Below are 72,089 nucleotides of genomic sequence, written 5' to 3'. Positions count from 1 at the left end.
GACCTGTACCAAGACCAGCGTACTTGTTCACTTTACCTGTCAGAGTGGGCCTGATCTAAGCCATGAGGGTTACGATATGGCAGTAACGAGATGTTTCTGGATGCTCTGAGGAACCCTGGTGCTTCACAGAGATCTGCTCATCTCTGATGGGGAATTTCGACCCATGTATTAAGATTTTGAGCTTTACTAGCCCTATTTCATTTCAGAACTCTTTCCTACCAGCCAGTATTTCTTCTTCTCTTATATCCCAAACTGATGGAGCATCGAGTGGAGCTCATACTCTTCTCTTGAAATCACCTTTCCCTGGGTACCTATCAGATTGCCTGGCACCAGGGGGTGGCTTTTACAGGTAAATCTAGCTGGTAGCAACTTGCCAAATATTTTTCATTCAATTTCTGTATCTTGGTACTTTAAATATCAGTTCTTCTTCCAGCTTGCCAGAAGAGAAATATCCAGCATAATGATAAAGGAATCATGTGAAATTTGTGTTATTCCTAAGTGCTATAATGCTAAGACTTCTATTCCTCTTGTCTTCCTTTAGGTATTTTAGTGCATTTCTGTTAATGTCACAGAATTGCTGTTGAAGTAACATCAGACTGGCTTTATCCATCCAGGGTGCTGTGCTGCTGCCCCAGATGCTGATGTGCATCCACGTAGTTGCTTCATATGTAACAGCCATGTTCCTGTGACCATTAATGAGCAGATTTGCAGTGTAAAATGAATGTGCCTTGTTCTCAAACTACAGACAAACTTAACAGCTGTTAAATGCTTATTTCTAAAATACTTACCTGGGAGTCCTTGGAATATTTTAATTGGCTGCCATTTGGCTGCCTGCCTGATAATGTCTAACTTTGTTATTTTATTTTTTTTTATATAGAAGGGGCACACATCCAAGTAGCATTACAGAAGCCACGTGAAGTGCTATCTATGTCTGATAATGTAGTTGGCTGTACGCAGAAGATATTGTTAAGATTGGAAAGTGAGAACTGAGGTTTTGCTGTCCATGTTTCACTTCAACCAGTTCTGCCAATGAATGAATTACACTGAAAACACCCTTTGTGACTCTGCTTGTGCTGGTACTGTAAAGGTCTCTAAGACTCTTCCTCTAACAGAGCAGAGCTCTTTTACTGCTTGATTCTAACCTTTAATAGACTTTAAGATGCTGTCATTTGCTGCATCTCATTTATAAAAATCAAGGGTTGTTCTTTCCTCCATCATAATATAGCTTATGTGCATCTCATTCAATTATCAGAAGCACATAAAACCAATTAGTTTTAATTTATCCAGACCCTTTAGTTCAGGGAAAAATACATCTGTCTTTCATTTGAAAAATGAATTCTGCAAATTGCAAACCATCAACACAAGGGCATTTCTAAATTATTTTGGTTGGGAGAAGTGTTCCGTGACTTTTTATTTAATTAGGATTAATTAGGTTGTTGAATATGCTTATGCTTTTTTTTTTTTTAAGGGAAGGAAACATGATAATCTACTTTATATTAATATTACAGAGCAGTTAACAAGCACAAGAAATGGAAGCCTCAAAAAAACAAAACTAATTTTCCATGTATTGGGGGGTGTAAAGACCCTCTAAAAAAAGCTTGTCTTTGATTTAAGAAAAACAGAGGGATTTCAAATGCTGAATTCCAAAGGAGTCAGAACAGAGATGATAAGGAACAAATATTCAGCAGAATAGGTTTTCAAGTGGTTTTGTTCTACTTCAGTCAAAAATGGCTCTTGCACAAGCTTTTCAAGAAGCAGAGGTCAGGTTTTGGAGTCTGTGTCAACAGGTTGTTTCAAGTTCACTTCTGAGTAGTAGGTACTTAGGAAGGCAAAGTTTGCAGTGGCAAGTGTGAACCCTTGGTAGGTTAGAATTAGATTCTGTATACTAGTTTAAGTTAAAAGTCTGGAAAAAAGAAAAAGAACCCAACAAAATCCCTCATCAAATCCTTCAGGATTTGGCTCAATGTGTGCATAAAACATTTCTCTGAACCTAATACAACACAAATTACCTACTATTAATATTTTGAAGGAAACAAACATAATTTTTAGAGTTTGATTTGGGTCTTTTTTTTTTTTTTTTGGCAGTGTTTCAGTTCGGTACTTCTACCTTTGTTTCTAAAAATTATTTTGCATGAAGAAATAGTAAAACTACATCACTTTCTTTTCCTTTGGTGTGAGTCTTCCATGTGTTTCATTTACTATAGATTTGTCTATACAAGGTTGAAAATTCCTGGCTAAAGGAGCTCCTTATTCCCTTGGAGAGACCTTCCATGATTTTGTCCTGTAGTAAGGTTTTCTGTACCATAAAATGATGGAAGTGGATGTAGGAACTCTTAAATAGGCAGTTGCATAAAAATATAGAGGTGATCCTTGTGAATTGGGAATTACTCTTGGATTCAGTTTATAACCATATATGACAGTAAATTTTTGTAAGGGAGGAAAACATGATAATCTACTTTATGTTAATATTACAGAGCAGTTAACAAGCACAAGGAATAGAAGCCTCAAAAAACCCAAACTAATTTTCCATATATTGGGGGATGTAAAGACCCTCTAAAAAAAGCTGTCTTTGATTTAAGAAAAACAGAGGAATGCATTCTGTAGGAGGAACTTGATGTGATAAATGACTGAGAAGGATGAAAAACTATATTCCTTAACTGAACCATGGAATATATGCCAGCATGGCTTTCAACTTTGCTCTGTTTTTCTTCCTAGAAAACCGTTTTGAGGGAAGAAAGAAGAGGGCAAAGTATTTCTCCAGTTGTGTTGCTGGGACAGCTTTGATTTCTCAGCTGCCTAGAAGACTACCAACAGCTTTATTTTAAAGGAGGCTGTCTATCTAGTTTGGAAACCCACATGAATGAGAAATAGGAGCTGGAGAAAGTGTAGGACAACCTTGCTAGTGGTTTTGAACAAAATCAGTCCAGGTATCTGTTGGGGGAAAGTTATTTGTAGCCCTTCAGTGGTTCTTGGGGCTAAACCTCTGTTCCACGTACTGATGTATTTCTCTGCAGAAACTGTATTTCTTTGCTTTGTGCCTGTGTGTCTTGTGCTGACACTTCCCACAGCAAGGTGAATTTATAAGGGAACTTGTCTGGACAGATGTGTCTCGGAGACATGAGAGACTCCTTCCTTTGTGGAGGAGGCCAAGAGCACAGGGCCTGGTAGGAAACAGTCCCTGAACCTGTCTGCCCCTGTCACTGGGACCTGGAGATGGTACAGATCCACAGTTTGGGCTCAGCTCATCTGTGACAGCGCCTAATCCTTTTATAAGTGCAGTGGCCCATGGTGTGATGCACACAAACTATTTCTACCAATGCAGTTTCCTCCCCAGAGCCCTGACAAAGGATTTAATTTTTTTTTATTGTAAGTTTGAATCATTTCTACAGGGAAACCTGGAGAAAAGTTAATTGAATGTGGCTCTGTTTGAAAAATGTGCACACTTTTCTTAACGTACTGTGAATATATAGTCCTGAAAATGTAATGCTCGGTTGCATCGTTCCCGTCTGGCTACTGTAGCTTGCCAAATACATATACACTTTCAGAACTTATATATTTCATTTTCCTATTTACTATATTACATTAGAATTACTATTAAATTATCAATTAGAGTCATCATGTGTTGCTTAAAATACAGCTACCGTTCTTGGCATTATTTGCACTTAGCTGTTAAAGTGCTGTAAAAATAGCTTTTATGATCACAATTAGAACACCAGCTATGCAAAAGAAAGAACAGAGTGGGGTTTTTTTTTTTTTAAATCCCAGAAACTTTTGAGACAAAGAGGTACCATATCATCTGTCCTCTTTAATTCCAATCATTAAGCTTTCACAGATTATTTCTCTCTTGGCTAAGCTGTTTTTATACCTGTTGTTGCCTCTTTTCTTGTTAGTATTTCTGTGAGAACAGCACTAAAACATGCTAATCAAGGTTAAATCCTCATTCCACTGCACAGTGTAGGTGAGATGGCCTGTGCTTCAGAAAAGCTGGACCTCAGAAGCAGGCTAGAAAGGAGTGAGGGGACAGAATTATAACAAGTTTGTAGAATAGAAATAACTACAGTTCCAGAAAGAACCTTTTCTCTCCCTGCTCCTGCCTGTTTTTTCTTACCTTCTGATTTTTGTGTTTTAAAAGGTGACTTTGAGAGCTTGTGTCCACTTAAAAAAGATAAGTTGGTTTTGTTGTGTGTATTTTGGAGGAGGTCAAAACAGGAGCAGAGATAAGGACTCTTGATTACTTTTTACTACTACTGGTAAAAAGAAGAAAGTATCCTAGCCTCCCTTTCAGCACAGATTATGCAAATGGCTTAATTTTGAATGATGAAATCTTAAGAACACCCAGGGACAGCCTATCTGTTCTTAATAAAGTCCGCAGGAGTCTTGCCAGTGAAAAAGCACATAATGTTCTTAGTCACATTTTTGCTTTCACTGTTCAAATGACTTTGGAATCCATTTTATAAAATGTACTACATAATGCAGTATCTCCCTGCATCACTGTAATGGACTCCACTGCCTGCCTTAGCTACCACATACTTCATCTGCTTTCACTGTGGGCAGGCAACCTAATGGACAGGAGTGCTTGGAAAGAGGGGCTTGGATTGTCAAGAGCAGTACCCCCATGTACTCGTTGTTAAGAGAGGAGCTCCTGGAAATAATTTCCAGTGTCTTTCGACTGCTACGAACTTTCTCAAGTGTAGGAGACAGGGTTCAGGCTAATAAACTGCCTGAGAAATATAGAGCTAAGGAAATAATTTTCCAAAAATGTTCTAGTACAGAGAATGTATTCTGTGCCCAGTGTGATTTGGTGCTTGGCTTGACTTCTGCTATAAGGTAACTATTAAAACCTTTTTAGATTACCCAGTTTTACAACCCCCTGTCCATCTGTTTTTATTTAAAGCTATGATACTACTTCTAAAATGATTCCCCAGGCGTGCAAAATTCCATCAGTGAAAGGTATTGTCATAGTAGATGTTAAGAGTGACAGTCCAAAAGTTCTCACAGTCTGCTGTCTAAATTTCTTATGCTCATTTGCAGTGTTTGCAAGATTAATGTGGAAGGTAATAAAATATTCAGCTTGCTTGTAGGTAGACTAATATTTCCCATGCAGGAACCAGCAGCATTTAATCAGAGCTTGCTTATAAATTAGTCTTTCCTCCTTGTGATGTAACCAAAAGTAGGAAACATAAAACTGGACACAAGCAGTTCATATGGCTGGCTCTCCCTTTTCAAACTGCTTGCTGCGGAATGCTTTGAAGTTTCAATGCCTTGTATGGGTTTGAGATGGGAATGAGGAGAAAAAAAAAATTCCTTTTTGATGGAGTACAGCACTGAACTTCAATTTCAATGTAGATATTAAGCAAGCTAATTAGATTTTTCATTTTTTCAAGCCGGAAAGCTTCACAGCCAATATAGAAAGACATTGCTAAATTAAATAGATTAGAATTTGCTCTGTTTGTAGGAAATGCAGTGTGTCCAGAGACAATAACCTGCTTTGTATGGAATATTTTTGCTGGTGTACGTTTTTAACAGAGATATTGAAGCAACTGCAGGCATTTTCTGCTGTCTGTTTAAGAACTGGTCAGATCACGAAATCTGTGAGTAGACTGAAAGTTTAAGAGCTGGTTTAACCATGACATTATTAACCAGGCCAAAGTTAAGATAGAGGAACTAGTAATAATGGTAAATAACATTCATAGTGATTATTATTGTTGCTGAGTCAGCTTTGATTTTACTAGGAACTTTTTAGGCCTTGTTGGCAAGATCCTTTTTTTACAGAAAATTTTTGAAAGTAACAATATAATTTGGTTTTAAAGGGTACTGGAAATCATCCTGGTGTTTTACAAACTGCCTGAAAGAATAAGGAGGTTACTGTTCTGAGGAGTTTACAGTTTAAAATGCTGTTCACTTCATCAAAACCCAATACAGAAATGTGATGATTACCCTTTATTTTTTTTCTGGATTGCACTGGGAACATGAAGTATCTTTTCATAATTTAACAGACATTTATAACTTACAACACTTCAAAAGACGGTGTTTTATGGTTATATGCAATTCCATTCTGCAGTACAAATTAAAACTTTCTTAACTTTCTTAGATAAGCATCGCCAAGTAACATTTCTTATGCTGCATGAGATGACTCTGTTCTGAAAGGCAAAATAGCTTTCTAGAGAATATTTTGCATGTTAATTTTTTTACCTGAATATATTTGGCAATGTAATTCCAGGAAAGTTTATGAGTTTGCTTACATAACTTATGTGTATGACACTTGAAGATACCAATAATGTTGAAGTAAACCATTTTCTTCCGCTTCCCTGAAATATTTTATAGTGAAACTTTAAAAGTTGGGATGCTCAACTTCTGCATTAATTTCTCCTGCATTTCTGTTGTTATTACAGTGTAAAGCTACAGACATGAGAATTGTGTAGCAGTACTAGGACCATGGCTTAGGGCACAGCCTGTAGGGAATGTTGTGTACGCGTAGAAAATCACACTGCACAAACTGTTTCACAACAGTGGGGTTTGTTTTTCACCGACAGGACTTTGATCTGTCTGCAGAGTGTTTATCATTGCTTCTTTGTATGGCAACTACATTTAACAAGGCAGCTGAAGAATGATGAAGTTTCATTCCTGACAATTTTTTAAACAAAGTAGAATGCTTACTGCTCAAGAAAAGCTTTCTTTCATTTAGTCAAATACAAGAAAAGAAATAACTGTGGCGTTTTATTAGTTGCAGATAACTTGCCCAGACAGCTGTACTCCCAGAACATTGTCAAAACAGAACTTGTCTCAGAAGCCGAAGCAGCCTAGGACACTAATCAAGTTAAAGCACGTAGCAAAAGCTTATGGGCCACTGCAAGGTATTAACAGTGTTAAGTACTCTGCCAAGTCACAGGAAAATCACTGTCAGAGTCATGGAGTTCTTCCTGCTTGGCGTTAAGCTCTGTTACTGCTTTCTGCTGTGTATTCTGGAAAGGAAGAAGACAACTAAGTGCGTACAGTAATGTTTAATAATGGTTCATCTAGTGAAGGGAGACGACTAGAGCCTGATGTCTTGTCCAGGAAAAATCTACTGGGAAGAGGAAGAGCTCCACTGGCAAACTTCTGGAGCCTGAATGGCACCTCCTTTGCATTCTTCCTCAAAAAGAGATATCCTAACCATCTCTGAAAGGCTGGAAGAATGAGCAGATTTGTTGCTCTTCTCTTGGGAGCCCCCAGTTGTATTACTGCTATCATTGCCCATCCTACTCTGAGCTGTGACTCTGTCCTTAAAGGTTAACAGGCCTTAAGTTAACAACGCCTTTTTAAAGTGTTTTATAATCTCTTAAAATATCTCTGTAGGAATCTGAATAAGGAAGGGAGTGAGGCTAGGCATGATCTTTGTTCCCTGTGAAGATGGTTGATTTGTTAATTTGGATAGGCTTTTCAAAGCACAGCAAGATTTTCACACTGGACAACAAGATTTGAGTGAAAATGGAAAGCTAAATATCGATTTAGGCACAAACTTAAGAAACCAAATGGAATAAACTGAAACACTTAGAATTTTTTCTGGAAGAAATAGCCAAACAGAGCACAGTATACATGTTACTGGCAGCATTTGTTTTCTGTACGGTGAGGCTAAATTAATGGTGAGTGAATGCTCTCCTGACAGCTTTCGTGTTTTAACTTTTTCTGCAGGCTCTTGCTGCAGCACCGTAGCTCATGTTGCCGAGCATGAGTTGTGCGGTTGGTGCCCGCTCCACTCGTGGAGTGCTTCATGTCAGTGACTGCTTCCCGGAATTCAACAGGTGCTTGAAGAAAAAGCCTGCTGAAAAGTGCTAAATATGTCCTTTTTTTTTTTTTTTTGGTGATATCTATTCTATATTTGACTCTTCCTTTTAATTCCAGTTCTGTTCTCTTATAATGTGAAAATCTCTCTGTGCTTTTAAAAGTCACTCATAATTTACAAATCAGCTAAACATTTTTTCATGAATGACAACCAAGGATTTGTGCCTGCAAGTATCACTGCATGAAATGGGCTATTTAAAGCAAAATCTGTTTTCTTCAGAGAGAAGAAGAATGCTCTGAATTTGAATTATATGTCAAAATGTCAACCAAATTGTCAGCCAAATGTGGCAGCTGTTCCATTCTTAGGTTCATGTTATATAAAAGATAACTGAGGAATGTTGTAGCTGGTTTTATTTGTTTTGTTTAGTGAAAGTACTTTTTTATTAGAAATGACTTTTTCAGTAATGCTCTTAGACAGTAAACAGCCAAACTTTTATCTAGGTTTCTGAATAAACTCCCTGTTTCCAAAATCTTCTGTGCAAAGCACTGTGGGTGTTGAACACCGTCAGAGATCTAGCCCAGTTTCCTCCCACATTCTTCTGTGCTTTCTTTTCATGTTCTCCAACCGCCCTTGCCCCCCTTTGTTCCAGTAGTGCTAATCAAGATGCAATATATTACAAGGTAAAGTGAATAAACCCTTATCATGGAAACTTTTTCAATTCCTTCTCCTTTATCTCCTGTTACAGGAGGCATCTACTACTTGTTCCTCAAACTTTGTTTCTTGTCCTTAATCTCTCATTTTCCTTCCTATTGTAGCTGGTAATGAACAAATGGAGGGGAGAGGAGAAGAGACAAGAAAAGGATGCAGCTGATTGCACAGCAGGGTTTGGTTTTTAATGGTAAGTTTTCTGTTTTGGGCACTTGCTACAGAAATTTCTGGTCTCCAGGCCTGACAAATCCAGGCTTCTTCCCCCATCCAACCACTACCTGCAGCCACCAAGGTATGATTCTCTTGATTTTTTTTTTTTTTTTTTTTTTATTTTTTTATTTTTATTTTTTTTTTTTTTCTTGATTCCCTACTGCTAGGCAGTGCCTTGACCTCTGCTCCTCAGCAGGCTCTCTGCCTTCAACCTTGTACCTTGTTTTGTTCATCAGTGTTCTTCTTTGGGAGAGCAACAGCCCTCAGCAGGGATGTTGCTGGAACCAAACACTTTCTGTAGATCTCAGGTCAGGAAACTAAAATAATCAATTCCTGTTCTTTTGTGTGTATGACAGGAACTAAAAACTGCCACAAGATGCACACAGCACGATTCTTCTTTACCCATTCTAGCTTCGGAACGTATGTATGTTTCTATCAAATGAGAATGATTTACTTATTTTGGAGCATTAGAAATGTGACATCCAGTAGACAAAGCCATGTTAACATCAGCTTGGGTTCCAGGTTATTTTTTAGAAGTTGAGGGGAGTAGGGAAAAGAATGAGAAAGACAGAGTAGGTTTAATTGTATGGATGCATATATTATATGACTCTGCAACTAAAAAACGTTCATATTTTTTTCATATGGGAACTAGATTTAAAATGGAAAGATTACATATTGCAAGAGCATCAGTGTATTTATAGATGCTTAACTTATGTTCGGATGTTTTCAGAGTGTGTGTGTGTGTATAAAGACAGTGTAAATGACCTAATAAAGGCAAATAATTTGTAGCAAGATTGTGGAATATATTGGAGCTTTAGAATTATGACTTTGGTCAGATTCCTTTATGATACCTACCTCACTTAACCCAGCCAGAAAGATGGCAAACAAGCCATGTCTTGTAGAAAAACAGGTGTCACATCTGTAGTTGAGTTTTTCTAGGTAAATGATTTTGCAAAATGTGAGTTTTCTGTAGGGTTTGTTGAACTGGATTGGCCTTTGTAACACAGCTTTATTCTCTTTAGCAATCCTCAAGTTTTGAAACAAATCAATAAATGGAGCAGTAACACTTCACAAAGACCAGATGGTCTTCACCTAATACTTCAAAGGGAATTAAAATGTGAAATTACCAGACTGCTGCTGTGGTATACCACTTAAATCTGCCTCGGTGCAGAAGGAATAGCAAGGAGTAACTATTACACCAGGTTTTTTTAGTGTTTCAGTGTGTAGCTGAATTCAAAGACAAATAAGTCTGACTTATTAGTACAGCATAAGAAAAAAGTAAGGTAGTCAGAGGAATGCATAAACACACCTTAGAGAGTTATCACTGTAAGTTTTATGAAGATAAACAGTACGTGGAAGACCGTAGTTCCCTGGAGAAGTTAACAAGTATGTTGATATGGGTGACAATTCACATATTGTGTGTAGATTTTTCCAAAAAGCCTCTTAAAAATTATAGAAAGCTTTTAGGAATTTGAACAAGCATTGGATTAAAGAGGAAGCCTTTCATGCATTTGTAATTTATTAAAAAAAAAAAAAGAGAAGCTGGAGGACAGGATTGTATGTTTTCATGTGGGGGACAATTACAAGGCCTGAACTATGTAACAAATGTGGTTTGGAAAAGGAGGTAAATAGGTGATAATTTGCTGTTGATACAAAATGACTCAGAATATTCTAATTTAAATTGACTGTGGAAACTTACAGAAATGATTGGATGACAGAGGAAATAGAATATTGATAAATGAATTACAGTCTGTGGGTGGGAAGGAGCCTTAGTCAAAGTCATGGATGAGTTTTGAATTTGCTAGTTGGGAAATAATCATTGTCTATAGTTCCTTGAAAATGTTAGCTGAATGGCAATCAAGCTGCCACATATGTAATTCTTTATGTAGATGCTAGTTATGCGACATTGTTCGGTATACAGTGGCACTGTTGATGTAATGTTGGAAGGAGGATTCAAATTCCCTGCCTACTCTAGGAAAAAATTTCTCCATTAGAGGCCCTAGAAGAAGCAGTCCTGTATCAGCAAGTCTGATTCTTATTTTGCAGGCAGCACGTAATTTGATTGGTTGTTTTTTGCTGTTGATACCGTGTTTGAGAGGTGCTTCCAGAACCTCGCTGCTCTGAGTCAAGTTAGAACCTTTATCTCACTTTCAGATTAACTTTTGATTTTATTTATTTATTTGTCGATCAGAAATGTATTTATTTTTTAAATAGCATTTTTAGTTTAAATGGATCTTCTCTCTTCATTAGCACTTTGAATTCACTGTATCTAATGAGAGGCAGCAATTAAACCCCCCAAAAAGGGTACTTTGCTCAACTGATCAAAGATAACATGCTCTTTCAGGAGATCCCCCTTGCTTCTCATAACAGCATATGACTAATTCACCTTTTTATGAATACAGCTGTGTTTGGCATAAAATGTATGCTAGATATATTGTTTAGTAATGTAATTAAATACTTTAGAAGAGGTTTAATGCAGCCATCCACATGATGAAGCAAATGACTTTTGAGGTTCCATGAAGGCTGACTGTATAATGCTCATAAAAATACTTATTTATTGCATAGATGCGAAATCTGGCATTTGGCAGAGCTAGAAGAAAACATTTGGATGCTTTTGATCAAAGGTGCTTATGGAAAATTACACTGCAAAGCATCAAGTGATAAGAATATATATAATGGCACAGTTTAAGGAAAAATTAAGCTCTCCTCAACAGGAGTTGGTAAATTTTGGGAGAAATTTGCTGTAGAGTTTTTTTTAGTTTCTTATTCCTCCAGTAAACCTTGATGCTTACATATAACGTTCAGGTAAGATGCTTTAAATAATGGGGTTTTAAGACAAGCACTAAAGCCCAAATTTATCTAAAATTAATAAAACTAGCTACAGAAAAATGGTCTCTGGAGCATGTGACCATGATTTTTGTAAGTCACTAAGTGGAAGCTAAATAATTTTCTCATTATCCAGTGTTCAACTTTATGCAAGAATAGATCATCTCTTTTACCAGTAGGTCAGTAACTGGAAGCACTCTGTGTCCAGGCTAAAGAAGTGGTTTAACTTGCATTGCTTTTTGAGGGCTGTATTATGTTGCAAATCTAAGGCTATGCAATAAATAATAAAGAATTCGTGTATTTTTCAGGCATGTGGCTTTTTTAATCTCTTAAACAAACATAACAATGGAGAGAACCTTCTTCCCCCACTGAATAGAGGACAGTTAATCTTGCATTTGACAATTCTGTAATCTGATTTATATCCAGTTTACTGCTGGCCACCTGCGAACAATTTTTTTTTGTGTAATCCTGAGAGCACTCGTTTGTCTGTGAAGGATGATTCCCTTCGTCTGGCTCAGGATCTTGGGCCTGCCACGACAGCTGGGTGCTCAATTCAGACATTTGGAGTTACTGAATCTTGATTTTTGGTAGGGGTTTCAGTAGGCTTGTGGAATGACTGCTGCACTCTGATTTAGAAGGCAATTGGCTTTCATGCTGTGGTGTTTGCTACTGTCATCTCCTGAGAAGGTGAAGTTATGTCCCACTGCCTGTAAAGTGAAAAGTAAAGTAACCTAACTGGCTGACTAGTCTTCTAGACACTAAAACCAATGAATCTTTAACTTCTGATAAGGGTATTAATATTATTTTCTTGATTTACTGGTTTCAATTTTTTTTGCGGGGTTGGGAGGTCAGGTGGTTCTATCCTGTAATGTGGTACAGGTCCCCAGATCTTCAGCTCAAATGTTCAAGTTCTTTTTTTTCCTTTGTTCAGTGACTATCCAAGTCCCTGGAGTAATAATGCCATCAGTATGCCTGTGATGCACTGCTCTGTCTTGCTTTTTCATCAGATTCAAACTATTCAACTACTTTTGCTTGCTCAGTGCTTGGCTAAGGTTGGCTGAAACTGTTTAAGGGCAGTGGAGAGAGGGAGGTTATCTGAGATGCTACAGACATTTCTCCTTCCTCTCTTGCTAGGATGGATTATTATTCACTTGATTATCTTGCTTTATCTGGTCCTTACTGAACTCAGAACCCTTCTGAAATTATCTGTTGCACTGGTAGCCAAAAATATTCTTCATTTGTGTGTACATTTTTAGACTCCTTTCAGGACCAAACATATCTGTCTGTAGATGACTTTTAAGGCTTCTAGTCTGACCCGTTGAGGCATATGGTGTGTGTGACATTTGCCTTCTGAAAGCTGAAAAGATTTATGTCCGATATGTAATATTAAATTCTGTGCAATATGTTCTATGTGTCCAACATGATCATACATCACAAATTCTCTTCTCACTGTATGGCTGTGCATCTGCTTCCATGTATAATTTCAGAGGGCATTTAGAGTGAGATTTTCAGAAGTGAAACAGATGCCGCTCGGTAGTTGTCTTGGTCTAACACTTCGTGAGAGTGTCTCAATCCACATATTCAGATATGATAAGTGATAGTGAGGTATCTGAGCAAACAGAAGTATTGATGAACTTTGAAGGTGGTATTATAGCACAAGTCTAAATTCCACACTCTTACCCCATGCACTGTTGTCCTGTCTGTGATGTTGTGTTTATGTACAGGTAGCAGATAAAGCAGAGGTTAAAAGCTATGCTTGGACCTTCTTGGAATGAAATTACTGTTCAGGAGTGTTTAATTTCATATAGAGGGGGGGATTTTATGTGCATTTTCTTTAGATCAGTGCTGCATATTTTTGTAGTGTATTTTGAATATTGAGATGGGACGTGAGACTCTGATTTGTGAAAAGAAAATGAAATAAAGGAAGGAACATGAGCTGAATTAAATAAGCCTATTCCTATCTTGAATGATGAAAAGAACAGGTACTGGCTGAAATACTGCTCTGAAACAAAAATTCACCACAGTCAGAAAGTGAAACCTGAAAGCCCTTTTACTGAACAAATCCACCAAGATGATTTGCTTTGAGAGAAGGTGAGATAAGGCTGATGTCCAGAGGTGCTTATATTTTGGTTGCCACAGGTGTGATCAGCCCTTTCCAGGTATCCACAGGCCAAAGCCTTAAAATGAAGAACAAAAGGAAACAAATTAAAATAAGTGTGAAGCTCATTTTATAGCAAAGACAGAGGCCTGAGAGGGATGCTGTGTAAGTTCTCCTTTCTTGTTGCATAACACGGTAACCTGCCATAAACAGACTGAGATGTGATCAGTTTAAAGGGTGCTATGAAAGAGGTAGCTGAAAGATCTGGGAACAGATTTTCCCCTTTTTATTTTACCATTGCTGCCGGATATTGCTTGAAAATACTACACAATCTCTTTCTTCTGACTACAGGGAAGGATTAGGAGAGGAGGAAACCTAATAACTGACCCTTCACCAGCACGAGATGCATGGAACAAAATTAAAGCAGTCAGAAAAGATAATGGAAGCTAAAGCAGCAACTATGGGAGTTGAGCCGCAGAGTAGGGGCCTCGAGGCAGCCCTGCTATTTGATCCAAAATCAGTCACAGCTCTTCAGATATTGAATTAAATGAAAGATCCACTGGTGGAGACAATGCTGTCTGGTACGTGATGGACATCCAGTGCTGTCGGTGCTTCAAAACCTTGAACACATCCACACCCATGCCTTTATACAGGCATCCACTCGGACACTTGACTGCATTAACTACAGCCGTACAGTTCTTGGTGAATGCTGTGATACAGCTGCACAGAGACGTACAGCCAGACGGATGGTGTAGGGCTTTCAGATCTGGGGGAGATAGCGGGCAGCCCCAGCACATAGCTGCAGAGGAAGGAGCCATTTCATTTCCTGCACTCGGGCAGACGCCTGCCATGTCACATCACCAACTCCAAAAGCTGCCTTTGCTGCCAGAGGAAAAGCAGAGATAATCAAAACAGGGGTCTAGATGAGAGCCATCGCTTTGGGTGAACTGTGGTTTCAGATTCCACAAAAACACAAGTTTGTCTGGCTTGATATTTTTTATTTATTTTATTTTTCCTTTCCATGTCTGAGAGAATTGTTAAAATGAATTATGTTGTACAACAAACTTCGGGATGCCTAGGGCAGCACTCAGGTTTTTAATATTTTAGCTGCAGTGTGTCTGTAATATGTAAAAGGACTCCTTCCTTTCTAAGCTACAAATGTTTTATACACTTGCTGATATCAGAAATACCTCTGCTTCTGCTGCGCTACCTCCACTGATACTGATGTTATTTGGTTTTCACTCACCCTAGCTCCAGTCAGTTGTTATTGCTTAAGGGCTTGAAAGAGATGATTACTTAAGTCAGGGAGCAATTTAAGGTAGGGGGAATGTGAGGAGCTTTCTAAGGAAGGAGATAATGGAGTTGGTTTTAACTCTTGCTGTACGCAGCAAAAAATTCTTGCCTGTCCTTCACAGGGCGTGTCTGTTTCTGTCAGAAATGTCTGTGCATCGTGCTTAATTATTCAATTTCTCCCTTTCAGTTTGGGTAGGGAGTGAGGTAGGAAGTAATCCTTATCTCTTACAGAGGTAGCCACATCATTTCTTCCTTATTGCTTCTTTTCATTTATCATTTGATTTAGAAAGGACCATCTGTGACTTTGAATAAACACTGAACTGCAGGGAGCAATAAAACAATGTTTTATGGATGGTAACTTTTTTTTGTGGCTATTTATATTTATTCAGAGACTCACGGGGAACTCTACAGAGGCCTTCTGCTGCCAGTCTGGAACGATCACAGTCCTAAGGCTGGTATCAGGCATTGCTTAAAGTCCTGATGATCTGCTCAGATTAATGAGAGTGGCTGCTTTGTGCAAATAAATTCGTCTGTACAGATGCAAATACATATGTCTAGGACAGGCACAATTTGAGGTCAAGTTAATTGAGAAAACTTAGAAAACCCCATTTTATCCTAAAGGAATAGGAATAGGTTAAATGAATAGGAGTGAATAAAGGCAACTGCAAGAGCTTTTTGTTGTGTTTAGGTTCAAGTCCAGGTATTTAGGTCTTTGCTTCTGATTATATCCAGATGTTGAACACTGGGAAGAAGAAACCTCATGTAATCTCTCCCCTCTGGCTCTGCAACTGTTATTGACTAAAAAGCAAATTATCCTTCTTACAGCCAGAATGCCTCTAGTAAGCGAGGATGCTGGAAAAATCAATGAAATAGTAGATTCCTTGATCGGTCATAACTCCAGAGCGTGGTCATTCACTGGAATCTCTTGTCATGAGAATCTCTGAACCCATGCAAGATTTCTGTCGTGCTGAGGCTGCATATCACTAAGGTATTTTTATTTCGGAGTTAGTAGAATCTGTTTGTCTGATGGATGTGCCAAAAGGGTGTTGTTTAACACAGTGCATCTCTTTCTTAAAATCTCACCCACTTAGGGAAGCGTGGCTTGTAGTTCTTAAAAGGCAGGATTATTCTGGATGTTGTATTTTTATCACAGAAAGCTTAGTACTACCCTCAGTATTGAATTTCCTCTCCAGGAAAATGATACTAATTTTAAAATACGCTAATTGTAATTTTATATTGGGAAATGTAATGAAGGCTTTCTTTTAATTGATTCAAGATTTTCTGTCAAATCCTTCAAAGAAAGAAGCCTCTTCATAGAAGTCTTTGATGTCATACTGCTATTTAACTCTTCATTAACTGTTATATTTGAAAGTGTTAAGGCCCACTGGGAAAAGAAAAGAAAGAAGAGACGGTAGTACTGCCAGAATTTTGTTGAAAAGGAAAATAAAGTGTCAGTCTCTGAATATTCAAATATATGATATTACATGAATTATATCCCTGAAAATGGCTTCTGATACTGAACACGTGATCAACCTCAAAAGATGTGACATAACTTTCTAGAGCGTTTTGTTTAGTTATTAAAGGAAAGGAGGCCTAGAAAATGAATATTCTTTCCTTTTGCAAAAGCAGAAGCAAAGTCTTGAGTACATTTTCAAGAGAAAGCGCATTGTACAACATCAATGCAACAATACAAAATCAATAGGAGATTTTGAAGATGCCCCTTTTTGTAAATTCAGCAGCTCTACAGGGAAAAAAAAGTGCTGATCCTTTGAAAACTGTAAAAATTACTGCCTCTGAGGAAATGTCAGCAACATATATTCAGCAATTATAATAACCAACTTTGCTTGGAAAACTTGCTATTAGCATGATTTTCTGACATGACTACCATAAAAACATTTATAAATTGGGTCCTAAGAGACTGACATACGGTATTCAAAAACTTCCTTGTTAGATTTTAAATATATATATTGCATACATACACAGTGTTGTTATGAAGCAGTTCCAAATCCAATTCCTTCCCAGGACCCCCATTTTAAATATATTTTTTTCTGTAGGTGTCACTATAGCATAGCAGATAGAAAACACTTCCCTTAATGAAAATGTAGAATACACACAGATCAGAAGCAAGCTGTAATCTAGTTTACTGTGCCATGGTTGTCATATCAACAACGAGGTTTCCCAGCAACTAAAAGAATAAATTATTTTACAGATTTATTTACTTATCCTTTCTGATAATGAACGTGATGCAAAATAATTTTTTCCCCTTTATAATTATATGGCAATTCAGAAAGGCTTCCCAGATCATTTACATTTACATTTTGTCATTGTGACAGTTAAAATGAGTCTTGTTAATAAAATTGAAGCTGATTGAATTCATGGAGGTTGTCCACTTGCACCAAAATGTGGCCCTTTAATGTTGCAAAACTTTTTGTATTTCTACTTAACTGATTGCTGAGAGAAGAATAATTTTTTAGTACATCTGGGTTCAATGGTGTTGCTTTTCATAGCTATTCAAGATGTCAACTTTGCTTGGCTCCCCTTTGTGTATTACTTGCTCTCTCTGCTTAGGCTATGCGCTTACGTAGTTTCTTGAAGTGTTGAACAGTGCTTACTCTTTTAAAGTCTGGTTGAAGGAGATGCCTTGAACCTGCTCCTTACAGCCAGTATTAATACATACTTCAGTCTAAGTATAAATTCACATCTCTCAAGGAATGAATTGCTGGTAGTCTGGTGGTAAAGGCATAGCTGTGTGTGGAGTGTGTTGGAAGTTGTAGTTTTAGTCCTTATTTTCAAAAAGAATTCTACATGTGAGTTCTTTCCTCCTTAATGCAATGCTTGTGCAGCATAGAATGTGTAAAACAATGAGAGGACAGCTGAGGTTCTGCCTTCTGACAGGGTGTCATAATCACAAGGCTTACAGCATCATTGTGAATTTTACTTTTTTTCCCTGTGGCACATTAATTTGACAGGATTTTGCAAAAAGATTTGCCTTCCTCTTCGTTCTTCTACATGGCCTATCCTATAGGATGCTCACTTGGGTATCGCCATCAGCAGTGACCAATGTGGTCCTGAATCCTTACTGGAAGGAGACTGTATTGACCTATTTTTCACTTCCCTGGAGGGCTGTTCTAATTATTAAGCTATTACCTAGTAATGTAGAAGTGATACTCTGGCAATTGTTTAAAGCCAATACAGTTGCTCTTGTCTATTAGCTGTGCTTGGAACATGCTTAATAGATTGGGGTCTCAAGGGTGTGAAGAGGCCCTCTGCTTAATTAGAGACTTAGGATTTATCTATCTGCCTCCTAAGGGCTGGATCCTTCAGATGCAACTTTAAAAGCTTTCAGGCAAAAGGGGAGATTTTGTGAGTTTCTCACCTAGGCAACGAGTCAGAACATGTTTTTCCGGATGGTAGTTTTGATTTAAGTTCTAAAAATCTGTACAAAGCCTTTGGGAGCCTGCCGTTGTGTGGATACCTAATAGATCAAATTGCTGGAGATGCTGAGGTATCACACTGCCATGTGCTCTTAAATAAGAGCTGGAAACTAAGTTCTGGCCTTTAGCCTCTCAAGCAGAAGGTGTGTTAAAGAAAGGTTTCTTGCCCACAAGCTGTCTTGGATTTCCACTCTGCTCAAATTACTATGTAATTTATACCACACCTCCTAATAAACTCTCCCTCTGCTTCCTTGGAGAATACAGCACTTGAAGTTAATTAAACAGAGAAGCTATGAGAAGCTCAGAAGAAACTGGAACAGCTCTGATTGTCTGACTGTAGGAGATCATCTCTAGTAGGCATTTCGGCACTTATTAGCAAACTGGGAAATGACATGTTAAGAACCAGGGATTGTATATGCTGTGCACAATCTAAGGAAAGATCTTTGTCCACTTCTGGGGAGAAAAAAGTGCTCGATGAATGGAGTGGGTAAAAAACCCCACTGTTTGGTGAGCAATCAAAAGAAATGTAACCTGTTTAATATTAGAAATAGATTTACTAGCTCAGTTTGGGCATAAAAGTGGAGCTTTTACCTGCATAGGACAATCTAAATGTATTGATATAGAGTCTACTGGTTTACATTAGTTTGCAATGGAATATTTTCTGAAGATGATGTGACATAGTCATTCTTGGGAACAGATGTCTCTCTACTTTCAGAGAAGCTCTCTCCCAGCCTTTCCGTAGCTTTAATGATCTACTGTTATTGAAGAAAATGGAATTAAAATAACACTTCTGTAATCGTTTGGCTTAGATGCACAGATACCCTGATAAAGGCATCTTTGTAAAACTACAGACAACTTTCCTGCAGTTTCCCGTGTTCCTGGGTGGTAAGCTGAGAGTATGACATGTGTTTTAACTACTTCAGGCTCCTCTAGGTAGTAATACTGTGATAAATCTCTACTTTTTATTTTAAGGGAACCTACATGGTGCCTTGCTCCAGATACTAGTGGGGGCTGTATCAGTGGTGGCCTAACACCAAGTGAAACTACTCCTTTTAGGATGTTGGATTAATGTGCCGTTTGCTATCATTATGTTCTGGTGGGTTCTTTTGTTTTTCTATTTTTACTCTTTGTACAAGTTTTATTACTCCATTGCCCTGTATGTGTATACCCTTTGGCTCTTCAGCTCCATGTTTCCTTCCCATGCCCCATCCTTGAGCCTCAAGCACTATCATAATAAATTGATTTACAAGATTTGACACTTTTATTGATTATCTCTTTTCCTTACTTCTGAAACCTGTCCAAGATTTATTCCCTGTTTTGTTGTTTTTTTTTTTTCCTATCTGACTTTTTGACATTTTTGGATCTCAGCTAAGTACTAATTATTAGCTTTAGGCACCTTCTGATAATTTCAATGAACCAAGATAAGTTTCTGAGTAATTCAGCTCGGCATTTCCTTCTGGGAGTCATGTGATCACTCGTCTGTAAAGTATAACCTTTACAATATGTATTTGATAGATGTGAATGGTTTTGGAGGACTAATAGGTAGTATTAATATTTACTGAAATTGTTCAGCTGCTTATTTTGTGTTAAAGGTTGACTATCTGCGATTGTCTCTGTAATAACTAGTATATAAAGAAAACATGTTTTGAGAGTCTGTGCTACTTAACCAAAAGCAGTGGAGTCATTTATTGTTGGCTAATACTACTTCATCTCTGTTTGTCCCAGTAAGACTCTAAATCACTGGTGGGGTAAATTCATTTATCATGAATATAAGAATAGAGTCTGCAGTTTCACTAGCTGGGATAAAATTACCAGACTATTAGTTCTCATGCATCAAGATATAAATAGATCAGTAGATAGGTTCAGTGATTTTTCTTCCTATACTAGCCAGATCCTTTATGTTTTTTGACACTATTAGATATTCTACTTGAAGCATGTGATATTAGCCAGTGCTGCAGACAAGTAGAAGCTACTAGGCGTTTCTTGAACCTTCACACTCCCAGGGCTACTTCATCAATCTCAGATTCCTCCCTCCCTCTTTCTTTTTGGTCTGTCCTCCCACCAGATAAAAAGAAAGAAATTAAAAAGGCAGACCGATGAAAAAGGATGAAATTGTATACAATGCATATGACGTTGCAGGCAGGATTCTGTAGGAACTTAATTTAGTATACGTTTTTAGTGGAAAAGTCAAACGTAATTTTGAAGTAAGGATTTTGTTGTAGAGGGTATAGATTATTAATATAATATAGCAAGAAGAACTACAAAATAAGAGAGGAAAGCAATGAATAATTTATAAGAAAACACTTGCTTCACCTCATTAAAATGGCACGACAGTTGTGGAAACTTAAGATTTTTCTTGTTCAAGAAGAAAGTAGAACACATGCAAATGAACTTCTAAAAAACTAATACAAGAAAACTTTTTTTTCCCCTATTTAAGTCTTTAGAAAGAGAAAAATGTTAATAAGATATTTCAGATTAAAGTTTTTACTACAATTATATTTACCATTTTATTTAAATTTCCATGAACCCATCACCATGAGTAACTAAAACTGCCATTTAAAGAAGTGACTTCATCCTTCCATATCCAGTGACAGATAAGTGAGCGATTGCAAAGTAATGACAGATTTGTTTTTCTTCTACTTCAAACAGATTTGAATATATGATCTGGGAAGGGTAGGGAAAGAAACACGGGTTTGCTATATGCTGCTCCTTTCTAGGAGATCTTTCTGTAGACGGTATGAAGACCTACGAGGGAGTATTGAGGTAGTTGTTCTCTGTAGCAGTTTCTTTGAAGGCTGAGAGATGAGCCTTCCACAGCAGTGGTGCTTTGTGCCTTTGCACTCTTCTTTTTTCTCCCCTAGAGTGTAGTTCTGACGGCAGCACTAAGTTTCTCAAGGTCTACCTTTTGCAAGACCTGGTGGGGAGATGTGGCAGCTTTGCATAGATGGTTCCTATCTCAGAAAGCCCCAAGATTCAGAGGACTGCAAATCTTGCAACTTAAAGCCCATCCCCGAGGTTTTCTATCGAAGTTGACAAAAATGGGGGATTTTCATGAGGCATGTTTATTCAGAGAAATGCTTTCTTTTTCTTAATAATTGCCAGGTCTTCATCATAAAAATTAAAACTTGAAACAAAACTTTTTTAACCTTCCCCCCCCGCCCCCCTTCAAATTTTGGAAATCTCAGTGGTGATTCTTCCGGTATGGAAGACTTTTACAGGATGGGGAGACATAAGAGAAAGCGTGTAGTTTTCTATCTTGTAATTCTAAGTCAATTACCTAAGGCTATCATCCCTAATTTAGGGTAGAGTTAATATAATCAAATTAGCATTTAAAGAAATTGGGGAATGCAGAGTTATGGCTGTTTGTTTGGTTTTTTTTATTTGTTTTCCTGAAATAAACTGTCCCAACAGTGATCTATTGGAATGAAAACTTGTCGCTTTCCCAAAAATAATGAATCAGTCGGCAATTAAAAAATGCAGTGCATCACACCACCATTTAGTGTTAGCTGGGTGAACTTCTAGATAGTCTGTAGACAAGTTATCATGTACAGATTATGAAAAATCTCTAGAGAAAGAAAAAAGAAGGGTGTAGTAAGGAACAGTGCTAATCAGTTTATTTGATCTACTGTCTTAGGTTTTACAAGCAAAGAAGTCAAGGTGCTGTGTTCTACAAAGGACCAAGGCCTGAAGACCTTGAAGGAACATGGTTAAGGCAGCTGAAAACAGAGTTTAATTTTTCTTCTGAGTTTTCTGATGGGTGAGATTTTTGAGATCTATATTTATTTATTTATTTATTCTTGAAATATTCCATGAATGCATTTTTGGTGATATGAACTGTCAATTTTAACTTCCCCTTAGCACATTTTTTTTCCACTTGCAATATAAAATGCTGTGATGAATCAGATTAGTAAGGGCTGCCATCCTGCAGTGATGCCAAACTATTAATCCTTCTGGCTTTTTTGACTGTTATTTCTAATTTTAAAGATAGTGTAGGTATCTTTTCCTGTCTCTGTTGCCATCCAAGTAAATGCAAGGGGAAATAAACCAAAAGATGAGCTTTCCTGTTTTGAAAAGAAATCTTCCAGCTCTTATTTGATCCATCTTTGCTATTGTAGTTTATGTTTGCATTCAGCTTCTATCCATCACTTGAACTGGATTATTTATGTAACTGCTGTTCCTGGTTTTGTTCTTCTCTTAGAAGGGGTGTGTGTGTGTGTGTTTGTTTTATTCTTTTCTTCTGAATGTTGTTCAGAAATACCTGGAGGAATCATTCTTGTTGTTCAGATGGACACTCTGAGGATACTCTGTGTTTATCTGGGTGTTAGACAAAGTGCCGCCTGATCCCTCGTAGCTGCTCCGCAGTAGCTCTAAGTGGCCTGTTCAGCCCTTGAAATCTTGGATGTGTCTGCCACGCTTGTGCAGACTGTCTCTCATAGCCACAGCAGTTCTGGCTGTTCAAGAAAGCATGAGACTTACAGTTAATTTGTGCATATACAGCAAATCCAATGCATCTCCAAAGTACTGGATTTACTGCACAGCACACAGCAGCTGTGCTCTCTTCTGCATATATCTGTGCCCAGGAAATCTCAGACCCGAAATATAACAACCAGTCTTAGAGCTGGAGCTGTTTCATTTACACGATGTCTCTTAGCAAAAGAAAATACTTTAAAACGTAAAATGGTTTATAAGTGATTGCCTGAACTAAATATACTGCTTTGACATAACATTTTTGTAGCTTTGTGTCTTTGTTTTTCACTGAAGTGTAACTGCTTGGAGAGCTAATCTCTTAACCCACAGTCATTTGTTCTTCTAGTTTAGAGAAAAATACATGCAAGGAAGGGATGGTAGTCTGAAATGGAGGCAGGTTTTTGCCTTGTGAATTTTTGACCAGAGAGCTGATAAATACTGACAAATAAAAGAACATTTGCAACTTCGTGGATTTAGATTATAGGAAACTCCTGTTTAAGACTGGAGCAGGTCATACACAGTTGACCTGGAACTACTCTTTGCACATTTAGCTGTGCATGGCTAGTTTGATCCTATTATTATCAAAGATAAAGGAATGTGCTGTTTAGATGGTGCCTTCAAAACAAAACAGCAACAGGCATTTAATGTATAACAATGCATAATGTGTTACCAGGGCCCTACATTCCAGCCTCGAGGCTGGCATTCAGCTCAGCTTTGCATGAGATGGGGAGATTAAAAACTGTGGTCCAAAAGCTGGACTGTGGCTGTCTCTGGTGAGTATTGTGACCGTGATTCATTTTAGCCCTGTGCTTAGGCCTACCAGCTGTCTAATCTTGGCTCTGTCATGTGGCACACAAAGGAGCAGCGACTTGTTGATTTTACACCTTTCGTGTGTTACTAACAAGATACAACATGATTATATGTACTTTGTTTTCCTATCGTGCATGTCTTTAACTTGGAATAGAAAGAATCCTTTAAGATCAAAGATTTCTTTATGAGCAGATGATAATTAATTGAAACCTAAATCAAACTCCACAGTTATTCCAAATAAGCTAAAAACAAAGAAACGACAAAAAAACCCCAAGGTACTTTATATGTTTATCCATTTGCGTGGTCTATTTTCATCTTTAACAATGTTGCTGATGTTCTTCTTTCCCCATTAAAAGTCTTTTGGATAATGCTTTGCATCCAAACACCTGAGATTTTTTTTTTCAGTGAAGATGGTGGGCTGTGTTTGTAAATGTGCCATGCTCTGCAATCTCTTGTAGTTGCATGAGGAGCATGTTTCTAAAATACATATTTGTAAAATATTTTTAAAGCCTACTCCCAACTTGTTTTGGTAAGTGAAAGGCCCTAGATATCAAATAGATCAGTGTGTGGGTATTTTATTTTTTTTATATGCACTTACACATTTTTGACCTAGAAATTTTAAGTCTTCTGTGTTGCTCATTAGAATCTTTTATGTAAGAGTAGTCAGCCAGATTTTCTTTTGGTTGTTTTTCTAAGCCTCATTCTATTTTTAACTCCTACCAGAGGAAATATCCATCGTTACCAAGTCTATAGCAGTTCATGAGAATGCACTGTTCAAATCAAATTCAGAGTTCCTACTCCAGAACCTGACTGGACTCAGCTGGGCTCTGTGATGCTGCAGAAGTTTTCTTGAACAGAATGGAGCTAGGAGTCACCTAGTTGGAAAAATTGAGAGTTGGACAACGTCGGTGCTTCAAAGGGATGATGGGAGTAGCCTTCACTATTTCACTGCTGGAGGGCACAGAAGAAATCCTGGGTTGCAAATAGCACAGAACTAAAAGCTTAATGGTTTTGTGTTCCATTGACGGAAGTAGAACAACTTACCAAGGAAAGTGAAGCAGCCAGTTTAGAGAGGCACTGGCTGTGGTAATCCACGTCCTGCCAAGGCTGAGGCCATGTACTTAGGTGATTTGGTAGAGTGCTGCTCATACTGGTACAATCTCTGGTTTAAACCATACTTTGGCTCCAAAGTGATACCACTTGCAACTTCCTCATTACTACATTACTATTACAGCTTAGAACAAAACTTATAATTTCCATCTTTACATGGCTTTCCTTAATCTTCTGTTGCTAGCAATAACAACACGAGAGAGGTTAATCTCTCTGGCTGTCTGGAGCTGTGAACTGACTCAGCTTTTGCAATTCCTGATGATATCCTGATAAAAGTGGCATAAATCATCTTTTTGAGAAATGTGTTTAAATACATCTTGACAGATACTAGAGTTTTGGGAAGACTCAGAACTAGATATCCCAGACCTCCCTAGGGGTCCTACACTGATTCTCCTGTGTAAACAGTTTCTGTAAACTGTGACTGGTTTTACCACTTAATTATTTTAGCTTATGCTCTGATTCTTTTTAATGTTTTTGGTGTCTTGAGCATCGGATAATGGTGTATGTATGTAAAATGTTCCAATGTCTCAAGACAGACCTCTTCGGGAAGACAGAAATATATTACTTTTTTCACATGGTGTTTTAAGCTCTGCTATGCCTAGGCTAAGTCACATAGCTAGTGGGACTTTTTGTCTGCTTCTCCTCTCCTCCCCTCAGATGAAAGGACAGGTACTGCTTTTATTCACAGACTGTCTATGCACTTGTATAGCATTTTGGCTAACTTTCCTTTTTCTTGGCTACAGCTCAAGCCCTTGAACTTCTGACACTGTTTTACCTTGCTGGATCTGTTTCAAGATTAAACTGCAGAGTATGTCAGCTTTTCAATAGGAATAGGCTTTAAGTTTTACTTGAACATGCTAGGAAGATGATTTACCTTCTGTCCTAATTATTTTCCTCCTCAGAATGTTTGTCATCTCAGCAATGGCAAAAATAACAAATGAACAGCCACCACCTATAAATAGCTGAAGCTGAACAGTCAAAATAAATAGTCTCAGACTGAACTTTGTTGGCCTCAACAATTTAGCAAATGCAAATAATGGCTTAAATGTGAAGACAGTACATGTGGAACTGTGCCCAGTTTGCAAACACAAAGGTAGGCTTCTGTCCACGGCTCTGTTGTCAGACAGCATTTTCTGGGTGAAATTCTATGCTTTTATCTCATTAGAGATACAGCCTGTGAAAGGTTGTAAAGCTGAGGCAGGAGATGGGGGGTTAACTCGGCTTTTGTCCTCTGCCCGGAGACTCCCTGTCCTCTGCCCGGTGAATGACCTCGGGCCACCGTGCTCCTCACCTCCCCTCCCAGGGGTGCTGGCCAGGCTCTTCTCTTCTCCCTCCTCGGGAAGAGGCTGGTTCCTGCTGTAGACTTCTGCAAGGGCTGGAAAGGCTCCCCGGATAGCTTAGCCTTGAGGGCCTGCCTTCCTTAAGGAGTGTCTTTGTTAATATGGTTGATTTATTGGCCACACACAGAGGTCTCCTACTTTTTCCTTTAATTACAGTTTGCGAAAGGCTCTTTGGAAGCTGATCTGCAGGTCTCGTGCCTTTCTCCTTGGTCAGAGAGAGGCTTAGACTACATTTGTATAATAACAGCTTTTTTATATGGCATAACAAGTTTGGAGAGGGGTGAAAATATGGTGGTTTTTTTTCCAAATGTGATTTGCCGTACTAACTACATTTCCAAGTTGTTCTGGGTTTTGCAGGTCAGACCTTCTAAGGGCCTAGCTTAGATGAAGCTGGTGGTTTAAAAATAGGTACCTGAAAGGGACACTGATAGGACAGAAACTGATAAAAAATAACAAAACTGTGATAACACCTGGGTTGATAGCGCTAAAGAATTTAGGTTAATAAACTCTGCCTGCTGTGTTACCTAGTTTTAATCCAAATTGTTGTGTGTTTGGTGAATACACCGCTGAGTTTCACAGTCCCTTCTTCAGGCATCAAAACAGGTTAAGAAACCCCAAGAACATTCTGCTAAATGTATTAGGCCATATTCATTGATATGCTCTGGCTACTTTGAGCTGCTCCGGTGATGCAAAGCAGCCATAAACCTGGATTAGTGCAGTGGAGCAGTGGGAGACTTCAGTAAAGAAACAGGATGACTGTAGTTTGCTGTGATATTTGATCTTCTCTGAGACTCGTATCTAACATATATTAATTGACCAATTTAATAAAATTATAATGTAATGCAGTTCAGTTCTCCCAGGAGTCATGAATATAATAAAATTATGATGCCTTTTTTTTTTTTTTGAAGAGGCATGGACTGTATCTAGGCGTAAGTCTTAATCTGTTTTAATTAGTTATTGTTCACAGTCTTAAAGGACCTGCCAAGCTGTGGAAGATGAAAATGTCATCCTCTGTATCTGCACACTTTTGCATAAAGAGGGGGGAGATGAGAAAAAAAGGAAGAAGCATTTTCTACGTATCCATGGAAAAGAGGAATAAGGTGTTTTGTTTGGTGTTTTTTGGTTTGTTTTGGTTTGGTTTGGTTTTTTATTGTTGTTTAAAAAGTTGTGTCATTTAGAGCCAAAAGGTATAAAGTAAGAAAAGAGCTAGCTCTCAAAGTTTGAGGTCAGCCTTAAGGTCTGTGGTTACCACCTTTGACTAAATTAAGAAGGTGGTAGGAGTAGCTTGTCTTGCAGTATTAGACTGTCACAATGCCTACCGTGAAATAGTGAGCAGCTGACATTAAACAGATAGTAAAATGGAAAGCTTTATTTCTAAACTCTTAAAATTATATATGAACTCATTCTAAGAAGAAAATGGAGTGTGCATTGCAGAAGAAAGATAAGGCTGGTCTTATTTCTCCCCAGTACAACACAATGTTTTATGCCATCATTTTCTCCTTATTATATTTTATTTGCACTCTATTTCAGCATAATGAACTAAATCTTGGGGGATATAAAAATTCCAGAAATGGCTAATAACCAAATTCTCTTCTTTGAAGCACAGCTTAAGTTAAGTAAACTGAGCCAAAGTAGTTAATGTTTTGTTTTCTTTATATGCGTAACTATCAACCTACTTTTACAGTTATGCACTTTTTTTTTGTCCAAAGAACAAACCATTAATAGAAGACAGAATTTCGTCGTTTTAATTAGAGAGTAAATGCATGTCCCCAATCTCTCTTGCTTCTATTCTTTGATTGCTTTCCAGTACAAAATTGATGGTGTCTCAGATTAAAGTTCTTGAGAATTATTTTCAAGCCCACAGTGATGAATTTGACAGCTTCCCCCATGTAACACTGGAGCAAATATATGTATTCTTATGTGTGTGCTCTTCCCCTTTTTACTGAGTTTTGGAGAAATACTGAGTCTTTGAATTTGCGTAATTTAAAGAGCATCCACATAGAAATTAAGATTAATTACTTTGTTTCTTATGCTACGTTTATTCTTCTTACCTATCTACAGAGTCAGATTTGGTGTTGAGGTCTTCAGAGCTGGGCTTTGAGAAGCTGAGATGTACAATCTAGCAGTGTCTGTAGCTTTTTATATTAATTCTTTTTGTATTCAGAGCGTCACTTAGGGCTTGTTTATATGCATTACTGTACCTCTTTAAATTAAGGTGTAATGTAAAATCAGTTTCATTAAACTAGTCCAGCAGGCTGCGCAGCCACTCTTATTTCAGCATAAACTAAGTTTATTTCAGGTTAGTGTAAATCAGCTAGGAACAGTGTTAGCTTAAAATGTAATAATCCATTAATTTAGGCTAAAATTGAAGGTGTCCTCACAGGAGTTTGTGCTGGTATATACTCACTTAAATTAGCTAAAGCAAATTTACGTGTACACAAGGAATTAGAAGTGAAATCAAGCACTTTCTCTCATCAATTCCCTCACCTGGGACCAGCTGATATCTCAGAGGAATCATCATGCAGGGACAGGAGAGGGGAAGACAGAGCCTTTTGCTTTGCCTGACCTATGAGAGTGGTCATGGTGTAGATGAGGACTGATCTTTGTGGGCTGTCTTCCTCCTCGCTGCTTTAGACTTGGTGTAGTTGGTAAATGTGGCTGAGTAGGTTTGACAGCAATGACTTGTAATACTGCTCAGGATTGCACTAGTCCTGTGAAAAGCAGGGTAGTGTATTACCTGTAGCAGAGTGCTTCTCTCCTCTGGGCAAACTGCCTCTGGCACCTGTATTTCTTCTTGCAATTCTAACGGGCTTTATCACCGCATGGCGTTGCTTTGGGTGGTGTCATCATACTCAGAGATGCTCTAGAAGTTTCCAGCTTCCCAGAAGTTTCCTCCAGGTTTTTCCCTCTGCCTCTTAGCCAGACTACTGACCTGCCTACCTGGTCCTGAGCTGTCTGCCAGGCCAGGCCAGCGATGTGGCTGCTGGGTTCCCGTGCCATTAGTCTGAGACGTAGAGCCAGGAAGGAAGAATAATTTGCTTTTGTGGTTCAGCTGGTAAATTTTGTGTGCTTCTTTTTTCCTAGTTCAGACCACCTCTCACTATTTGCAGATACAAAGACGAGTGTGGATGGAGAAAGAGAGAGAAATACTAGGAGTGGGATTTTTGCATGAGGAATGAGCTGTTTTGTTGCTCTTCTGCAGGATTTTTAGGAGGGAAATATGCAGGTGCAAAATGATAAAAATAATCTACACTCCAGATATGGAAAGTTTATCATGCCATCTGTGCTTTGGCACAGCTCTCATGGGCAGAGAAATACTGGGCTACTTCCCTACTACTAGTGATTTCTTTTACCAAGTTGCCTTTTCAAAAAAAAAAAAATAAAAAATTGTGTGTTCAGTAATATTTGCTGAATTATAAACTAAATTTTTCTTTTGTTACTTGACATGAATGTATCAAAGATGCATTTTTGGGGACCTGTAGTTTTCTGCCACCTAATTTAGCTTCAAATGATTCTTTTACTTTAGCTGAACTTCTGCAAAGACTAAGAAAAAGTGACAGAGGAAGGGGCAGCATCTTTAGCCTGTAGTTGAGGTTCTAGTAGCTGATTCGATGCTTACAAAGCTCTACACAGTGCCCAGCAGTAACGAGTTGCTTTGGGAATGCTGTGGCAGTGGTTCCCTCCACCCATTTTAATTTCATTCTTTCCACTGCAGAATTAGAGCAGGGATGGGGAAGGTAACTGTTCACATCTTGAGTTGGCATCAGTGAAGAAGCACTGTCCTCGTAAAATGTTGATATTAAAGAAGCAGGAACTAAAGCAAATACTACATGTTTGATTTGGCTTTCTTTATTTTAAATTTCTCATGATTCCATATCAGCATCGGTGAGGACACCCGAACAGTTTTCTCCTAATTTTTTTTTTTTTTTTTTTTGTGGTGTGAAAAAACAGAAGAGGCATTTAGGCTTCAGTCACTCCCACTGCTTATGTGCTGGGTGTGATTTGCATCAGAATAGGTATTTTTTCTTTTTAATCTATAAATTCATTTACATAATATTCATCAGTATGCAAGTTGGGACCTGACTGGTACTAGTGCCAGGATGCTGAGATGTGGAGAGATACCTCAGGTTTTTAGTTTATTGTTCAGGCAACAAGTATATGAAGGTACAGCTTGCTAATTAGGTAGTATACACCTTGCTAGTTCCACAATTTTATCGTACATAAGAAAGGCTTTATTAAATTTGTACCTTGATGGTATATTATTTGGTCATCAGCTTTTTTTTTTTTTTTTTTTTTTTTTTTTAAATACTAAAAGGAAGCCAGCACCAATTTCAAGATGAAAATGAATCTCGATGAACAAACTTGCAAACTTTGGGAATACATGAATGTAAATTCCATTTACATTTTATATCTCCCAGCTGTAAAAAAAAAAAAGTTAAAACATTTCCTGGATAGTTAATGGCAGGTTCTAGAAAAGGCAACCCTTGCATCTAGCAGTTTCTTAATTCATGTAGGGTTTGTCCAAGGTAAGTTAAAGGACTTTGTGAGCAAGCAGGTAGATCTGCAGGGATCCACTGGCTTGAGCAGAAAGCAAATATGATGAAGATGGGATCACAAATGACTCAGTTTGACCTGAGGTGCTTACTGTCAGCAAAATCTTTGCTAAGAATGCTCTGGTGGGTTTAATATTGCTAAATCATTAAGTACAAAGGAAAGTCAAGTTGCTTTTGTCCTTAAGTTTCCTGAAGAAAAATGCTGTGTCAGGTTGGTTTTGGAACTTTCGTGGACATGGAATATATTGTAGCTGGAAAATCAAGTAGTGGTTGGTTTTGTTTGTTTGTTTGTTTTTTAATAAGAAATGGGAATTTACTGCCAGTTTGGCTGTCTGCCTTCTGTTTCATTGACTTCCTTTGCTTTTAATTTTAAGATGTAAATAGCTCTCAAATGTTTACAGCTCCTCAAAGAGAATGTACTTCAGTGTTATATATCTTTAGGGGCCTATGCTGGTTTAAGGAGGCCTTATTGAGCTAAACTATTCAGTTGTGTGGTTTTGAATTTTTACTTATTATTTTGGTGGCACCTACAATGTCTTTTGAGCTGCTGGACAGAAAAGATATCTTTGTGTGCTCTCTCTTGTAGGCACAGATTCTGAAAATCTGTAAGTGTTCATTTAACATAGCTGGCTGTTGTCTTGAAACAAGAGCTCGTCTGGTGAGTGAGTAAGCACTACCTTGTGTAGAAGCTACTAAGGGAATGTCTTAAGGTAGAGAAAATATAAAATCATGTATATATACTTGGTAGGCAGAGCTCTTGACTTTTACATTTCATTTGATTAGATAGTGCACTTGAATTTGCTGTAGGTTGTATGTATGCATATCTTTTGGCATGATGATTGCTAGCCATACGAGAATAAAAATGTATATTGTGTTCAGTGCTGTGATTGCAATCTGATTATGACCTGTGAGTCACACTTCATATGGTTTCTAACTATGTTAAAAAAAATAAAAATAAAGTGGAGTGCAAGCTCAAGCTTCTGAGCGCTGTGAGAGAGAGATGAGCTCTCTTTGCACTGTAAGCCATGCTCTCTTAACTGAGCCTTTAAGTGATGCACTCACTGTTTTTGTATGTGTGTTCATCTGTTTCTGAGAGAGGCAAACTCAGAATTTACAACTACTGCGGACTGTTTGCTGCTCTTCGCGTGGTGTCATCCTGGGAACACCACAGACAAGTGCAACCAGGACTGTAGTTCTTACTCCAAAAGATTTAAAAAAAAAAAAGTGGTTGTTTTTTGGGTTTTGTTGGTTTTTTCCTCCCCACTGGAGACAATAGAGAAATATGTGGCAGGACAGATTATCCAGAACAGTTTGTTCTTTCTACTTCTTTATTTCATTTTTCTACAACGTGCTGTAAAAAACAGAAAGTACCATTCCTGCCTCAGAACGCAGGAGGCCATGAAACTAATGTCGTGAGGAAGCAATGAAACTGGAGGCTGTGGTTCTCTCAGGGATTACGAACTGAGACCTGAACTTGAAATCCTCACATAAATGAGATGTGCTTCATGGCACATTTAAACTTCTGGTAGTTTAACCCCCTCCCTACCATGACACAAGAAATTCCTTAGCTACATAGTAGAGCAGGATTGCCTTGGCACCAGTCAAATATTTTTACTTGAACTGAATTTTGTTTTTTTGGTCATCTTGTTTAGATTTTGGGACATTGGATTTAAAGAATCATTTCTTTTAAAAACAACAATATGTGCTCACCAGTGTTTTGCTGCTCAAGGATTAAATGCTGATTTAATTCTAGTGCATGTGTATCTGTAACTTGCTCTGGCTTGACTTTTCAGTGCTCGTGTAATTCTTTCTTAATAATGGTGATCTGTATGTATATTCTCCATCTTCTCATTAACATCATCTGCCTTTGTTTTTTCCACCTTGTATGAGAATTGCTTAGACCTGGTAGACTTTGTAGAGCTATGGATAAGAAAAAAATCTATGAGGAAGATTAATTTATTGTTAAATGGGATTCCTCTCCTGTCCTGTTATCTCTTCTTACCTGGACCTCTGTGGAAGTAACGTGGAGATAATGTGGGAGTGAGCATGACCCTTCAGTGAGATTAAGTGACCAGAGCATCTCCAAGATCTCTTCTTATTAATTTTTGCTTTCAGTGTTCTGTGTTGTCTAAAAATCTTTGCCCATTTGTAATGTTAATAAGGGAATATCATGGATGGAATGAAAATACCTTGCACTATTCCATCTCTGTTCAGTCAATCTCCTAATTCTAATTGTCTGTTAAGACATCTGTGGCTAATTCTAAATTGCCCTGGAGAACTAATACAATTTACAGAAGACAGTGGACTTTTAGAAATACTGGAAAGGATCATGGACCCACAGCTGTAAGGTTTTTCTGGTTTGTTTTATACAATGTTTAAAGCCAGACATGTATTATATGTTGGAGGTCTGGGCTATTTGCTCACCTGGTGTTTATGACTTGGCTCTAAACCAATTTTTCTAGTCACAAGCTAGTCCTGGGTTATATTTCTATATTTCAAGTAGATAATAATGCTGCTTATTGAGGTTTTATTGGTGCATGACAAACATGGACTAAAGGAGAACTCCAGTTCCTGCAAATGGAGGAACTAGAGAGATTTCCTTTCCCTTCTGAATGACACGTTGGGCTGGAGGGAGGATTGAATTCTGCCAGACCTGAGTGATGTGTCTCTGTCTGGACGTGTCACTGGATAACCAGCTGGGAAACACCACCAGAGTTGTATGGTAGAATCAAAACATAATTATGGGTTTTTTTTCTTCTTTTAAGTGGTTTCTCAGAGGATGGATTTCACTAAAGGATTTATTTTTGACCTTAATGAAGAACAACCTTAATTCCTAGTATCTCCATTTCTAGAGGACTGTTGTTCTCACCTCTCCATTAATATGTTCTGGCACAAACTCATTTTCACATTTGCACTGCAAGACAACGTGGAGAAGGAGCTCTGCTGTAATTTGAAGGTGTTGCCAGAAAAGGGTAGGCTTTTACTATACATCTCACACTTTTAAATTCTCGGTGTTTGGAGACTGATTGAAAGCCAATTTTACAATCATCTTGCCTTTCACTGAACATTTGAATCGCTTCAGAAAATGGAACTGCTTAAGCAAATCTTCAGATTTAGAATTCCATTATTATTATGGACTGGCATCTCCACTGTGATCAACTGTGTCTTCTCTTGAAAGTATGAAGTCATCTGCTTCTCTTCTGTGCTTTATTGAGACTGAACGCAGGTGCATTCTGCTTCAGTGTCTGGTATATGTGTGACCACATCATGGATTAACTTTTGCATGATATAAGTGTAAGCCCCTCTCATTGTTGTAGCTGTATTATTTTCAGTTCAAAGTTTCTTTTTCTTAGAAACATCATGCACATGTAGTTATTATGAATGCTTAATAGAAATCATAGTTATTTAAAGATATTGTCAACCATACCATCCCCATTTACCATGGGAAGTCTCAGGATAAAATAATTAAGCTTATTTTGAATCTGTTTTTCATTTAAAGTCATGATTAATTACATAATTCATAACTAAGGTAGTTATTTGCTTTGCAGAATGCAACAGCTATGTTAAGATCTTTCTCGTCCTGCTGTGTATTTGGCGGTATTTTTTTTTTTTTTAAATCAGATATGCATTTTAAGACTTCTACTTGTCAAGTTTTTTCTCTGTTTCTATTCTGGTCAAGCTGTTTATTTTTGCAAAATAACTGATACTTGATTGATTTATTAGATGTGCTGTCAGCTCAGCTACTTATTCTATTAACTAGTCATGTCTTCAATTTATTTGACAGTGTTGATGAAAGTGGAAAATGGAAGTGATTCCATCCATTCACATAATTTTCTACAGTAGGGAGAGCTGAATTGCGGCTTACAGGGTACTTTTTGTCCCTTTAATATGAAAATGCCGTGCTATCATATGGCTGAGCTCTAAGAATTTAGAGATCTCAGAGAAGTGCTGGGGGTGTGTGTATGTATCTGTGTGTATATATAGTCTGGGCAGGTGGTAAATAAAGGCAGGACTGTGAGTTACTGGATCAAAGAGAGATGTACCCAGTTGTGGGTATAATGTGAAAAAAAGCTTAGTGGAATTTAGCTGAAAGAAGGAATTCAGTTTTTGCTGAGCCCTACAAGCAGTAATGAGGAGAAAAGCCCAGTACCTTCTGCTAGATGTGAACCCCGAACTGGCTGCCAGAGCCACACTGGAAGGATTTATGTGCCAAGCTGCTTATGCTGAACTGAAAAATCTCCAGTAGTTGCCTGGGCTCTCCTAGAGCACGTCATTAAACCTCTCCTTATTGAAGAAAATAGCAGCTGAACATGCACTAGAAAATGCTAATTGGGTGCTGCATTATCGTGGTTTGAGCTGTAGAGAGACATCAATAAGATATGCCAAACCAAGTGAATTATATTATTCGACTCTACAGTTCAATCAGGACAATAGGCATCTTTTTTATTAGAAAATTTGGCTGAATCAATGAAACAGGCAGTTCAATCAACGGATTATGAATCTTGATCCCCAAGGTATATGGGAAGGCAACTACTGCTTTAATGTATGCAATCTGATCGTGAAAGTATAGAAACATTTATTGAACTAGTAAAGTATGTACTTGAAAATGGAATGACTTCTGTCTTAAATGGTATCTCGTAACATGAGGATCAATAAAACACTTATGCCGTATGAATCCTAAAGATGATTGTGTATCTCTGAGCTGTTTTCTAGCTGGTTTATGTTCTCAAGTTGGTGCAGACAACTATACCAGAAAAAAACTACTGTTTAAGTAAATTTGTTTTCATCTCAGCATGATAAAGGAAATCCTTTTGAAGATACTATGAACTTGAAGGCATTGAAAGGGCAAAAAGGTCTTAACTCACTATTTTGGACGAGTGTGAGGTTGGAAATGAGGATAAGATTTGATTTAATTTATATTTATTTTGTATTGTATAATTCATTTGTATATATGTTTAATTTTTAATTTTTATGTATACATCATATTAACTTTGGATTTAATTTTGTCAAGAAGCAAGGAAGGCAGACATCACACACTTTTTTTAGTTTCATACCTGTGTTAGCAGCTGGGAGGAAGGATTTTCTGATGGGACTTGCAACTGGCAGGCTGAAGATGGAGTCCTCCTCAGTTCTGCTGGTCGTAGCATGTTTTGTGAAATCTCTTGGTAAGTTCCTTCTCTCTGCTTTCTTCTGTCACTTTTTTTTTGTTTGCTTTTTTGTTTGTTGGAGTTTTTTGTGTTTGTTTCTGGCCTTGTTGCAGGACTTTTTTGCATCTGTGTGAGATATCCATGAGGAGTTGTGATATGAATAATTACTTATCAGTAAATATGAGTTATTATAAGCAATTGTTCAGTAACTGACTGTTCACTGTACTATCTAAAGCTTTCTTCTTTATCAGTAATATTTGGAATGGTTTCTCCATGGCATTTATCAGTACATTCACTGATCAGAAGGATTTTGAAAACGACTAAAGCCTTCCCATACAATTTGTGCACAGTTATGCACTGTTAATCCATGCTACAAAATTGGTGGAGTATTCAGTTTATTTATTACAGAAGTTGGATACAAGTAATTTTCACTTGTGAATGGGATTTTTTTCTCACTCCACAGGTTATTTTTACATAGCAAAATGTTTTTCTAGAATTCTTATACTCTTCTCTTAATTAGTTGAAAAAATATAAAAATAATAATCTGAAAAGAAGGAATGTTAAAAGGAATTAAATAATAACCATAGTTCTTCATATTTTGTCTTGTTTCTGTACAGGAGTTGAAAACTGCAACTTTTAAATATGCATCTAAAGATGTCCAGTGCTAATTTTATCGTGTGTAGGATGGGCTGAGAAAATCAACAAGCACTTGGGTTGTACAGACTCTCATTAATATGTTTTGGCTTCTGGGATGATTTACCCGGAGGATGCACCAAGATAAAGTGTTGCAATTTATTTACATTGACAAGAAAACAGTGTCAAGAAAAATTACTTTTATATATATTTATATATATAAATATATATATATATATATACACACACACACCCCCTAAAAAATTCATCTGTATGAAAATAGTAATATATATATATATATATATATATATATATATTGGTTTGAATTAGTGACATTTAGAAGAATTATACATGTATGTCTATAAGGGGTTGTGTGTGTGTAAATAAGTATTACTTCTGAAAAGCTTAAAAAAGCTACTTTTTACCTCTAATTCTTACCTCAATTCCCAGTATGCCTCTTCCATCTCAGTGTCTTAGTTTCGTGCCTGTTAACTTAATTTCCTATGTATCAGAGACTTCTGCATTCTGGCAAAAATAGTAGGCGAGTCAATGAAACTCCATAAAACCCACTGTTGCCTTTATTGTAATATTTTTAAAAATTATTGCTGGCAGTAGACTTCCAGATTGGGATTGAAGTCCTTAATTCTCATGGCAATTACCAAAAAGAAAACCCAAAACACCCAAATACAAGAATAACTATGAATAAACAATTTTTTGAAAATAATGTCTGTGTAAATTATGATTCCCCACCTCAGCCAGTCCCTGCTCCATTAATTTTCATTAGAAAAGCCATTTTTAACAGGCTTTAACATCCTATCAGTTGCCACTTCCCAGTAAATCTATGAATTACACAAGAACAGATATATAGGAGGATTTTTCTATCATGTCCAGCTGAGTTTCCAGTTGAGATATGGATGCGAAATAAGCATGTAGGGTGTGTTTGACTGTTATTAAGTTATTGTCTAGTATTTTTGGGGAAGCAGAGATCATCCAAGATCTCAGTCTCTCGCCTCCTAAAGTTTAGGAAAAGAGTAAAGGAAGTGCTGATCATGAAGGGTATCAACAAATAGCACTCTCTTAATGTCTCTTGAAAATGTTCTCTTGATAACATGATTGTTAATAAATTATGAGAATTGTGGTGATTTTTATTTTTCAGGCTTCCTGTTCCAAGGGGAGTTGGAAATCCTCATTTTGAAACAAACAAGAAAGTGTTATGCAGTGTGGCTGAGGGCCCAGGTTCTCACAAGATTGCGTACCTACCTCTGGGCATGTTTGCGACTCTGAAACCGATACAGGATTGTGGGATATTTTTGCTAAGGTTTGGCAACGAGTACCTGCAGAAATTGAATCCTCCATTAGAACCGGATTTTGAAAATGGCTTGAGAATCAGATTTAAAATAAAAGGTAATGATATTCTGAAAGCTCACTCTTTAGATATGGCCATAAACTCGGTATTCTAATCAGTGTTTCATACTGTTATTAGTGTTTCTTGATAAATGAATATAATAACTAAAATAGGGAATTTTTCAAATAACTTTAAGATTGCTAAATATTGATCCTAGAGACAAACTGTGCATGAAACTGAAAGCCAAACTTTTCAGATGTGCTACTAGATATTGAAGTAAGTGTGGAAGTAGTTGGTTTGCCTACTTTTGCTATCATCTGCTATTTTAGAATCATCCTGCTCTTTGGAAGAGTGGATATGAAGGAAAATAAGAATAAACTGGATAACTAAGATCTGTAGTATTTTGCTACTTGTGTTCAGTAGCTTTGCTGCTCACTGCTGTGGACATCGACTACACCCCTGGTTCAGGTAGGCACAACTTGTGAAAGTTAGTGATAGTTGTGACTGCCACTAGAACTGGGTTAAAATCCCTATGCCAAGGGTCTAGAGGTTAAAAATTACCTCTCAAGTCATCTGCTGAAGGAAGTTTTTTATTAAAAGCAGGAAAAGAACCATATTCTTGAAGCAGTTATTTTAAGCAGTAGGAAACTTGTGTTGAAATGTTTCCAAAGAACATTCTCACGTTAACGTTTATCCTCATTAGTGCGTGTTAGCAACACACATTTCTGTTAATTCAAATTATATTTTAATAGCTCTCTTTAGCTGAATGAATTTTGAGGTGACAGTTACGTTTTCAAAACCAATTATATACTCGAATCTTTTACTTTCACTCGCTGCTTCTGTTCTTTCCATCCCAGAACCAGCAATGTATTTTCTCTTTGGGAAGCATGATTTTTCCAGCCTTTACTCTACTCGTTCAGTCTTGTCTACTTGCCTCCTTTTCACTCATTTCCTGTGTAGTTCTAAATCTTTTATCCATCCTTTAAAGTTCAATTTGAGTTTCTGAGAATATTTTCTGCTTCTGTAATTTGTATCCTCAAAGAGCTCTCTGTCACAGTCTGCTATTCAAGTTTTCCTTTTGCTTGCTTTTTTTCTGCTCAGTTCTTCCTCTTTTCCATTTTATCCTCCTACTTTTGAGCTGAGCAGCAAATATCCTTATGATATTTACAGGAGAAGTAGTATTTGGATAGTTCTTTGTTTGGTATTTCCATTGGAAATATCACAAGCAGTCATGTTTCCATGATATTTCCATTGACATTAACTTCAGAACGACTTCCTTTAATCGGGCTTAGGGGGAAAGAAGCTTCATATTCATTGCCAGCTCTGTGTGTTTTCTTTCTCTTTTAAAATGATTTGGGAAATGAACCGGGAGGGAAAGATCATGATCAGTCGGCTTGTCTTTATTCAGATTGAAAACTACAGCAAATCTAACTTCTGTAGTTATGTAATGTTCATATACAGGAAGGTGATTTAAATATTTTTATATATAAAAGCTTAAGCTGCTGAAAGAATACATTAAAGAGAAGACATATACTGAAGTTAGAAAACTAAAGAATTATTTCGTTATCGTTACCAAGAAATTTTAATTGTTATCCAGATATGAGATGCCTTAAGGCCTGATTTGTATAGGATAATTATTCAGAGCTTTCTGAATAATTAGATTATTTCTTGTGAGAACACAAAAATCTTTAGTGATAATTTAACATTTTATTCATAGATCTGTGTTGTAACAGGAGGACCTTTTTTTTTTTTTTAGTGAAAAATCTAAGTTGTTAGGTGAGCAGAAATGAAAAAAGATGCAGTAGAAATCTTCCTACATAACAGGATGACCCATGCTGGGTTTGATTCAATTACAGGAAAATGCTGACATTGTTATCCAGCCGTGTGCTGATCAGTGTAGTTCTGCAAACATCAGTCTCCTTGATCATACAGCCCCTGGCTTTTGCAGCCTTGTACTCCACATTTATGGGATTGGGACGGATAGCTTGGTATTTGTGGACTTTTCTACCCGTGATCCTTAAATGTACTTCTGAGTCAAAAAACGTGGTCTAACCACAGATTGCACATATCAGAGTCTCTTATAGTCAGGTCATTTCATGACAGCAGGTGATGGTAAGAATGGGGATGAGAAATATCTGGGAAGCTGGTACAGCTGGCAGTACTTAACTTTATTGATGATAATCAACATGTATATGCCATAAATTCAACCAATATAAGGTATATCATGATGTTCTGAATAAGGATTTTATTTTTTAAAAAAAACCCGAACACCTGAACTTTCTCATTGTTAAATTCAGTATTTTATTTATCCTGTATTAGGACAATATACTAGCTTTAATTCTGAAGAAAAATTAAATAGATTGTATTGGACAAGTAATGAGAGTAATTAGCTTCTGCATTTAAAACATGCAGCTGCAGTGCACTACGCCTGGAAGAATGGTTCTGTGGAGTTAGTCAGGAGACCTGGGATCTGTTCTTGGCATTTTCACAAAATTGCTGAATTTCTGTAAGTTGGTCATTTAATCTCTGTAGTTAAGTAAAATAACATCTCTACTTCACGGGAATATGAAAGGAATATTAAATTAATGATTGTGGGGTGCCAGGAGTGATGTTGGCTGTACAAATATTTAGCTAAATCTATGCTTTAGGATGCACATTTGCGTAAAACCATACTAGAAAATTAGTTAGAGCCAGCCATGCAGCCTGTTTTAGGCTCTGGGTAATATTTTACCTTAATTTGCACCTGACAGGCGTTATAGGCACAAATGGATTGGAAGTTGGGTGAAATATCGCTCAGTTTAAATGGAAAATGCATCTTATCTTAGCAGGTGCTCAGGCAAATACCAGTGAATCAAAACAGCGGATCACACACTCCATTTGAAGTTCCTCCGATTCTTCCCATTGACTTCTGACAGGTTTTTGATTGCTTGTTTAGAAATACTAGTGTCCTGTGATGAATGGAGTCTAGCTAACAACATAACCCTACTTTAGCCCCAGCTTCCTGACACATGAATTCAATATGACAGAAAAAAAAAATATAAAGAAAGATTAAAATATCTTACAATACTGAAACTGAGGTCTTTAGCAGAATGGGAGTACCAATTTTTTTTTTTTTTTTTATAAAGCCACTTTGGAATTATTTTTTTTTTTACTTTTACCTAGCATTTTTGAAGCTCCTTAAAATCCTCAGAAGTCCACCAGTTGTGAACAAACTCAGAAGTCCACCATGTGAATACCTAGCCATTGCAAGGAACGTTTGAAGGAGGCTGCTGAGGAGCAGGAGCGCTGTTTTTTCCAGACCTTAGTTAGGAAAATGCCATTAGGTAGTGAGAAGATGAGGATCTTTTTGAAGCCTGGATACTGAGGAGCCCTGAAAGCTTTGGCTGAGGATCCTTCTGACTCTGAGATGCTTCTGCCACTTTAGCAAACCTGCTCTGCATCTTTTTATGCAAAACACGGTGTCTTTACGTTAATGTTCTGCAAGGTTCTTATGTTCTTTAATCAATTCTTTAATGAGAAGATAATTATGTTCCTATACGTTTAATCTGACAGATCTGACTGAAATTGGCTAACAGTTCCAAAAATTCCTTAGGAACCTGTCTACAACCCTCAGATCTTCTTTCCTGAGAAAAGTCAGCCCTATTATTAGCTCAGATTATTTTATGTTTGTTTTTTTTTTTTTGCTTCTGGTTAATTCAGCCAGCCTTAATGATGAAACAAGCCCCAGTATTTGCCCGTTTGAGATGTGCAGCAGTGGCTTACCTACTGCTTTTCTGTTGGCTGTCTTTCAGCTTGTATTTTTGATTTTTGCCATTAGCCAACCTGTTGAATGGTGAGAAATTAAAAATTCTGTGAATCGATTTTCAGGTAATCTATCCTGATGACTTTATTGGCAGCATAATGTGATTCAGAATCAGAAAAAGCCCATGAAAGTCAGAGGTGACAGGGATCATGTTTATTCATTAGAAACACAAATATCAGCAGCAGGAAGATTATTTTAAACACTCCACCTCTCTTGACAAAGTTGTGACAGCCATGCCAGGTTCATGAAACCTGTAAACTTACAGGACAGCTTAATTAAAGACCAAGAAGATTTGTGTTTGAGAGGAAGAAAAAGTAGTGACAGATCCAACTGAAAATCAGAGCTGTGGATAAGCTGAGTATAATGCTTTGACAAGATACTCTGAATTTACTCCTTTACCTTTTTTCCAACCCTTGCAGTCTATGGTTGATTACTTCCCCACCTGGTACTTCTGGAGTATGTCTGTACACAAGAGTGGGGTTTTCATCTAATAACTCCCATTTGATTTTATTCAAAAAATCTGCAGACGGTGTTCCTGCAGCAGAATCCTTCCCCGGGATTACCTCCAGTAAATCTGAAGAGATCAAGGTCATCTAAAGAGTTTATGCTCTCTCTTTACCTCAGTTAGAAGGTACTTTGTAAACAGCTATCATAAATTTTAAACTTCCGACTGGAAGGATGCCCAGCAGAAATCTTTGAGAGATCAGATTAGTTTACAATTAGAATTTCTTTTCACCTCCCCCCAAAAAAGTGCTGGAAGCTATAATTTAGGCATTTGTTTAATCAAAACAGTATTTCAACTGATTTTTTTTTTTTTTTTTTTTTTTTGGTCAGAAAATGAAGAAATGACAAAAATGAAGCCATATAAAATGTAGTTTATGAAGGAGAATAAAAAAAAATAATCTAGCACCGCACTGTAACAGGATTTCCTTATCAACCATTTCCCAGATGCAGTAACTGTCATTTAGGCCATGGCAGTGACTGGTCTCATGCCAACATAATGCAAGTTGGTTCCACTTGTCACCCTTTCCATTTCCCAGCTGGACTCAGTTTTAAAGGGCGTATTAGCGTTATCAAAGTAATCTTAAATTGTATATTGGTTTTCTTTTAAATCTCTTTTGTTTCTAAATCTTATTAGTGGAAAAAATAATGAAATGCTGTAAAGATAAAAGGAATATTATTATCTTTGTATGGTATCAGAAGTTATGCTCTCAAACTAAATGCATTCTCTTCTCCCTTCAAAGGAATGTGAAATACCTTGTCCAACACATGGCAGCAGAAAGAAATTGCTGGAGTGCTGGAGAAACCCTTTTGAAGTCAGAAATTTGAGTAATATATATCCCTGGTTATTACAATAATATTCCTTCAATTATCTGAAAAATGTCATTGCTTATTAACTTTAAAAGACCCTATTTTTTAAATTCAAAATTTTACACTTGAAAATAGTGGAAAATAATGAAAATAATTGAAAAGAAATGGCTAAATACTCTTAAGAAAATAAAATAAGGTTGTATAAACACCTAAGTAGCAGAAGTTATTCTCTGCTTTTCTAGCTATTCTATTGCTTTAATAAAGTCTGTTTAAAATTAATTTTGTTAGGCTTTTGATATGACCTTTTCGAAATTGCAGGGTTGGGAAGGTCTTGTTGGTAGTGAGGTTCTGTTCAGATAATAGATTTGCTCTTCTTTCTTCAGTTCTTACTGAGATAATTAATGGAAATCTTTTGGCTACCCAGAGGCATTATTAGAGGTACTCTTCACAAATATCAAGCCTTGCAGCGTAAAAGAGAAACTGAAAATACTGTCGGAGACAGGAAGTGACATTTGAAAAGAAATGATGAACAGAGTAGACTCCGTGCAGCCACCGTCAAGCAAATTGCTACTACCAGAGCAGTTCAGTGAAAGGGGATGTTCTGTGAACACAAGGAGAGAGGAACGATGCCTTCCATTTGTTCTTTCTAAGGTGAATGAGAAGATATTTAAGCTAGAGACTGCTGGAGGAGTGGGTGTAGTGAGTTGGAGGTTACACCGGGGTGAGAAATACATCTTTTAATTGTGGTAAGAGCAGTCACATAAAAGTCACTAGTCTAATAAAAGGTGGAAGGGGAGAAAAACATCTGCCTCCATCAAAACAAATGCCAGTAAAAAGTAAACATGCTCTAGTCTGCACTCGGTGTGTGACTCTGGAGGGCTGGAATGCAGATAAAATCAGAGTGCAGGGGGGCTGCCAGGGCCATCTGCTGCAGGGCAATTTCTTCTCCCGTGCCCCAGAGCACACGTGTTCCGTACTCAGCTCACTTATCCTCAGATTTTCTTGCCCTTGTAAATATGGAGGAAACAGTTGAATGCCACAGAAATTACTGGGAAACTGGATTTAATTTCTATAATTATTTGGGGTACTATATTTTAGTCCATTCTGTATTTGAGTTAGTTATAAATGCACGACTTCAATCTTTCCTCTGTCTTTTGTCATTTCCCCTTTCCTTTCCTCTTTTTTCCTCTTGTATCCAAATGATCTGTTCCCATTCTTTATAAAATATCTTCTTTTGCTAATTGTTTTTATTTATTAAATCTAGCTGACCACGCAGCTACATAAGTCACCTGCACAGTTGCAGGACGGTGAGGAGTAGTTGGAATGGGAAGAGGATGCTGACCTCTTCAGCTGATGCAGGCGGTATTGCTGCTGAATTTCCAGCCACAAACTCACCCTCCTGTTACTTTCCTTCAGACATTCCCTTCTTCCCCTTCTCTGGACATTAATTTCTGATTCTTTCCAAAAGCAGTACTTTTCTTGGCAAGAAAACAAATCATTGTTTTCTTTATTTTAACATTTCCTGTCAGTTCCCAGATCGTTTAATGGTGTGGAATTTTATATCATCTGTCTATCCACGTATAAAATGATTTATCTAAAGAGTGCTATTTTTCCTACTGTGTTGGATCATTATACTTTCCCATTAAGTACCTTGAAGTCAGTAGAATTTTGCCACTAAAATACCAGGGCTAGTGAATATTGGTGCTATTTAGTGTTACATTCACTTGACTAAATCTAAAGCAATTGAATTCTTAGAAAACTGATAGGAAGTACACTGGTTAATCTCTACAGTACTGATTTGCATCTGATAAAAAAATACTCAACTTCAATTACTATTAATTTTTTTTTTTTTTTTTTTTTTTTGGTTTTCCTCTCCAAAATGTAAAAGAGAGGTGAAATTAAGGTGCCACAAGTCAATTAAAGATTAATAGAATGAGAGGTGTTTGATAAAAATATTACACAGTTATTCATGATTAAATTTACAGGTGTAAATTCTGTTCCCATCAAAGATGATGCTTCAGCTTAATTAATTTTAATTTGTGGAGCATGCTGGATGGCACTGCTTGAGTGGGCATATATTTGCTTAGCAATATTACCTCTTAATGCCACTCTGGAGGGTGGCAATCTGAATGGTTTTGCATCATCACACACAACTTTTTCACCCAGTACTGGAAAAATTAATTTCAGAGCATTAGTCATATTAATCTGAAGGCACTCTTGTGTCTTTAGAGCAACTTCTTTAATCTGCCTCAAAGACAAAAATCAGTGTATCTGTTACCATATTTGAGCAATACGTTATGAGTATGTGCCAGTAGTTTCCACAGATTCTCTTTCATATTGCCTTGATTGCGTTTGAATACTACTTGTTCTCCTGAGAGCTTGCTTGGATTAGTTTTTGTGATAATTCTCATATCTTATACCTATGACAGGTGAAATTCACTGTTGCTGGGAAGGTTGATGCACCCTGTATTTGCCATTAGAGAGCTCCTGTTTATTAAGTTGCACGCTGTACTGGGAGCCAGACTTTTTATCCTCGGCTCAGCCCTGCACTACATGATCATAAATTTCATGGAACATCTTGCCAAAGTAACCATCAGTCCTGCGTATCAGGCAGCAGAATCTAATTTAGTCCGCAGCTTTCATGTTGCTGATCCCTATCACATTACTCAGCACATAAGCTTTCCTTTATGTTCCGGAGCCATATGTGGTCCCTCTTGATTTCTCCCTAGGTTTCAGAAGGATTTATTCTAGATGTGGGATAATACGAGATGAGACTGAACTGAGATATATAATAGATTACAGAGCAGGAGAGCATTTGAGGGATGTGTGGGTGGGGGAAGGAGACACTTGTGTGCTGATTCTGAACATTGCTGTACGACACTTTAGTGTACGAGGTGTGTGGCAGCGTTGCCTACAGCAGATCATAATATAGGCTGAGCATTTGGCTCCATAAAAGTGCCTGCTTTCTTGAAGTGCTAGGGGTTGTTGCTTCGCTCTCTTCAACTCCAGTTTAACTGCAGCAGTGCTGCCCTCTGGGAGGAATTTTGAAGACTGTTGCAGTGATTTTGTGTGTTGAGGGTCAAAAAGAGAGTGAATGTCTCGGTCTCTCTCGAGCTGTGCGTTTTTATGTGCATGCTGGATGAGTGTTTTTCTTTTTATTGTTACTTTAATGTTTGCGCTTCCATTTTCTTTCTCGTTGCATAAACAGCAGCAGATGAGAAGTCATTGAGTGGATGGAAGAGAAGAATGTCTGCCTGGAGTTGACCGAGCTCATCAGAGCTGAATGAAGGTCAATTTTCAATTCCACTGTCGGGGGTTGTTTAAATATGAGAATGTTGTTTGGCTCAGAATGGACCGTGATCCACAAACAGCAGATATGAGGAAAAGATTTTGAGAAACATTGCTGTGTGCTTGCCAGTACTTAGACTAACCATCTCCTCTTGGTCCCCGGTTGCAGACAAGCCAACAGATTAAAGGGATCTTAGGCCATACCGTTCTCACGTTTCATGACTGGGATGCTAGTTTTTCCTTCCTGGAATCCTTGTTGTATCAACATAGGTTTACATGTACGTGTGTCTGTGTGTGTCCCACGAGAAGGCAGGGTTCTGCATCTCTTCCTAGTGCCGGTCCCTGTCTGTCTGCAGTCTGCTTGTAGAGTGGTCTCAGACCATTGCACTTGACTCTGTGTCATTCCAAGCTACACTGATTAGGTAATGCTGGGAGCTTTGGAGGTCAAAGGAAAGGATGTTCCCAAAACATCAGAGTGTTTATAACAAGTGCTAGTTACCTGGTAGTCAAGAATGACATTGGCTGGATGGTAAAGTGGTGCTCTGTCAGCTCAGAGCAGCCAAAACCAAAGGTTTAAATATAGCAAGTGTCCTGTTCTAATGTACAAACTAAATTTGCATAAGAAGTGAAGGCCAGAGTCATCAGAAACTGGTTTTGGAGATGAGAAAGCAGTAAGAAACTAGGGAAAAGCACTGGAAGCTTTGTCTTTGAGGAAGTACAGGAATAATTGCTGAAATAGGGAGATGGTACCAAATCCAGGGCAGGAGATGCTGAATCTGAGTTACCTGAATATTTGTAGCATTAAAAAATGTTTGTCTCTTTGTAGCTGAGGGGTATACAGCTCTCTCAGCTCCTCATGTTAAGCCGATACATAAACGGAGAATTTTAGGCTTAGCCTAAATTTTATTTAAATTGTATTTATTGATCCAGCATTTTTCTTGTTTAAAAGGATTGACTGAAGCAACTCTACTTTGTTCTTATTACATTTAGTTTTCAACTTTTTTGACTGGACAGGAAAAAAAAAAAAAGAAAAAAGAATGGATTAATAATGATGATAGAATAATGAATAATTTGCTTTGCTGCACAACATGATGTGGCATTATCCAAAGATGAATATTATCTCAGTACAATCTCTGTTGAATTCACAAGTGTTGCTTTTTGGTTGGCTTGAAGTTTTGCTAGGAGTAAGATACTTCAGGTCTACTCGTCCTCCCACCAGACAGCTGGCAGCAGCTTTAGCAGATGCTAAAGAGTCTTCTCCAAATATCTTCAGCTGGAAAGAGAATGACTTCTCCCTTTTCTTTTTTCACCCAAGTCCTAAGGGAAGTTTGGAAGTCTTAGAAAAGACCACAGAATACCTGGAGTATTCTACAGTCTGAAGTGTAGTTGGAGACTTACAGAAAAGCATCTGTTATCTGGGAGGAAAGAAAATTGAAAAGCTTAGCACTTCTGTCCCTTTGTCCACAATTCATAATTAGAATTCTCTTCTCTGATCTCATCCTGTAAAAGTTTTAAGATGCGGTTGTCTGTCCGGGTTCCCCCCTTCTTTTTGCCTGATTTGTCAGATATTTAGCTCACCAGTTATAAAAGTCAAAAATCCATCTATGAAGGAGAGCATCACCGTGCTTCTCTCACTAAGTATTTTTGTAACTCTGTTGGGCTCACGCTGTCAGAGTCGTTTGAATAGTAGCATCAGGATGGCTGAGTTGGTGCCCCAGTTTCTGCCTTTCTCCACTCCAAGCCTAATGAATGATAGTAAGCTCACAGAGGAGGGCAGATCCAAGGGCCCAGAGGCAGTGAGTTCACTACTGTAGGGGACTGTAATTGTTTCAGTTCGAAATGCTATCGTACATCATGCCACTGGTAATTTGAAGTAGAGGATTTGCTACTGGCCAGTAGCAAACTGCTTTGGGTGTTGAATAGCAGCTTCTTATCTCCAGATTCACAGATGGGATTGTGGATGTCCCACTTGTGATGGTTAGCACTGAATAGGAAGTTTTGTAAATGATTCTTGGCAGGAGTACTCATTACATTTCTATTGAGATTTATCTCCACAGCTGAGTTTTCCTTTGCTTTTTTCTCTCTACCATGCAATTAAATGGATGACCATCCTATGCAGAAGGAAATGCTTCTATTAAAGATGAAAAGAACTGAGAGTGAAGCCAGCCGCACACAGCACTAGGTTTTAAGCCAGTTTTACTTCGGTTTTCTGAAGAAATGAAAGAAAATGCATATATGTGATGTATTCCTGGTCTCTTAGATACTGCACACAATATTTTCATAAAACACATGCTCATAAATGCATTGCATCCTCATATCAACCTTTTGGACTGGAAAAATATTCTTTCTCTAAAAGAAAAAAATAAAAAGCTCTCAGTTTCTAACATTAGGTAATGAGAGCATATCTGTTGCTTTGCTGACAGCAGTAAATATTTCCTGAAGCGTTCTTTATTGCTGTTTTAATGGCTGTACTCCCAACGCTGACTAGACACTGCATTTTGTTTTACAAGAAACTATTCTGAGAGATACTCTATTGATTGGAGAACGCTGCTGTGTTTGACAAACTTACTGTAACATGTCTGTGAATCCATATTTTCTTAAACTGTTTTGAAAATATAAATATTTGGAAATGAATAAACAAACTGGAATTTCATTTAAGCTATGTTTCTACCCATATTTTTTTTTTTTTTTTTTTTTTTTTTTTTTTTTTTTGCTAAGCAGAAATTAAAACCACTAGAAATTTGACTCAGGAGAATGTTTTCAAAATCCTGGAGGACTCAGTGTCGACTTTCCTGGCTTTTGTGGAGACTGGGGAAATTTGCAGACTGTATCAGAGCTCTGAATTTGTGGAATTTTTTTTCTTTTTAAACTCTTGTGAGCTGCATGAATTGAAGTTAAACAAGTCATTCCAAGATACATTGCTTAATTTTGGAAAATTTTCTAAATCCTAAAAGCCATTGTGCTGCTTTTCCTGTGAGACTTGCAGCTACATAAATTATCACTGCCCATCTCTCATATCTTTCCACGATGTATGAAAAGGAGTTTGATATTTTCTTAAGTTTGCTGCAAAGTGTTGATTAACAATATTAGAATGAGTGTAACTGAAGCAAGTGTTACACCTTTCCATGATACTACTAAATACCTATTTCTACACAAGTCTTTTTGATAACCTATGATATATTTAGCCAAATGTTAGGCATGTTGCTCATGGGAATCAACCACTGTAAATAAAAGTCGACAATTAGCTTTTTTCTGATTTTTTTTTTTTTCCCCCCATGTTTATTATCCACTATAACCACAGGACCTTGTAGTTAAAATACTTAATCTGTGCTCATCAGAAATCTGAACTCAGCTGTGGCTCGTATGTAATTTACCAATAGGTGGCATGAGTGTATTACTGAGGTTTACAGGTATAAACTGCAAATAACCACTTGTATTTAACTTTCTAAAGATGCAGCAGAAGGCACTGTGTCTCATGTTAGCAGTCACCAATTCCCATACAGTTACAACTGGCTGAAATCTGCAGTCTGGGTGGTGCATGCTGCCAGTGATGAATGAAGTATTTTTGTCACAGAATTGAGAAAAAAACAACAGAATTAATGCATAATAGTTATATGAAACAGGGATGGTGTTAATGGGCAATAGCTATGTGGAAAAGGAATGACCTGAACAGCAAAACTAAACAGCAGCATGAGGAAAAAAAAAAAAAAAGGCCTTTTCTTATCAATTAATAAACGCTAATTTATGATTAGTCTTAAACAAAAAACAAAACAAACCAACAAAATGCTCAAACTGCTTTAATAGTGACCAGGTTCAAAACCTGCTCAATGCAGGTATAAAAAAAAAAAAATTAAAAAAAAAAATCAAGTATATTTTAAATTATGTAACAGTTTGAGAATATATCTCTCCTGAGCATAGGTAAGAGGAGTTTATTAAGAGGAGCTGTGTGATAGAAGAGGGATAGTTTAGGGAGGGAACAGTGGAAGCAGTGTGATAATTTATCTGGTTTTGCAGCCGTTGCAATCCTACCTCAGTTAGCTGCAGACTTTAACGCAGTCTGATATCTCTCCTGTCTCCAGCCTCATCGGGGGGGCCCTGAGCAAACCTCCCCTGAAGATCCAGGAATCAGAGCAGCTGCCTGCCCCCTTCTGCCCCAAGCATCAGTGCAACGCTGACCTGAAGCCACTTATTTCATATTGGCACACAGATTTCTAGGTTTGTAGGTAGAATTAAGAAAACACTCATTTATAACTCGCATAAACAGAGTGAAATATTTGCCTTTTCTGTAGGTTTTTGTTTTTTTGTTTTTTTTTTCAGAGCTTGCCTAAGTATTTGCTGGCTGTGATTTATCCAGATTGGATAGCTATCTAAATATGATTTATGGGTTGAAGAGCAGTTACAAGGCTACAGAAATTCTCATTTGAAATTCTTTACCCTGTATTATACAAGTGGTCAATTAGATAATTATAACTATCTGTCTGCCTGTGAAGCCTATGAATTGATTTGTGGTGTGAGAATGTGAACAAAGTGTTTGGGAAGTGCCCATATAATGATTTTGATCCTTGCCTGGATGCTCCATTTCTTCACAGACCAGGTAATCATCCTGTATTTGTTGATTCACAGTGTGTGAGTGAGATAGGGAAATTCTGAGTTAGAACAGATGTGGGTATATTTTAGCCCACTTTTGTCATATTTATGAACTGACAACCTTCAGAATGGCATCATCCACTCTTCTACATGTGTTCTCTTTTTCCTTGTTGGAATGTAAGTAGCAGAACAGGATTCGTTTTCTCATAGGAGTTTTGTACGTTATGCCCTAGAGGACTGGGAGTTAGGTGCTATTTAAGATTTAATTTTTATTTTAATCACACTTTTTTTTGAGGCAACAGGGTCTAGTTTTCTGCTGCTTTGTTTGAAGGTTGTCTTGTCCATTCTCTTTACTCAGAATTGGCATTACTTATTGAGAAAATATGAATTACTCAGTGCATCAGCTGCTTGCAGGTTGTTGCAGGGTGGGAGGACTTGGCATGGATGGGGCTGTTTAAGGTGAGGTTGTAGATCTGTGTTAGCTATACAACATGCTGGATTTCTTTGTTTCTAACTGCATTTTCCCATGCCTTTAAGGAAGGACATGATACTGCAGAAGAAAGATGTTGCTTAGGTGTTTCCATTCCCTCCCCTCTCCTTGTTTCCTTCAAGCTGTACAGATCCCAGACTATTAAAATCACCAAATAATTGGTGTGCACCAGTCTGAAGAAGCGTGTTAGGCATTTACTATCAAGGCTTAACATCTGCCACTGCTCAGGATTGAGCTTCTCCCACAAAAGGGGTATAATAACCTATAAAACAGCATCTGAAAATATTTCATCAAAGGCTGAATATATGAGAGAAAAGAAACTTAATAAGTTAGTGGCAGTACCCAGTAGGTTTTTGACAGACACATGAGTTGGAATGGAGAGGTGTATTTCAAACCCACTAATTCCTAGTCTTTATTTGTGTGAGGCCAAGACTTTTTCTACTGATCACAGGATGATGATCTAACTCTTATAGTCTCAAGGCTGCCTTATTATGTTCTCTTTGAGAAGAGAATGGCACCCTGCTTTAACCACAGGTGCGGTCTGTAGGGAGTTTGTGTCCAAAAGTTGTAAACAGTAGACTGAACTAGAAAGCAAGTTTAGAAACGTTTCCTTAATACAGATAAAATTTCAGTCTCCGTGTGATAGAAATAATAGCAATTTATAGGTTTGGTTTTGTTTTGTTTTTTTTAATTTTGAAGGTGAAAAGCCATGAGCAGAGTGGGATATCAGCACTGGAGCTGGCTGGGGCAAGGTGAGCCGTGGATGCAGCAGCAGTTATTTTTCACTTGTTGTATTTTTGGTGAAGGTAGAAGCAGCCCCTGTTGCCTGTGTCTCACAGGTGGTGCACAGGTCTCAGAGTGGCCACCTGTGAACGGCAGAGGCCTGGGTAGAGGAGCGGGAGGTGGGGGTCGGTGTGTGCAGGCTGCACTTTCAGGCAGTATCTCAGCGTGTGTAAGGAACTGAGGGAAGCAGAGCCTCAAATATTCATCGACACGGAAAACCTCAAGGACAAGCTCTGGCCTTTGTGACTAGTCCAAGGGACGCTGCCCGAGGAAGCGCCGAGTGTATCGAAGGGTGCACGTCCCCGCTCCTTGCGGTTGTAACTCCAGACCAGTCAAGCTTTAGCCGTATGTATAGTAGAAACTATGATTGTATGCAGCTTTTTCCTTTTTTTTTTTTCAGCTCAGTAATTTTTTGAGTTGTCAAGGTTGGCAAGATAGTTTAATAGGTTACCCTTTCCATTCACTCTAGGTGCATTTCATTTTCCTGAGTTTTTTGAATTTATTGAAGATGCAACCTTGTCTTTTTCAACAATTTTGCTGTATACTCTGTAAGTTGGTGATATAATTTCTTCTAATAGGACTGATAGTGAGATTGCATAGCAGGGGTTAGCTGTATATGGAGTTGTAGCATTCCCCAAGAAAGCAGCCATCTTTCAGGGTATGGGATGGCTTATCACCTTTCCTGATTGCCCACTGAGTACTGTGTTCTCCCTAGAACCCTTGCAGCTTGTGACAGGCCCCTCATGGATTATAAGCATCACCAATTCCCTTATTTTATGGGCCTGCAGTAGAGTCCGGAGCCTGTGGGAAGGCATCAGAGAGGAGGTATCTGCTGAATGCTGGGCATGGCTCAGAAGAACAGCTCCTGAGGAGTGGCCATGGCAGGGGTTCCGGGGTGCCAACACAGGGCAGGAGCAGTCAGGAAGCAGTAGGGTTTCTTCCCTCATAGTTCAGGAAAAGAGAAGGGGTTTCTAAAGATTTGAGACTGGGTGATGGTTGGGAGAGGGAGGAGAGTTCGTCACCCTTTCTCAGATTGTTTTTGCAGTTGGATTTTGATGTCAGTGAGGTCTGTTTTGTTTTAGTGTCCTTGCAGCTGACAGGAGATACAACAAAGTCATAAGAGATGCAGTGTAAACTGTCCAGATCTCTGCATCTCAAAATGCAGGGCTGAAAGTAAGATGAGTCTCATCTCGTAAAGCATTAGGTACTCAAAATTATTCCCTCCAGAACACTCAGGTCTCTGCTTCTTTGTGCCTTTTACTTCAGTCTCTGACTTAATTTTTGCATCCATCCTTTCACTGTCTGGATGTCACAGTCCTTGTTACATTGACTAGGCACTTATTTTTAGCATAAGTTTGTGTCATTGCCTTCCCTGAAGTTTCTTGGAGAAGAGTATGAGTTTTATTTGTGCTTGTAACAGTCTGCAGCCAAGGGTCTGACTTTTATCATAGTCCTGAGCACGCAAATTTTTTCTGTTCCTCCAGTTTTGCCTTTTGTACCCTAAAAGTCCAGTAAGGTTTGCCATGACTGATAAGTCATGGTAGTTATGTCCTCTCGTGATTGCTTAGCTCTTGGTTTTAACACCAGTTTCTGTAGTCCTAAGGTGTCCATTTTAGATCTTTGAATCCCTATGTCACAGCGTTGTGTTTTTGCATTGGCTGACAGCCACTGTCATTTCCGAAGGGGCTTTGCAGGTAAGGAGGTAGCTAGTGTTGATGTTTTTTTGTGTACTATGCCACACGCTACTCAGGTCATGATGTTCCCGTTGTGTTTTTGTGCAAGGTGAGCACACCGGTAGCCATATACTGAGGGTCTTGTGTGGCTAAACTCATCAGCATAATGCTAAATGAGCGGTTTCTTCTTTCTTGCATAGAAGCTCAATGCAGAGATGTCTTGCCTGTGTTGCATCTGAGATGGTCTTCTCAGATCCAAGAAGGGTCAGCATATCTGCGAGCAGGCTGTTTTCACGGAGTTGTTTTCTGGGACTACTTCTCTGCGTCCTTTTGGTCTTAGATCTTGGAGCCTGGCTCTTTCACATCCATCATTGCAGTTGTGGCTGTTGTTTTGTCATGGCCCGTGGCTTTAGACTTCTGGGACAGCTGTAGACTTTTCCTTGTGGCCCTCTAGATCTTGTCAGCTAGAGGCATCTTCCCTCTGGAAGTAGTTCTTGTTGTCAAGAGTCTTTTTATGTCTCTGGGTCAAGTCATTTGTCTTATGTGCAGTGTCAGTCTGCGTATGTGTCTGAGTTGGAGCTGCTCTGCCCAGCGGCATAACAATGTTAGTAAGGGCACGAATAGCAGTAAGAGTCTCTAGTTAATGTTGCTGTGCCTGGGTTATTTAGTTACAGACAGTACAGTCTACCTCAGAGCAGGGAGCGCTCAGCAGCAGGCAGGAATGTCGAGGAGATGACCAGAACTATCTGTGAGAGGCTGCTCGAGTGGTGGTTGAACAGACTGAATCCAAAAGGAGTTAAGGATTGTATGTATGCACTACAAGGAATATGAATTACCATCATTCATCTCAGTGGGATGCTGATTTTTGAAGGCTAAGCACTGAGTTTATTTTTCTTTTTCTATTTTTTTGTAAGTTTAACATGAGGATTTTCAGAGATGGTTTTGAAAAAGCAAATGTTCATGAAGATTTTAAGCAAAGTAATTAAAACTGAAACAAAAATAAGCTTTCTAGAGATAATTATTCTGGGTTTGTGGTCAGTATTTAGTATTAAAGACTTACATTTTTTGCTCTCCTACCCCTAAAAGCCGAGCAGCAGGGGCAAAATAGCAGAGAACTAGATAGTTCTGCAGAGAACTATGTTTTCTCTAACGTACCATGCAAATGAACATGAATAAGACATGGGTTGGTTCAATAACATTTTGACTTCTTGAGGTTTTTTTGGGTTTTTTTTTGTTGTGTTTTTTTTTTTTTTTTTTTTTTTTTTTTTTTTTTTTTTTTTTTCCCTTGGAACCTATCTACAACTTTGTTTTATTTCATTTTTAGGTAAGGTGGTTTTAGGTATAAGATGCATGGTTTCCACAGCTAGTGCCATTGAACTGAGAGAGCTCTATCATAGAATTTGAAATGGGTTTTTTGTTTTGTTGCTCAACAAAGAAGCTTATGTCACTTGAGCTCAACAAGAGTTAGTTAAAATGTGTCCTGACATGTTCTGTCTTTGTAATAATAGCGTCTGTTTATGTGGAGTCAAAATGAAATATCTTTGGAGGATTATTTAAATTGGTGATAAAGCTGTGTTTGACTTCCTCCTTTAACCAGAATTCTTTGTTCTTTATTGTGTCTGATGCAGAAAGTTTAAATGTGAATTATAAATTGATTCCTTTGGCTAAAGAGTAGAATAATTCTGTTTTATTTATTTTGGTCCTTGTCTCATATAACAGCTTCTTATTAGTGGTGAAACAGAAATGGTGATGTGTGCTGGGGAGGAAAAGATGTTGGTCCGAGCTTCTGCAGGGCTGTAAGATCTGAAAGGAGACGGCTTTGTGCAGCCTAACAGAGGACTGTGCTCCATGGGGGTTTGAGTGATGTGGGGAATTCGTGGGCCAAGCTCAGGCTTTCTTCAGCATGCAAAATAGATTTGTCTCAGTTGCTAGATGCCAAAGAACCTTGGAAGGCTTCCTTCACATACCTGCTTGGGTGTCCCATCCAAGGGAGCGTCTGCCTCCAGAAGAGTTCAGACCTCAGCGCTGACTGTCTTGAAGATTATATGTGGCCTTTTGTGATATATAGTGGACAGAAAGAAATTGAGAACCTTCTGTTTCCCATCTAGTAAGCACTTGGACTGTAGATCTAGGCATAATGGCGAGCTGGTATTTTGAATGGTAACAGTAAACATACTTGTATTTGATTTTTTTTTTTTTTCCTCCCAACCTTTCCATCAACTTTGCTATTTTTCTTGATGAGAAGTTCATTTCACTTCATATCATAGAGAACAGAAGCCAGTATGTGAAATATTCCTTCTCTTAACGATACTGAAACTTTGTGCTGATGCATTGTACTGGACATCTTACAATTTTACTTCTGCTGTTATATGTGAGCTTGACCCCTACCCGTTGCTAGCTGACGTTGTGTTGGTGGCTTCCACAGCTGAGTTCACTTTATACCACTGGAATCCCTGGCCCATGGATCGAGCCCATTCCTGCAGTGGGAAAACACTGGCATCAGACCTGTACTGTAGGTCTGGCCTGCAGACAGTAAAGGCAATAATAAGACACTCCCAAAAAAATCAATGCCTGGGAGACAAAAGTTGACATCCACAATCCTTCTGTGCCAGTCGCGTTGCTCAGGAGGGATGGTGTGAGTTATTCCATCACCTACCGCGGGGCACAGGCCGATGGCACGACAGCGCTGAGCATCCCCGGGAGCTGCGCCCCGACGGGAGGCGCCTCCCTGCAAGAAAACAGTGGCACAACATGACCTGGCGCTTGGAAAAACAAAGTGAAGTGGGGATTTTATTTGTCTAGGCGAAGCCTCCTGCTGCAAATTTACAGGCTTTTTAACTTGCTGTGCTACCTGTCAGTCTCTGAACAGATGCACAGCCTTCAGGCTCTCGGAGCTTGCCAGCAACTGGCATCCTGCTGGGAACTGTAGGAGGACTTTCAGTATGAAGCAGGGCAACCTAATAATAGCACAGGAATACATTGAAACCAGCGCTTGCACAAAGAAGTAGAAAAGGGTAACCTGTAGTTCTGCTTTCTTGCAGCCAGCAGAAGGATTTATCGGGGGGAAAACTGTAGGCCATTGACTTGAGCACTTGCTTGGCAGCAGGATGCTGAATACCTTAGCCAGAATAACCAGATGTTTGGTTTGTTGTTGTTTTTTTTTTTTTTTTTTTCCCCCAAAGCTGAAAGAAGCCATAGATTTGTAAAAATAAACTTTTCTAAGCAGGCATGCTTCTCAGGCTGTTCAAAATTACTTTGAGTAAAACCAGAGGGATAGAAAATATATATCTGTATGAAACATGCATTTTTATTTTTCTTGGTATTATATCTGTAAGTTTCATAGTTCTTTACCTTAAAAGTTCTGAAGGGTTCATTTCAGTTGCCCAGTTTTAAACTCCATTATTAGAATGAGGGACGCTGCATGGGGCTGATAGATATGACATGAGGCTGTTGATAGACCGTTTCTTTCCCATATTTCAAGCTGGAGGCTTATCTCTGTGATACCGTAGGGTATCTGATGTGGCAGTAAAGGTGCGTGTGTCAGCAACTAAACTGAGCCCTGTTTTTCCATCATGAAAGGCAGAGTAGAGTGTAGGAAACTGTGACACTGGGCTGAGAAGCATCCTTCCGATGGGATGTGCTTGGCAGAGGTAGTGACCAAATAGGGGGTTTTGTGCAGGACGTGGCTGGGGGGTATGACTGCTCTAGGCTTTCATTTTTTTGCCAAAAAAAGGACTTATTTTTAGAAAAAAAATGAAATAATGTTGAGATTAGAATTGACAAGACATGAGAAAAGATAAATCATTGTTAATATAAGCATAAGAAAAGTTTAATTTTGGCATTTCAAGGAATAATGGGAATTCGTGATCAGAAACACCATCTGCCAAGGCAGAATTTCCCTCAGCTGGTTATGGTAAATTGAGCAGTGGTAAATTGTTCTTTATATTTATTTCTGTTTCTGGAAAGAAACCCACAGATTATTCAGTTGTAAAGATGATTCATAAACCTCTCAAAGCCATTCCTGCTCCTTCTTACCCCCTAGCATCCTATGTACTAGGAAAGGATGACAGCAAATTTATTTTCCAGAACTGGGGGAGCAGTCCTGTGGGCAGAGTGGAAGTGGGGATGAAGATACTGCTTGGAGCACAGTAGCAGTGAGATAAAGTCCAAAAATTCCCCCATGCTGACAGATTTCCAGGAGAGACAACTTTCAGTGGAGACAAACCATTTAGGAAAACATCACTGACAGTGCACAAAGGTAGTCTTGAACTGCAGCTTTCTCCTTTTGATAATTTTGGTCAGGAATTGATAAAAATTTACGGGGAACATATCCTAAAAGGCCTATAATGTCAAGAGTGAGAAACTGTGCTGACACTGTTGTTCTTAAGTTTCAACACATGTGTGTTCCCATCTTCTCTGGTTGGAGAAGACCTCTGGTTGAGGTCTTCCTACAGCCTCAAACAAGAATTTTGTGCTGCTAGTACAAAGACGACTGGTGTTTAAAAAAAAAAAAAAAAAAAAAAGTGACTAATGCTACTTCCTGCAGCTTTCTCTCAGACCAGAAGAATTGGTTTTGGTTAAAAATATACCCCCATATGCTTGGGGGGGGGTGGAGTGGGTGTTGGGTGGGACGGACGGACACATAGTATGTTCAGTGTTTTCAAGGCTAATTAATTTTTTAATTACAGAAGTATACTTGAAAATATAAAACATTCATTGGTGGAAATTGGTCTGTTTCCAGTTACTGCTGGTTAGTTTGGCAAGTCATATTTTTTTAAAGTAGAAAATGAAATTCTCATGTGGAACGATAAATTGTTTTAACTTCTATGGAAGTCTTCAAACTATTTTTACTTCAGCTTTTGTTGTATTTTGTTGAATTTAGATATGTTCTATATCTACTGTTTTGATTAACAAGTATAATTAATTTGAAATACAGTTTCATTATGGTTTTCAGTGCTAATACGTATAATTTCCATCAATTTCTTAAATATTTTTCCTAAATGGCTATTAGTTTGACTCCTGCAAAATAATCAGGCACAATCTCAATAACAGGAATGTGCAAGCACATGCTCATTGTCTGAAGTTGAAATAATATAAGTATTTAGTGATGTTTTAGTTCACTTGTAAATTGAAAGAATAATGAAAATGTTTTACAATTTGCAAGCACTCACATATTTTTTCTAGAATTTGCTTTATATATATTGCTAGTAGTGTAGAAAAAAATGGTTTAACTTATGCTACCAAAATTAGTGTCAAAACTAATTGACCTTCATAGGCTGATAATTTTATGCTTCTTTGAACATGGTCTGTAGGATCACCCCATGGATATTACATTCGTTTCACTTCTCAGAAATCACTTTTTCTATAAAAACTCTCACAGTGACTTCACAGAGTAAGGAGGACAATAATGGTAGTTTTAAAACTTCCAACTTTTTTTGGTCGAAACAGCTCACGTTGCAAAGAAAAAACTGAGAGGCTTCCACTTGAAATGAGTTTTTGCAAAAAGCGAAGTTTTATTTAATATGAAGAGTGTTTTCATTTTAGAGGGATTTTGATGCGTTGCATATCTCAGGTATTTTCCCCAGTTTGGTTTCTTTGCTTTACATATTTGCACAGAGGGAACGAGAAAAGGTAGTTTGCATTTAAGTTAATAATTGGAAAGAAAAAAAGAAAAATAAAAAAAAGACTAGATCTTGAAATAAATGCATGTTTAATGAGGAGAAAAAAATGTCAAAACATTTTATACTCTATTAAATAACCCTTTAATTTATAGATTCCTCTGAAAAGATCTCAGTGGCACTGTGCTGCTGTTGTAAACAGACATCACCAAAATCTTACCACCTTGTTTTCAGTGTGCTACCTCAATGTCACTGTAACAAGGCACAAAGGTACAACTTGTTTTGTCTGAGAGTCAGGTGACAAAGAGCTCTAAGAGATGTGCCCTACCCTGACCCGCACACTGAGTTGTGCTTAACTCCAGTTAGCAATTTGAAAAACAAGTACAGCGATGTGCAGTAGTAAAAAAAAAAAACCAAACATAAAAACAACAAAAAAATCAAACTAAAAAAGCAACAACCCTGTTGCATTTAATAAAAGATGCTTAAATTATAGCAGAATCATGACATTGAAAATGCAATAAAGGAATATTTATCACATCATCTTTATGGTTTTGTGAGTAAGGATTCATTACGGTTTCCACTGTACATCCAGTTATTCAGGAGTTCATAATTCAGCCTGCTTAATTTGTAACATGCTGAAACTTGGCAGATAAATCGTCGCTTTGTATGCAAATTGTCATGGTTTATTTAATGACTTCGATTGATTAAGCCTTTTTATAAGCTATAGTGATCCAAAAACCCAAAAAGGGCCAGGTTGAAAAAGCATGTAGAAGACAAAAATCCCCAACTCTGATAAAAGTTTGTAAACTTCAAGCAGTAGAATTCAGAATCACAACCTGAACCCCCAGCTGGTACGCTGCTTGTCTCCAGAAACGTGTCTCTCTCTCTATATATGTATATATGTGTATATGTATTTTTTTTTTTTCCCCCTAATATTTATCTTTGTTCCAGAAACATATAGGACTGTGTGTCTTCATGCAGTGGCACCCAGGTCTCTGAATGACTGGACCTGAGAGCCCTGCTTAGAGTAGGACGTGTCTACATGAACAGGCCCATGGAGGAAACCTGTGTGAGTACTTTCTACCAAAAACATGCCCGTTCCAGTAAAGGGAGGATTTGGTTTGAATCTCCCTTTCTAGTCTGAGGGATATGAGCTTCTCTCTTGCTGTTTTAGAGGAGTATTTAATGATTAGGCTGCAGATGATGCTGGTACAGAGATAGGAAAGCTCCCTACGTGTCGGCCGTTGAAGCTGTGCTGTGTGGGAGTTGAGTAGACTGGGAGGAGATGGGCAGGTGGGGACAGCCTGGTGGGTTCATCACGTACTTATGGACACAGCATACAGCTGGGTGGCGAAGTCAAGGGTTTCACAGTTGCCTGCAGTACACCTTTGTAAGTTTTTTAAGGACTTAATATGTATAGATAATCTAGATTTACATTTTTAATGTGATTAATGTGACTGCCAAATAGCTACCTGGGCAGCCAGGACCCTTGATGAACTTGCTCTAACCTCTTGTCATACAAAAAGTTCAGAGCACAAAGAGGAACATTGCGTATATCTGCCTGCCAAACGTATCCTTGGCAAGCTATCCCTTGAACAATTCTGATTTGTTTCCATTTAATTAATGAACACTTTCCTCCTTTGTGATTATTGTCCTTGCCCGAAGTTGTTCCCATTATAGAGATGAATAAATAGTTCTCGACATTAGTTTCTACCTGCGTTGTAATTTGTTACACCATCGGGGACCTGTAACTTGTCCTTGCTTTTAGTCCCCACTCATTCTGCCTCATCTTGTTTCTTTATTTTTGTCTCTTATATGATGTCTGTTTTGTCCTTCACAGTTTTAAAAAAAAACAACCAAAACAACCTTAATCTTATCACTAGTGTTCTTTTCTTGCTATTACAAATATCTTTCATCTTTTTTTCTTTGTCATGGAATGTATTTCCTTGGTTGAGGCAGGAGGTCTTTTCTCTCTTCATTCTAGTACCTTTTCCAGGAGCTGCTTGTGCCACATAAACATTTGAAAGGAAAAGCATAAATTATCACAGACATTTTCTGAGTACAGGAAAGGAATCTTCTACTCATTCTCCCATTTTGCTGTGAATTTTATATCTGTCTGCACCTCCATTTACTTTTCTTTTGATGTTTTCAGTGAAGTTAGATTGTAAGGCCTTTGGCAAGTGGAGGTCTCGAGTAACATGTGAGCAGGCTTCAAACCCAGCGTGGGATTTATTTGACTCTTGAAATTGAGGAATGACAAAGGGAGTAGGGGGACTTCTGCGTTGGCTGGGGCACGCTTCTGGGGGTTGTTCAGTGAGCAGCCACCACCACCAAGCAGAACTGTGCAGTATTTTCCGTTTGGAAATTATCAATAAATTACTACATTCAATAGATAAATTATTCACAAAGAAAACAGCAGGTTCTAATCATCTCCAGATGAATGCCTGGCATTTGGTGTACTGGCTAACATGAAAGAATTGCTTTGGTGCACGCCATGCTGTCCTGTGTGTTTCACAAGGGCAAGGCTGTCCTGTATTACCTCTTACCCACGGGATAATACAAATTAGCCACCTTTTGGGTAACTGGCGCTTTAAACTGTGTGTCACCGCAACCGACGGGCATAACAGATAGTGCTCTGCCTGCATGCATGGTTCTGAGGGTACCGTATCCTAGGGTTGCCTCTCCAGTTGCACTACATCATCCTCAGCAAATTGCCAGCATGGCATTCACAGCTGCTCTCAGTGTGTTGCCATAAATGATAGATGAGTACGACATTTTCTGGTTTTGAGTGCAACGCAAGTTCAGTACTTCTGGACTTGTTTGCATGTCCCTTTGAAAAAAAAAAAAAAAAAAAAAAAAAAAAAAAAAGCAAGTATTCCCAGCAGGAACTTTCTTTTGCACTTGTTTTGAATGTTTGAATATGGATACCTTGGCGTCTTTGTTTATTCTGTGCACAGAATTCATTCCTCTTTAATCTGAATATATTATTTTAGACCAGCAGGGACACTAAAAGTAAAACTTGTTTGAATGAGTGTAGTTGGATTTCCTTGGTAATGGGAACAATTCAATGCCAGGGACTGGCAGAGAGCAGACTCCTGGACATTTAAAGCTTCAGCGAGACAAGAAGAGGTCATGTTAAATAAATGTGCTTTCCCTCCAGGGCTGGTTACAGTTTTCATAATACTGAAATACTGTGGAAAAACTAATGGGAAAGTGTAGTTGTGAGTTATCTCAAATTAGAACAACTTTTGCCTGAACATCTTCAAATATTCTTACTGAGCTGAGAATTGAATCAAAATCTTCAGATGACCTCTCTTCTTATAATAGAGTTTAAGCACGGAGTGGGTCTGGAAAATTAGACATTGAGGTCTGAGTTTTCCATTTTGAGCCTGTCTCCGTTTGGGAACAGGCTTGTTGGTCCTAGCATATACTAACAGATTGCAGTGCTACAGTGGCAGCTTGAAGTATAATTTATCTCTTTGAATAAAAATGTCTTTAGAAGAGAGAGACTAGCTGTTCCCCTCTCCTCTGGATACAGAAGTTTTGTCAGTGCAAACAATTTCACTCAAATATTAAGGAAATAGTGATTAGACAAATGAAAGATTCCTGTTGTTTTGACAGAGGAAAAATTATCATACTTTTAAAAAAGACTTGATCATAAGAGGGTAATAGAATAAGATTATTAATTCAGCAGTTTCTTTGCGGAAATTGTTTTTTTGGGGGCCTTCATGAGAGATCTCAGAGTCTCTGAGGTTTTATCTGAGTTGATCAGTGAGGAAGCCGTGAGTGCAGCCGCAGGAGTGTTCAGCCTTCCATCAGGAGAGTGCTTTTGAATCGAAGGTGCCCATCATCCTCCAGGAGCTGTGTTCATGTTATGGAGCCGTCTTGGAGTCCATGAACTGCTATCAAAAATCAGATGTGAAGATCCAGTTATTGCTCTGTGGCTGTATATCATCCTGCATTTCTCCATTGCTTTGTGGAATCAATTTTGCCTTAAAATATTACATTTTTTATGTCTAAAATCGTGTTTCTAGTGTCGATGGTCAGAGGTTCCCAGACAGACAAACGCGGTGACTGAAGATTTTAGATTTTGAAGCTGTACCAAAGCTTCCCTAACAAAGACCTAAATATATTTCAAAGTACATGGACAAGATCCTATATCTCTTAATAAAGTCTAGTGTACAAAGAGAGCAAAGAATGGAAAGTACACTGTTCCTAGTCTGATGCAGTCTGGTTTGCCAGAAATGGTCATGTCTTAACTGTGGAATTGAAGACATAAAATCAGTTCAGTACAAATTTAAAAATTTATTTATGAAGTTGGGTAATGCATTTTGAGTGCAGTGGTTTTAATGTAATTTATTGTTTTGGTTTCATAATTGTTAGAATTTTTTTTTTCATTCTGAATTTTAATTACTAATTTTAGTTAGTTAATCTTCACTTTAGTAATTATCTATGTAGAATTTAAACCCATTTTCCCCATTTTCTTAAATCTTACTGTGATCTTTTTGACAATATGTGGCATTAAAACATTTCCATAGCCATCTCAGGTGATGTCATGAAATACTGGGATTTGAAAGAAACTACGACAAGAGAACAGAAACTTTAAGGAAATTTCTGTCACCTTGGTGTTATTCCTAAGCATTTTTGTTGCAGAGCAATAGTATAAACTCCACGCTTGTACATGTTTTGTTAGGAAAGTTTCTTTGTATCTGAAATTTGTGATATTCTCTCAGCCTGTATTTTTAAATTCTTCCCATATTATTTCAGTTTATTTCTTATGAACTATCCTATTTTTTTTAATCTCAGAAACATTTTCTTTTTTAAAAGGAAAAAAATCAAAAGAGAGAGAGAGAGAGAGAAGCACCAAGCTGCTGTTTATGTGGAAACTATGCAAAACGAGGAGCAGACAGCTGAATGCTCCATTAATCTCTGGTTGTCTTTTAAATTTATTATGTCTGCCAAAATCAGTAGGCTGAGGTCTTCTAACTTTTACCCTGCATAAGGATCATTGCATAAATCTAAGCATGATGAGGCCTGAAGTCTAGTTTAATGCTACTATTGTAGTGGGAGCTAAAGTCTGCTTTTCTTCTGAGATAGCTCCTGGTCCATAGCGGGGTAAGTGAGAAGACAGGATCAGTAGATAAAAAAAAAGTTGAACTTTTTACAGATCTGCTGGTTGGATAGTTCATTGCATAAGAAATTAAGGTCACCAAACTCTATTGAGTGCTTCCTACATCAATTCTATATCTCACAGATTAACTGGAACCTCAGAAAGATATCTAACCCTAATTTGCAGATTTCGAAGAGACAGTCTGCAGCAGCCTTCACTATCAGTTACCCTTACTATCAAAAATTTATACTTTAGCTCACATTTATCTAGATACAAGTTTTGGTCTATGAGTTTTTTCCATTACTTTTTTTTGTTAGCTTTAAGCAATCTGCAGAAATCTTAACTTTCATGGAATATGAACTCATGTGGTTCCTTAGAAATAAAATAAGCTGCTGATTGTTTTTCTTAGTATCTGTTTTTATTGCAGACAAATTTTTAAACCTCCAAAATAGGCCCTGGAAGGGGAGAAATGGCAAGAGTTATACTGATAGCATATCTGGAGTTTGGCGTGAGCTGATTGCTTGTCACATGAAAACAATATTGTCATTATCATCACAGGTATTCAGATTTTGAAGCACACAAAATTCTCATGGACACAAACTACCTGAATTTCAACAGAAGTCACGTACAACATGTTAGTATATTCATGTACAAATTCTCAGGTCAGTCCTGTCTCAATTTAATTTGATGCCTGGAGTCCCACTGATCCCACAATAAAGGAAAATGAGCTGAGTGTTAGAAATGGCATGTTGAACTCACAAAAGAATTCATCAGCTGTTTATAATGTCATATGAACTAAGTCATTTGCAGATTATAGGTATTCAAAAAGTGAGATAAGTGTGATCTGGAAACACTGCTTTCATTTTAAGATTTATTTTTCTATGCATTGGGGAAAAAATGACTGTAATCAGCACTAATATTAATTGGCATTAGTTACAAAGAGTTGCAATTCAAGTTGTGCCACGGGTGTTTTAATCTTCCTGTGCATGAATTCAATCAGGCTGTTTCATCACATGGTGAATTTGAGCTATAATTCAGTGGAAGGAAAAGTCACCTCTATGGCATAGTTCACCTATGCAATTTTTTTCTGGAAACTGCTTCTTGATCAGAACTTAAATTTAGAGAAAACAAATAATCTTACGAGGCAGATTAAGAAGGGTCGTTGGATAGGAGCCATTTCTCTTTGTCCCAGGTGAAGGTGAGAAGAGTTTCTCCCACTCTGCGCTGGTGGAAGGTGTGAGGAGGGGCAGAGCCAAAGCCAGGGTTTGCTGTAACCAGTTCAGGAGATCCAGTGGGTACTGGAGCAGCCAGGGAAGTTCAGGGGAATACACTGCTCGGTGCATCTGTGCTGCTTGGTGGCCACGGTTAGTCTGGTTTGGAGTATTACTTTATCATGAGTGTCCAGGTAACACCACAGTCTTCTGAGGTCACCTGTTTGTAATCAGCAAGGCTTGCCTCAGTGGATATTCTTTAAAAAACAATTGTGGAAACAACGGTTAAAAGGAAGCCAGTTAAATCCTCTCCCATGACTTGAGTGGTTTTACTGATGCCTGGAACCAACCAGAGCTTTACAGTCTCTTTTATCAGTGAATAATTCATGTCCTGTGAGTGAAAATCCCAACAAAACTAAACCAAGATGTGCAAATATCTGTCTTAAGACTAACAGCTCATCTTTTGGATAAGAATATTATAAAGTCATTTGGAGGAAGAAGCTCATACATAAAAATGAATGTTGCCATGCAACAAGTACTAAAGAAAGAACTGCAAGATTTAAGCCTTAATTAATTTTCCACAGCAGCTGAGAATGTTCAGGAATAAGGAAATTCAGGAGCACCAGTCTTAATTAAGCCTCATTTGGTAGAAATCTGTGGCTTGTAGTTGACGACTTTGATGTCTGAGGGGTTATAAAGTCCAGCTGATACTTTTTCACGATTGTAACATGGGAGGACGTGCTCTCCCATAAAGCTTCCTTAGCATCTGATAAAATGTGCACGTAGGCTACGGCCTCTCTAAGTTGAACACGCACTCTCTGTTGCATAGGTGCTTATTTTCTCTAAATCTGTAGGAGCTCAGTCATCTCTGAAGTCTCCCGTCACCTCTGTTCAGTTTGTTTCAGCCCTGTGCCATGAGACCCACAAAAGCAGATGACCTGAGGTCTGTGCAGAGTTTGGGCTCCGTATGGACGAAACAAACCAGCATAAGGGCTGGTGTTTCTAAGAGGGCAGAGCTGACGGGAGATTTGTAAATGCTGACGTCATATCAGCTAAAAATAATATCAGTGATGTTTACTATTTAGGCAACAGAATCCTCTGCTTCTCTGATTCATTAGAACTAATTTGTCAGGCTGTGGTGCATTGGACAGAGCTTTGGCATTGTAGAGAAATTGTTTGGAAGACACAAATTAAATGTGTTGCTCTATCTTTTTGTGATTCTGTTGCCTGTAGATAAAACTTGATGGATCCATTGAGTGAAAGGAAAGCAAAAGAGAGCCCATTGGTGGAAGTCTCAAACACTAATCTGAGTTGATGACCACAAAAGCATGTAAGTATGAACATGAATACCTTTCATTCAGCTGTACGTTCTCAGCTTCTTAAACCCCTACAGTGAGAAGCTGAAGCCTTTATGATTGGCATGGTCCTATTGTTCCCCAGGGAAACTGATTTAGTGTATGTAAACAGAGATTCTGGATATTGGTGCCATTCAACAGGAAATCTTATTGCAATTAGATCACACCTTCCTGTGGCATGTTGTTTTTCTCATGAAAGGGATTAATCTTTACCTCCCTGAATACAAATGATTAAGAAGAGCTGAGTTCTGTCTGAGCTGCTGAAAATGATTGCTAATTTCTGAGTGCTTTTCAAATGATCCGTGGAAAAGATGAACATAAAGGTTAGCAAGTTATGCTCCGTGGCTGTGATGCAAAGGGCAGGTTTCTAGTCTAGCAGGTGCTGAAGCAAGTAGAAACATCCCATTTCAGAAGCTGACACGATTATGGATTAGGTAGGATCATTCCTAAGGAACATTCAGTTCATTGCTCTATTTCCCTCTCCTGTCCCACCCTGGCTGCCTTTGCGAATTGTTTCAAAAACTCACTGTTCTCAAGTGACTGGTGAAAGTGCCTCTGAATTCAGGTGGCGGTGGACTGAGTCACGGTTGCTTTTGACCTTCACTACAACTTTAAGCCCTGGAAGTAGTCCATAGCTTGAAAAAATGTTTATGTTTGCTGTCACCAAACATACATGCTTGCTTGCTTGCTGAAAAAGGGTAGAAACCATGCTGCTTCTCTTGCAAAACAGGAAACAATATTAGCCCTGATAACACACCCACTTACACGGCTGTCTTCTCCAGTATCAAATTTTGCCCATCGTATTTACAGTAACAAAATGTATTACATGCTGCTATGTTAACTGTGACTTTAGAGGAAGTTTAACCAGTAGCCGCCAGGGGTACAGTTCGCTTGGATATGATTCAAAACTTACAGTTCAGAGATTAATAGATAACAAAAGAAAATTACAGATCAATGTGGCGAAGGATCATTCTAACGTGTTTGTAATTGTTTTCTCATCCATTGGCTGTGCTGTCTCCCTTATATATTGGCAGGGCTGCTTATCTAGAGGTACTGCGGCAACTCTCTGAATGTTTTATCACCTCCTTTAAAAGTGGAGTCAATTACAACTCTAGATTAAAATAGTGATGTACTTCAGGGAGTAAAAATGATATCCTGTTATGTGTTTTCTGAAATTGCTGGTAGGGCCTAGCTGATGAGTCATAACTCAAAACTTAATGAAATTAATAGAATGGCTTTGGAGTTGATCTCATCTTGGGGTGGGGGAGGATGCAGCTTCCTTCTGTGCTGAGAACCTGTGCCAGCAGAAATCAGTAACTTCACCTGCAAGAAAGGGAGGGTCTGTGGCACGTATATGCATGTGTACATATATATGTGTGAGAGAGACTGCGACACCTGTGTAATAACACAAAAGACGAGAAATCACAGTAGTAGGGGGTGCAATTTTTTACCCTTTGTAGAGACAGAGAAGACCTGTGTTCATCTCTCACTGTTTAGGTTCATTCTTTCTGCTTTCTTGCAAGTCCCTCTGTGCTGCCTTGCTAGTTTAGCGAGAGGAGATGCAACTTGTCTTGTTGGGGCTGCCTGAAAAAAGCCCTCGGGTAAGTATGAACACTGATAATGTGGACAGGGCCTAAAATTAAGAACCACAAGAAAGACAAAGAGGTTTGGTCTGCTAAAGATCATAGATGTTCAGCCTGTATATTAAACAAAAATTATGGAGAAAAGGAGAAGAGCTATACATCTTACTCTGCAAGCCAATTACTCTCATTAAATCAGAATGTTTTATTGCATATTGCACAAATATAATTGTTCTGCAAAGTGAAGACAGAGGGAAAACATGTTAATGGCCTTCAAATATGTAGAAGGTTACAGAGAGGAGGGGAATCTCCTGGTTTTCATTTCAAGGTAGACTGGACAAGAGGCACTGAACTCTAACTGCTGTAGAGACATTTTAGCTAGATGGTAGGAAGACTTTTCTGGTGGTCAAAGATGAAATTTAGAGGGATAGTTTGACTTGGGGATGTGATGCTTTTGTTCCTTTCTAATTTACTGTATGTCCTTTTGCATAGCTCTGTGATATACTAAGTAGTCATCCTAAGAATAGATATTCTTCAGCTTTTTCACAAAAAACCCTGTATTTAAAGATGGATGTGCTGAGACATCTTTATGTTCCAGTGGAAGCAGATTAAGAAAGAAGATCCTTAAAATCAAGTCATGTGTGAAATGGGGAAATGGCTTTGATTAGGGTCTTTTCAAAATTACAGTATGGGGAATGTTTTGTTTTAAAATTCAGGCTTCTCAATACTTTACTGCAAAGTTCTTGATAGACTTTTATCCTTCCTTTACCTACACAAGGAAGAAAGACATCTGTGCCTGTTTAAATATACAGAGGTTCGTATGCTTTTTTTCTCCATCTGACTCTGGGTTCTTATTCCTTAAGTTTTTATCTCCAGGAGTGATTCCGATTCAATCCACATTGGAGTTACATGGTAGCAGCTGAAATTATTTGCCATATCTTAACATAAAGATAAAAAAGTGTTTTCTTGCAAAGAAGGTCAGAGATGATAAAAGGCAAAATGGAACTGTAAATGCTATTGGCTTTAGTAAGAGGAGCACAGTGTGGGACGAGATGGAAAAGCAAAGGACCAATGCAAAATGCAGTTTAACAGCCCCTAAAAACAAAAACTGAGGGTTAGAGGTTGGATGTGTAACTCACATTTGAAAGTCTGTTACAGTGACGAGTTACATAAGATGATATTTTCTAAGGCTTTTCAATGAAGTGCAAGCTCATTTTTAGATCTTGCCAGATTATTCAGATTTCACTTAGCATGACAGTCTCTGAAGCAAGATTACCTTCACTTGATCTGTATGACTCAGAAGGAAGACATGTAACAATAGGATTCTAAATTTTGAGAGCCAAGCTAAATTCTGATGAAATTAGGTGGAGGAATACTGCCTGAAGACCCCAGTCTGGACTAATGAGAGTGAAGCAGTTTTGTAGAAGCTGTGAGATGATAGATTTAAGTAGTTAGCAATGTACATTCTGCATTACATTTTAAATAAGGAAGGTTATATATATATCTAAGTGTAGTGTAGGTATCTAAGTGCATATATGTAAAATGCAAAGTGAGAGAAAGAAAAAAGTACTTGGTTATGAATCTTCTTTTCGGTACCAACTATGTCAGGAGAATATATATATCCATGGATGTATAATTTCTTCAAACCCAAGGTAAAAAGTATTGCCCTGAATTGTTCATTTATGATTCTATTTTCTTCTTTATGAGTTTATTATAAAGGAGTAGTTCTCTTCAGGATAACATTTTGGCAAATATAAAGAGGAACTACTTGTGTCTTTTCCAGAATGGAATTAAGAACAGAATTAAACATTATTCTTATAGCAAAACGTGAATAAATAACCACTTTGTTGGCAGTTCTATCAAAATTTGGTAAAGGACATTGTACCTTGAAACTGGGGAGAATATTTGGCTATATTTATTTGGGATTATTACTGTCAGCTAGAGTCCCTGAAAGATCCATCTAAGGTGAGAATGTCCCAGTGAGCTACAGAAGAGGCTCAGCAGAGCCGTGTCTGTGAACGTGATGCCCAGCTGGGAGGCCGCCCTTTAGGTGCTCAGGCTCAGGGAAGAGCAGCAAACCCAACTCCTGCTGCCTCTGTTCCTCTGTGTCTCTTGGCAGCAGGGGTAGGGAGCTGCTGAGCTCAAACAGGGCAGGGCATGAAAGCTGGAGTAGAACAAGACATGAGATGGGAACTGGTGGTGGATGAGAGAATCCAAGCCGAACAAGGCTTGGGCAAGCAGAAAACTGAGGTGAGAGAGAGTTCGGAAGAGGAGGGAAGGAGAGGACTGGCTTAGCCACATTCCCATCCAAATTGTTTCATGTAACATGACAGAGATGCCCATTTGGAGCTAATTCCCTGCCCTGCAAAAGCACTAAGTCAGTTTTGCAAGCAGTGTATATTTTGGGCAAAGTACACTGATTGAATGCTTAAGTCCTGGGGCTGTTTCCTGGTGTTTAGACCTGGCAGTTTTTGCTGGCCTGAGCACTTGCCATTGTGTTTTATTGAACAGTACAGATATAAATTTAGTTGCATCATTTTGTTACATGTTAAGTGATCCTGTTTTTTTTGTTTTGTTTTGTTTTGTTTTTTTTACCCCCAGGAAATAATACAGATCATTTTTTGGCATTTGGCTTTCATCAGTATTTCAGTGTCATGAGTATTTCAGTGGAGCTTGAAAAACCAACAGTATCATATATGGTGCAGGGAGATGAGTTGGCTGACTCTCAAGGTAATTAGGCAGCAATGCAGAGACCAGTTTTTCCTTCTAAACTGTTAACTGGTACGGATCTGAGAAAGGGGACTGTTATCTTTCCAATTTATCAAAGAAGCTTTGGCAAACTAATTATTATCAGACAGCCATTGGCTGCTGCTCGTGCCATAGCAGGTGTAGGGCAGATGATAAGATTAAATGGGCTACAGAGCTTTGGCTTCATTCTAGGCTTGGTTTTACTCCCACAAAATTCAGCAAGAGTGAGCTTTGCCATTGACCTGACAGGAAGAAGACATGGACCTTTTATTCAGAGTGGGCTCAGTACAAGACGTGGAGTACTGTTGGTGTTTGTGCTGCCTTCTGTTGGTGTTTGTGCTGCCTCCGCTGAGTGGACCTGGACTCACACCTCTGGAGGAGGATTGGGAATCAAACTTCTTTCTGTGAGAGACTAAGAGGTACTATGCAGTTGTTAGGAATTAATTTTAGAAGTTTGTCTTCTCAGCATCACCTGCATTCCAACACTTGATTACTGGTTTTCCTGTTTTATGATATGATCCCTTTTGCCTTCATTACAGCACAATTAACACTTATCAGCCCAGGACCTCGTATTTGCCTTGTATCTAGCTGCAGCCCTATTTCTGCCTTGTGGTTTATTCCAGAAGTCAGTGCTGAGTGCTACAATTTTAGACATCTGAATGCCAGTGGGTTGCAGGATCTTCCATCCCGTTGCCTTTTTAAGCTTTGTTCTGACTTTAAATTGTACTGATAGAATAGAAAGGCCATAAATCTTACAGCAGCTGAGTACATGGAGTGTTTGAGTAGAGTTTTACAGA

Source organism: Athene cunicularia, assembly GCF_003259725.1.
Source record: "Athene cunicularia isolate RWA chromosome 9 unlocalized genomic scaffold, athCun1 chr9_part1, whole genome shotgun sequence".
Lineage (NCBI taxonomy): Eukaryota > Metazoa > Chordata > Aves > Strigiformes > Strigidae > Athene > Athene cunicularia.
This window is presented reverse-complemented; position numbering follows the sequence as displayed.